Genomic DNA, 72,089 nt, shown 5'->3' on the forward strand with positions numbered 1-72,089 from the left:
TGGGCCTCGAGTGCCCCGCGCATTCGGCTCGTGGGCTGCACTCCGTCTTGCGTTTAAATTATCGTCTGATAATTTATTTATTGTTACGATACTATCCAACGTCGTACGATATGATTATTCGTTTCGCCTAGCTTATGAATATACGCAATACGATATACTATTCCGATCAAACGTCATATCATATAATTATGTTTTCCGAACTATTTTCCCGAAAAGCTATTAAATGAATTTCCGATTCATTTTATCCGATGATCTGTTACATGCCAATGGTGTGACCTTATATGTTCAGTCAAGAATAAACTGTGAGCCTAGTAAGGATTAGAATTCACTGATCGGAAGCATTGCTCTAGCCAGCTGTTCCGATCACTTGATCTCACTGAATTAATTGTTAGTAATTAATCTGAACCTTTGGTAATATACTAATGCACATTGGGTGAAGGACATATTTCCTTCACTCTCCCACGTGTCATCCAGACAAGTGTGCATTCACATTCCTTTGTCGCTTTGTGTTACATGCTGAACATAAGGTAAGATCCAAGCCATCCTTATTAGGTCCAGAAGTGTTTCTCGGATTACTGAGTTCAACTGTTAAACTTTTACAGAAGGTTAAGCCTTAACCATTCTGAGCACGGCCATGCATTTTCATAGTATCTAACACTCCGAAATGCCTTGTTACACAATAACACAATATCCTATCAAAGATAGGAGGGAAATCTAGTCTTGCAATCTATGAACACTCACTTTGATTCATAGTACGCCCAATAACTGCTTTTATAGCCTCCTTTTACGGTGCGACGTTTAGCGAGCATCAAAGCGAAATAATATTCAAACGAGCAATCATAATTACTCATGTTTTGAGGAATGGTTCTAATCACCATTAATGAGAACTACTTATGACATGACTTTAATCTCTTAAATTTTTCTCATGGTCAATCCGATACAAGATCCAATAAGTATCTATGCAAAAGATTTCTGACATAACATGTCCATCTAGTTCAAGAAACTGAACTAAAAATGTACTTGCAATCTTATCTACATTAGTCATTGGTCGTCCATCCTTTCAATGACCTGGATTAGGGATCCTTTGTGAATTCAATATTCAAGTTCACTTACGGGTGTTTCTTTGTCAAAGAATCCATGTTGACATCCCATTTGAATATGTTGAATCACTTGAATTTTGCATTTAATACTAAATCACAATTAAATGAATATGAAATAAATAATTTGATAAATATGAAATGGTTAAACCAATCGTTTTAAACACAGATCCAACAGATGTTCTAAAACAAAACTTAGAAAATCAAAGCCATTCTCCAACATGCTTGATTCCCATGGTTGCTATATGTGCATTGTGCTTCACTTGTGGAAACGGTTTAGACAATGGATCCACAACGTTGTCGTCAGTTCCAACCTTGCAAATCTCGATTTTTTTCCGTTCAATGATTTCTCGAAGTATGTGAGATCGCCGCAGTACGTGCTTGGACTTCTAGTAGCTCCTAGGCTCCTTTGCCTGGGCAATGGCTCCACTTTTTTCCCCAGGTTCTTCAATGAACTTTCGAATCCCAACAGCTTCCTTTGTTGCTTCTGAGGCAACAATGTACTCGACTTCAGTTGTAGAATCCGCAATAGTGCTTTTCTTAGCACTTTTCCAACTTACTACTCTCCTATTAAGGCAGAACACAAAACCAGACTGTGATCTGAAATCATCTCTGTCGGTTTGAAAGCTTGCGTCCGTATAGCCTTTAACAATCAGCTCATCAGTACCACCATAGACAAGAAATTGATCCTTTGTCCTTTTCAAGTACTTTAGGATATTTTTGGCAGCAGTCCAATGCGCCTCACCTGAGTCTGACTGGTACCTGCTCGTTGCACTGAGTGCGAATGAAACTTCCGGCCTTGTATAAATCATAGCATACATAATAGATCCAATAGCCGAAGCATATAGAATTCCACTCATCTTCCTACGCTCATCATATGTCTCGGGACACTTAGTCTTGCTTAGATATACGCCATGTGACATGGGTAGATGGGCTCTCTTGGCTTCCATGATACTGAACCTAGCTAGCACTTTGTCAATGTAAGTGCTTTGGCTTAGTCCAATCATCCTTTTAGATATATCCCTATAGATCTTGATGCCTAATATGTAATGTGCCTCTTCTAAGTCTTTCATTGAGAAACACTTTCCAAACCAAGTCTTTACAGACTCCAGCATAGAAATGTCGTTTCCAATAAGCAGTATGCTGTCTACATACAAGACTAGGAATGCAAATTTACTCCCACTGACTTTCTTGTATACACAAGATTCGTCCTGATTCTTGATGAAGATAATTCATTGACTGCTTCATCAAATCGTATATTCAAACTCCTTGATGCTTGCTTCAATCCATAAATGGATTTCTTAAGCTTGCATACCTTTCCTTGATTCTCTGGATCGATAAAGCCCTCCGGCTGTGTCATAAACACAGTCTCTTCAAGAACACCATTCAAGAAGGCAGTTTTGACATCCCTTTGCCATATTTCATAGTCATGAAACGCGACAATCGCAAGGATTATTCGAATAGACTTAAGCATAGTGACTGGACAAAAGTTTCATCATAGTCAACGCTGTGAACTTGACTGAACCTTTTGCTACCAATCTATCCTTGTATATGTATACAATTCCATCTTTTTCTTTCTTCAATTTGAAGACCCATTTGCTTCTGATAGGTGTAAACCCATCCGGCAAATCAACAAGATCCCAGACTTGATTTTCAGACATGGAGTCTATTTCAGATTTCATGGCCTCTAACCATTTTGTGGAGTTTGGGCTCGTCATAGCTTGCTTGTAGGACATAGGTTCATCACTATCTAATATGAGAAATTCTAAGTTTTCAGTCAAGAGGACACATGTCCATCTATCCGGCTGAACCTTTGTTCTATGTGAGCTACAAGGGGCAACAACGTCTTGAGGAACTACTCCCACTGCCTCTTCTAAAGGCCTTGGAGGTTCTTCACCTTGAACTGCTTCTAAAGAGTTCTTGGTTCGTTGTTCGTCTCGAATCTCTTCGAGGTCTATTATTCTCCCACTTGTCAATTTGGAAATGTGATTTCTTTCCAAAAAGACACCCTCACGAACAACGAATACTTTGTTCTCTGACTTGTTGTAGAAGTAATACCCTTAGTTTCTTTTGGATACCCTACAAAGAAACATTTGTCAGATTTTGGTGCAAGCTTGTCCGAAATTAATCGCTTGACATATGCTTCGCAACCCCAGATCTTTAGAAAATACAACTTTGGAAGTTCCCAAATCCATAATTCATATTGAGTCTTTTCAACAGCTTTTGACAGAGCACGATTCAGTGTGAGTACTGTTGTTTGCAACGCATGTCCCCAAAATTGTAAAGGGAGTTAGGCTTGACCCATCATTGACTTGACCATATCAAGTAAGGTCATGTTCCTCCGTTCCGACACTCCATTCCATTGAGGTGTCCCCGGAGCAATCAATTCAGAAAGGATATCGCATTCTTTTAGATGGTAATTAAACTCGTGGCTAAGATATTCACCTCCTCGATCTAATGTTAAAGATTTGGTTTTCTTGCCATGTTGATTCTCTACTTCATTTTGAAATTCTCATAATTTTTCAAACGATTCAGACTTGTGTTCCATTAAGTAAATATAGCCATATCTACTGAAATCATCCGTAAACGTTATGAAATAGTTGAAATCACCTTTAGATTTCGTACTCATAGGCCCACATACGTCCGTATGTATTAGCCCTATTAGTTCTCTTTCTCTTTCTCCCACTTTTGGAAAAGGTCGCTTTGTCATTTTGCCAAGTAAACAAGATTTGCACTGATCAATCTTCTCTAAGTTGAATGATTCTAGAATGCTCTTCTTTTGAAGTCTTTCCATGCGTTTTATGTTTATATGGCCTAATCGACAATGCCATAGATATGTGAGATCCAATCACCATTTTTAGCTTTTTTGGTATTTATTTAATAGATTTGTTTGCTTGTATCTAGCACATATAGACTATTTTCTTGTTGTGTTGAACCATAAAACATTCCATTTAAAGAAAAAGAACAACTATTGTCTTTAAATTGAAAACTAAAACCTTTAGAATCCAAACTTGAAATGGAAATGATGTTTCTGGTGATACTAGGAACATAGTAACAGTTTTCTAGTTCCAAAACAAAACCACTAGGCAAAGAAATAAAATAAGATCCTACGGCTAATGCAGCAATCTGTGTTCCATTTCCCACGCGTAGATCCTTCTCGCATTTATCAAGCTTTCTACTTCTCCTTAGTCCCTATGAATTGGAACATAAGTGTGAGCCATAACCAGTATATAATACCCAAGAAGTAGAATTTGCAAGATTACAATGTATAACATACATACCTGAAGGAGAAGCGACGTTTCCGTCCTTCTCATCTTCCTTTATCTTAGGGAAATTTATTTTGTAATAACCAATTTCATTACAATAGAAGCATTGTGGTGTAGATGGAGAACGATCCCTTCCCTCCTGGAGTAGATGAAGATGCACCCTTGCTTTGGATCTTCTGTGGAACCTTTTTCTTGATTTTTTTACTCTTTACTTTTAGTGATACGTTCTTATCATTTACAAAGCCTAATTCATATTGATGAAGCATATTGATTAGCTCACTAACAGTATTTTCCCTTCTTTTAGAAAAGTAGAGTAGTTTGAATTTCTTGTATCCAGGGTGAAGAGAATTCAATAAAATTCCCGCAGCTGTAAAATCTGGGAATGGATCACCAAGTAACTCAAGGCGATTGAACAGTCCAACCATCTTTTTCGTATGAGCCTGAATTGGTGTTCCAACTGTAATTTTGACATCAATGACTCTTTCCCTTGCCTTTTTGTCTTGCGACTTCAAAGCAACAACCCAGTGGAGCATTAAGCTTAAGATCCCTAAATGAATGTACCAATTCAAAGACATTTTGGTCAACGTGTTGACCACCATGTTGGAATCTATCACGACATATATCCCTAAGATGCCTTAGAAGTTCCCTCGGTTCATATGCAATAAACCTTGCACTCCAATCTTTGGGGATTGAGCCAAGAATAAGATCCATCACTAGCGACATTTGGTTCTCCCACGCACAGTGCTTTTCAGGAGTCATATCCTTTGAGTAATAGCTGGGGATGGGATTTATCAACAACATATTCAATGTTATTCCGTCTGAGGACTTGTCGAAGTTTACTCTACCAATCAAGAAAATTTGATAGGTTCAACTTTACATCCAGAATTTCTGATACTTTGAGCGTTGTTTTAGACATTCTACAATTGAAAAGAATTTGAAATAAATAACCATTCATAATCCTTTAATAAGTTTAAAATAAAAGCAATCATGCAATCATTAAAGCTATTAAACATTTCATTCATGCAATAAAAAACATGGTCCATAATGAATGAAACGATTCCAAGACTCTAAAAGTCCTAAATTCTTAAGCATGCTTTGGCTTGTCTTAAGTCTTTTAAGATTCTAGGTAAGCAAACACCAATTGCTAGTAATCTCCAAACTACTCTTGGTTAATAAATTAATACCATAATTTATCTCATTTCCACAACATATGCCAATATTGTTTGAGGTAAAACCACAATCAACGTGTTCCTTTGGGATACCTTACCATCTAAGTATACTAAAATAGCACCTCGCTTTGGCGGAAACCTACTATCTTAGGTCCTTAGATTTTTGTAAGTGCTTGATTTGGAAGGCAATTATAAAATCAATATTACTTTGGACCTAGTTGTTTCTATGTTGGTTTGATTACTTAGTGAACTAAATCATAATCAAACATACACACAACGCATTCAGGCATAATATACATTCAATAATATATAGAAGCATAAATAACTTTGGTGAACTAGTATGTCCCAAAAACTTGGTCTTGAAGCATCCCATCTTCCCTTCACCTTGTTAGCTTGACATCGTCTTGAACTCCATTCAAAAGGCTAACTTAAAATTTTAAATAACGGTTTTTTCATGAAATGCCCCTGAGGTTTGCAATAATGCACCAAATACCCCTGCGCGTTTCAAAATTCATAGAATACCCCTATTTTTTCTGTACTGTTCATCAAATACCCCTATTCTGACTTTCCGTTAGTCCTCCGTTAAGTCATGTTTATAATTCACCAAATACACCTATTTATAAAGTTTTTTGCACAAAATACCCAAACAGCTTATACCATTAATAAATGAATTTGAAGCCCAAAATTGAAGATCAATACATCTGAAAATTGAAGAACAAAAACCATAATATTTTTTTTGGTAAATAAGGCAAATTTTATTACCAAAATGGTAGAAACCAGTTAAGAACAAACCCAAATAACAAGGAAACAAACAGCAAGGGGAGCACAACCGCATCCCTAACTAAAACACAAAAAAATCAACTACAAGCCACTCGAACTGCAAAACAACCAGCAGAACCAGGGCAGCAAAGAACAAACAAGCATAAACACAACATCAACAGCTGGGAAGAAAACCAGTAAGCAAGCAAACCACAGCCTTAACTGGACATCTTGCACACAAGGACTGCACAGCAGCATCAAAACCAAAACCAACCTTAACTGGAAACCTTGCACACAAGAACTTCACAGCAGCAGCACAACCAAAACCAGGTCAAACACCTGATACAAAGACCATAGTATTGCACAGCGGCATCAAGCAGAAAGGGAGAGCTTGCAGAGAACCTGCAGAAACCAGAACCTGCAGAATGACTGCAGCAGCCTGAAAAAAAAAATCACAACACATACACAGCCTTCACCACATACACAGCAGGAGCAACCATGAAACATACACTACCTTCAAACACAAAAACCCATAATATTGAAGAAGAGAACATTAAATTTTGAGAGTTTAATTCCTAAAATCGAAAAATCTAAACTACAAATTCGAATTCCAGTGTCTATAATCTCTCTCTAATCTATCGAAATTCTGCTGTTTTTCGCCCCTTGCTGCTGCCGCTGCTATTCTATGCTCACGAAGAACTCAGCTCCAAAATCTAAAATAGGAAAACCAACGAAAATCAAAATCTGAAAAACAAATGTTGCTCCAAAATCTCCTCTAATTTCATATGCTCCCTCGATTTAGTTATGTATTCTCTCTTAATTGTTGCGCTACCCACTATGCTCTCTACTCTATCTATTTTTGTTCTCCGTCCTTCGAATCCAACCCCCAAATTCGCAAAAAAAATCAGCCCAGAAAATAGGGGCAACATGAAATCTGAATTCAGCATCTTCAATTTCAACATAAATATGAATTCATGTGCTGATGTCTTCATCATCACCTTACCCTAACTGAATTCATGTTCATGGGCACGTGCCTAACCCACATATCATCACCATTCGTCATCGTCTTAAACCTCCCCTTCTTCAACAAACTTCAAGTCACCTCCCCTTCTTCAACAAACTTCAAGTCACGATTTCAATTCACTAGAAAATTTGGGTTCGATTATTTGGGGATTTGAGTTAGCAATTGATGTTTGATGAAGATGGTTTGAAGAAGGAAAAATTGTGGTTGGGTTCACCATTTTGATACCCAGGAAAAAGAGATGTGAGATTGAGAGGAGAGAGGAGGGTGAGGGGAGAAGAGAAACGATGAAGAAGAAGAAGAAAGGCGAGTATTTAAGAAGGGCTAGAAACAACAGAGGAGATGAGAGGAGAGAGAAGAAATAAGATTTTTTTAAAAAAGTTAAAATTAGAATATTGGGTGAATAAGGGCATAAACGTAAATTAACGCTAACGGAGTACTAACGACCGTTAAATCCAAGGGTATTTGGTGCACTTTAAGTTTAAATAGGGGTATTCTATGAATTTTGAAACGCGCAGGGGTATTTGGTGCATTATTGCAAACCTCAGGGGCATTTCATGAAAAAACCGTTTAAATAATCTAGAAGAACTTGAACCTAATAATCTAATTATTACATCAAAACTTCAATGGTACGCATACCATATTTAAAACTTTACATTCAAAGATAAAACAGTACGTAGACCGTATTTAACTATCCTAGATTGGCCATACTAGTCACCTTCAATACCTGCAATACATAAAATAATATCTATGCATTCATCCATTCGTGTCCTAAAACGAATAGCCCAAGTAAAATATTCAAGTATTTACATGATTTATTAAAAAATCACGTTCACGTAACGTGTCCTAAAAGAATAATCAATTACGAATTATTAATCCTTATAATTATTATAATAAAAAATTAATTTAATTAAAATAAAGGTGCCCTACGAAAAATAATTAAAAATAATTATTTTAAATAATTTCATTTAAACGGGCTCCCACTTAAACCAATATTTAATTTGGACCTTATAATTTTAAATATTTAAACTCGCGGCCTGGCCCAAGTCAAATAAAATAAAATAATCAAAAAGTCCACCGTTAGCCCCTTCGTGCAAAATTAAGCCCAAAGCCCAAAAATTGGGCCTTGAAATAAAACGAAGCAAAAACTGCACAATCATGTGCATCGTGGGCTAGGCAAGCGCCCAGCCCATCGACTCGCAGTGCAATTGCACCAACGCACCCACGCGAAGGCACAAGGCCCAACGCGCAGGCACGAAGGCATCGCAGCGCACAGGCACTCGCGCCCATGTTGTTGTTGTTGCTCTCGTCGCTGCTCGGCGCCCTCGGCCCAGCGTTTGCTAGCTTGGTCGTGTGGCATGCCACGAGCTCGCCCAGCTCTGCACACAGCCACGCCCTTTGTCGCACTAAGCAGGCACCGCACACAAGGCCAACGCCCATTGCTGCCTTCGTGTGCGTGTCTTCCCCTTTCGTCTCGCACGGACAACAGCCCTTGCTTCGTGCAAGTGGCTAGTCGTCCGATTATTATTAAAAAAAAATCAATTTTTAATATCCGAAACGAAAAATTGCACGAAAATTATTTTTCATAATACTAACAAAATAATCGTTTTAATTACAAAAAATAATAAAGTGGGTGATTTTATTAAATTTCAAACAATCCAATTCGTGAAATTTATAAATCTTGGATAACATATATTCAAATTTAACGTACCATGAACATCAAAAAAATTTTGAATGATTTTGATAATCCAATCCAAAATTTTAAATCCTTCTAAACTTTTACAAATTAGATTTTTATCAAATTAGGTTTAGGTGATCGATTAAAATTAACGAATCCAATCAAAATTTTAATCCATGAATTTTTAAATTTGCCATTTAAACATGAAATCACATTCCCCTTCTCACCTAAATAATTTTTCAGATCTAACCAATTACTGAAATTAATTTTCAATCTAAAATTCCTTAAATTAGGTACAAATAAAATTAGGGATTTTATTCAATATTCATGAACCAAAAAATTTCCATATGTTCAGTTAATTCCGAGTTCATTAGGTCGAGCAATTAATTGAAACAATTTCCAAATTAACGTTTTAATTCATTAATTAACAAAAACTCCTCAAAAATCGCACTTCGGGGCCTGTTTTTGAGATTCTGTTCTCATGAATTGATCTTAAAACGCCGTTTTCAATTAGATTAGGGTCAGAAAATTTGAAATTTCGACACTTTACGAATAGAGCAGCTTTTCAACGATTCGTCCAATAATCAAGAAAAACATTCGAAAAGTTACGAATTAATTATAAAAATTTCGACATAATCACAAACATATAAACATGTTGATAAGTACTTTGAATATATGTAGCTCATGATACCACGGTAGGGGTTTACAGTTAAATACATAACATGATAGCGGAGTAACCCCAAAGTCATGAAGCATGTGTAAAGTATAGATCAATCAAAACTTACGTTTGTAGCGTGTTTTCCCTAGTTCAAGGAATCACGAACACGAACAAGAACTCCAAATGTCGTTCCTCTAATTGGTTCATCGACACGTTCAGATCCGTCTTGAGATTGATGGCTTAGACCTCACCCAAGATTGTTTTCTTTTGGGATGAACACTTCTAACAGAGGCACAGAGAGAATTAGGGTTTCTCTTGCCTTTAGAATAGAATATGATTAGGTTATGTTGGAAAACAATAGTGTGTTAGGTTCTTAGAATAACCTATTAAGTATGTGTGCCTACCAACCTTACAAGGCCTAGCCGGCCAGCCACACATACACACACACACGTATGGGCCTGCACAGCAGTGGGCCTTGGGTCGCGCCCTAGCCTGTTGCGCGCAGCGCCTGTGCTGATGTGCTCGTGTCAGCACGCAAACGTAGTCGCGTGGCCACGGGCCAGCGCTGTTTTGTTGTTGCTGCTGCGCACTTGCTCCCATGGGCCTCGAGTGCCTCGCGTGTTCGGCTCGTGGGCTGCACTCCGTCTTGCGTTTAAATTATCGTCTGACAATTTATTTATCGTGTCGTACGATACGATCCAACGTCGTGCGATACGATTATTTTTTTTGCCTAGCTTACGAATATACACAATACGATATACGATTCCGATCAACGTCATATCGTATAACTATTTTTTTCGAACTATTATCCCGTAAAAGCTATTAAATGAATTTCCGATTCATTTAATCCGATGATCTGTTACATGCCAAAGGTGTGACCTTATAGGTTCAGTCAAGAGTAAGATGTGATCCTAATAAGGATTAGAACTTACTGATACGAAGCATTGCTCCAGCCAGCTGTTCCGATCACTTGATCTCACTGAATTAATTTTTCGCAATTAATCTGAACCTTTGGTATTAGACTAATGCACATTGGGTGAAGGACATATTTCCTTCAGGTTAACGCTCTAGGAACTCCCAATCTAGAGAGTATGATCTTTTTGAACATGGAGATGACTGTCTTAGCCTCGTTAGTAGGCGAGGCAACGGCTTCCACCCGCTTAGATACATAATCTACAGCAACAAGGATATACAGATTACCCTTAGATGGTGGGAATGGTCCAATGTAGTCAATCCCCCAGACATCGAGGACTTCTACCTCAAGTATTCCATTATCTGGCATCTCATGCCTCCTCGAGATGGTGTCGGTCCTCTAGCACGCATCACAAGCCATAATGAAATCTTGTGCATCTTGGAACATGGTTGTAATACCTCGTATTTTTATAATATTTATAAGTATATTTTATTATATTTATAAAGCATTTTGCGATTAATTAGCATTTAAATAATATTTAAATGTATTTTATTTAAATGTATTTTAATTAATTAGAATATTTATTACTTTAATTAATTACGAAACGAATTTAATTCTTGAGTCGGGAAATTAAATGGGTTGCAAATGATTTTTAAAGGCTTCGGGTTTTTTAAATAAAAAGTCCAATTCGTTTTATTAAACAAGCCCAATCAAAAGAATTTAATTCCAAGCTCTTGGCTAGCCCAATCATTTAATTGCTAAACCCAATCCAATTTTCCTAAGCCTAGCCCATTAAAAATTAGGAGCCTATAAATAGGACTCCTCATCATTAAATGAGCCCCTAAAATTCATAAAACCTATTTTGCTTTGCTTGCCCATCACTCTTCCTCTCTCCTCTTTGCTCGGCTCGTCCACACGCTGCACGGCCCTCGTGCCCTCGTGCTCGTGCCTCCTCTTGTTGTTGCGTCGCTGCTGCTTGGCCTCACGCCCCAGCGCGCTGCTCTCCCTTGTGCCCTCGTGTGTTATCACGCCCAGCGCCCAGCACTCCCTCACTCGCTCCCTCGCGCGCCAGCGCCCACACTCCCTCTCGTCTCTCTTCACTCGCCCGCAGCCCGCAGCGAGCCCTCATGCCTGCGCTGCTGCTGTGCCTTGTTGTTGCTCGTGTGCTCAACGCACACCCCTGCTCTCTCGCCCCTCCTCTAGCGCGCACCCCAGCGTGTCGTGTGCCCTGTCCCGCGCGCAAGCGCTGCTGCGTCCCTTCGTCCCTACGCGTACACATGCGTGTGTGTGTGTGTGTTGTTCGTGTTCGTAATTCAATTCCTTTTCGCCCAATCACATTAATTCGTGGTCGTTCCGTGCTATAGGCCGGATTGGTATAATTCTCTTCTTCCTTACCTATTCTATTTCAATTCCGTATTTTAAATTATAATATTAATATTGTTTTGAGTAATTAAAATGCTGGGAACCGATTATGAATACCGTGGTTTGAGGATTTGCGTGTTGTGATTCATTAGGCTTGTTTTAATTATTAAAGGACGAATTTTCAGATTTGTTTATTGAATAAAGAATTGATTTTTATGATAATAAATTAGTTTTATTGGGATTTTCAAGTTAGGGTTTTAACCTAGACCTAATGAGTCAATTGATTAGCATAATTAGGTGATGATTTTAATTATGATAATCAATTATCTTTTCATTTTTGAATAAAGGCTTAAAGTGTTGATTTTTATTGATTTTAAAGGCGGAAAAAGTATGTTTTCGTACAAGGGATTGATTTTGCAAATTGAGACGATTATATTATTGAAAAACGATTGAATTCTAAAGTTAAAATGAGGTTTTAGATTTTATAAAGTTGCTGGAAATTTAATGAACATGGGAATAATTTAAGTTTCATTATTTTGATGATAGGAGGTGATTTCTAGTTGAGTGCTCGTTATTGCAAAGTGGCCCCTACGCTTAGGTATTCAAGGTACGTACAAGTCTAGGGCGACCACACCTTTTGTCAATGACATTACATGATTGTTGATGATGTGAATGATATTATGTGGATTCATATATGCTTTGGTGAACGATCATGTGGATTAATATTATTGGAATTATTGAATTGTTGGTTGAACAAGCATGTTGAGTTTATTATGAGTATGGATTTCATTGTCAATCATGTTGTTCAATATTTATGCATGTATGGTTTGTTTCACATGCAAGGGATGGATTAATTATTTGTATGCTATTGTACGGGATGTCTAGCATACTTTGAGCCAATTATTCGTACCTCGTTGTACTATTTATTTTACCACATATCATGTGAAGGGTTAGCTCGTGTAAGCCACCGCACATGTAGGGTTCAGTTGGGGATATTATGTATGAAATGAATTAGGATTTGTCGTGCAAGGGCACAACCCTCATGTTAATGTGCATGATGTGGAGTCTCACTTTGGTGAGGAGGAACATGGTAGTAATTTCACAAGAGTCTTGCTTGGTTGATCACAAGTCTTAACGCATTAAAATAAGATTGTTTTGGTTGTTGTTTATTAATTGTATGAATGTACATTGTTGAGTCTTGAGTTCACCTTTAATAAAATATTAATAAACGTAAAGTGCAACCAGAACAAGCTTCAAAACTCTTGGAACGTATATACCTTGAGTATGAACAATGGGGGAGTCTTGCCGGAAATCTCGTACTCCTACTAATGATACAAGACGTTGTTTCATTTATAATATGCGCAGGAATTCCGTCGGTATGGCCCGACACTCGGTATGGCCCGAATTTATTATTTATTATTGGGTGTATGGTTGGCTCCCATCACCTTTTTCCTTTATGGAACTTTCTTTTGGCCCGTTCGAAGCTTATTCTAATTGAATTGTGAGTCAAGAGTCGAGTCAAGAGTCGAGTCTTGTGTTCATGATTGATTGTTTATGATTATATGGCTTTTGCATGTTGATTAGTACTTAGTGAGTGATGTATGTTTTAGTTTCGTTCACTCTATTCTTGTAAGTACTCAGCTTTTGCTGACTACGCGCTTTGTGTGTTTGGTCATGGCCTTTGCCTTAATGACCCTATGATGATCTATCATTTGCACTTGCATTGATGGGGAGTAGAATAAAATAGCAGGTTGGTAGATCGGAATCATGTGGCTTGGGATGATCGAGAGAGTTGCATGTTTTCGTATTTTGAACTATTTAATTATACTTTAATTATGTTTTCGTATTTAAACTATTTATACTTTGGTTTTTGGGCCATTATGGTTCCAAATTGTAGGAGGCCTCAATATTACATTATTTATGTTTTTAAAAGTTAGTTGACATTAATTTCCGCTGCGTAATTCTGGTAACAGCCTTAACCGTTATCATGGTGGCGGTAATGCTTTAGTAATTCCTTTATTTTAAGTTGGAAAATGATTTTTATAAAAGCAAGGAATTATTAGGGTGTTACAATGGTAGGCTAGTAAAACCCCCACTGTGACAGTTTAGCATGAGTCTTGGAAGGTCCATGGTGGCCTCCATAAGGTGAAGAATGACATTGATTGATTATACCATGAACTTCCCATTCAGGAACACACCGCTTGTACAACCCTTCAATAGTCTCAAGGAACAAATGCGGATCATCCCAAAAGGAGAAACGAACATGGTGCAGGAACTTCTTCTTTTGTTGATCTGTCAGATCGGCCGGAAGAGTACCCCCCACAATGTAGTTCTCATAGTCGGCGAACCATGGTGACTGAATGGTAACTGCAAGTAAGTGATCATCGGGAAATGAATCATCGATCGTTGTAGCAGTCTTACCATCATCGTATCTCAATCTAGGCATGTGTTCTGCAACCACATTCTCAGCCCCTTTCTTATCATGGATCCCCAGATTAAACTCCTGTAGCAGTAGTATCCAACGAATTAGCTTAGGATTGGCTTCCTTTTTAGAGAGAAGATACTTAAGGGTCGCATGGTCAGTGTAGACTATCACCTTGGACCCAATCAGATAGGTACGTAACTTGTCCAAAGCGTAGACTATGGCGAGAAGCTCTTTCTCAGTAGTAGCAAGTTAACTTGAGCTTCATCTAAGGTCTTACTAGCATAGTAGATAGCATGCAAGACCTTGTCCTTTCTTTGACCCAAAACTGCCACAACTGCATAGTCACTTGCATCACACATAATCTCGAACTGGTGGTCCCACTCAGGAGAAAGGATGATGGGAGAAGAGATCAATGCATGTTTAATCCTGTCAAAAGCCTCAAGACAAGCATCAGTTAACACAAATTGGCATCCTTGAGGAGGAGTTTGGTCAGTGGTTTAACAATTTTAGAAAAGTCCTTGATAAAGCGGCGATAAAACCCTGCATGACCAAGAAAACTTCTAACCCCCTTCACATTAACTGGAGGGGGAAATTGTTCAATCACCTGGACCTTAGCTCGGTCCACCAGAAAGCCCTTATTAGATATCAAATGCCCCAAGACCACCCCTTCAGTAACCATGAAATGACACTTTTCCCAATTTAAGACCAAGTTACAATCTTCACATCATTTCAGCACTTTAGTCAGATTAGCCAAACAAGAATAAAAATAAGTACCATAGACACTAAAATCATCCATAAACACTTCCATGATAGACTTTATGAACCCAGAAAATATTCTCATCATGCAACATTCAAAGGTAGCGGGTGCATTACATAGACCAAAGGGAATCCTACGGTATACAAAAGTACCATAGGGACAAGTAAAAGTAGTATTTTCCTGATCATCTGGATGTATGGGGATTTGGAAAAATCCAGAATAACCATCTAGATAACAAAAAAACTTATGACGGGCTAGCCTTTTTAACATTTATCAATGAAGGGAAGGAAAGTGGTCCTTTTTAGTAGCAACATTTAGACGCCTATAATCAATGCACATACGTCATCCTATAACTACCCTAGTTGGGATCAACTCATTCTTTTCATTTCTAACCACTGTTGTCCCCCCTTTTTCTGGAACTAACTGAATAGAACTCACCCACTTAGAATCAGAAACAACATATACAATACTCGCATCAAGCAATTTTATAACTTCAACTTTTACTACATCTTGCATGATGGGGTTCATACGACGTTGAGGTTGAATGCATGGATTTTGGTTATCATCTAAATGTATCATATCCATGCAAATAATACCCTTTAGATCGTCAATATTGTACCCAATGGCCTTCTAGTGCTTTTTCAACACAGTTAGAAGTTGAGATAGTTGGCCTTCATCAAGTGCAGTACTGATAATCACAGGGCAAAGCTCCTCATCATCCAAATATGCATATTTTAGGTTAGCAGGAAGAGGTTTAAGTTCGGGTTTCTTTACCTCTTTCACAAAACAAACAGGTTGAACTAACCTCCTCACCTTGGTGCTCTTTTCTGGTTCAAGCTCTCCACCATCAAGAGCTAACTCTAGAGCATCAACCTCATCACTCCAAGAACTGCAATCACCTACAGAAGATTCACAACAAAGCACTGCCTCTAAAGGATCCCATTCAAGGACTTGAGAGACGTTATCTCGCAAAATAAGATCAACCACATCAATTCGATAACATTATTCTTCTAGCATGGGACTTTTTAAGGCACTATTAATATTAAAAGTAAACTTATCATCCCCCATAGATAGAGCCAATTTCCCACTTTTTACATCTATAATCTATGAAGGAAGGTTATGCCTAAGATAATGGGAATTTGGGAGTCCTCCTGCATGTCTAGCACCACAAAATTCACATGTATGTAAAATTTACCTACTCTAACGGGGACATCCTCTAAAACACCTAAGGGGTATTTCACAGAACGGTCAGCCATTTGTAGTGTAATGTTAGTAACCTTTAGCTCACCCATGTTTAATTTAGTGCATACAGACAAGGGCATAACAGACACACTAGCACCTAGATCACACAGAGCCTTATCGATAAAAACGGTTCCAATGTTACATGGGATGGAAAAACTCCCGGGGTCTTTTAGTTTGGGTGGAGACTTATTTTGAAGTAAAGTACTACATTCCTCAATAAAAGCTACAGTCTTTACCTCACAAAAAGCACGTTTTGTGGTCAAAATATCTTTCATAAACTTAGCATATGCAGGAAATTGTAAAACCAATTCAGTAAAAAGAACAGTTACCTGCAAGTTTTTTAGCACATCCAAGAATTTGCCAAACTGTTTGTCTAGCTTACTCTTGAGTTGACGGTTTGGAAAGGGGAGTACAATAGGTGGTATTTGAATCTTAGTCCTCTTCTTAATCTCTGGTGTAGCCTCTTTCTCACATGCTACATTTTCAGCTACTTTCTCAACCGGACCACTAGCAGACACTCTAGGATCAACATCAAAAGGTATAGAAGGGCCTTCATACCCATGCCCACTCCGCAAGGTAATTGAACTTGTAGTCTCTTTACTCTCAGGCTGTGAAGGAAGTTTCCCATGGGTTCTCCCTGCAATACTATTAGCCATCTAAGCCAACTGAGTATCAATGATCTTGTTGTGAGCAGCAAGAGCATCAATTTTTGTATCCTTTTCATTGAGAGACTTTTGCATTTGGAGCATCATATTGCGCATCCCCACTAACATAGGGTCAGGCTGAGGGGCCTACGGCTGTGGTGATGGAATTTGTGTCTGTGGAGGGGTATAGGATTATCTAGAGAACCCAGGTGGTCCTCCTGACTGTTGTGGGTTATAGTTGCCCTTAGACTTGTATTGTTGTTGTGGTGGTGGGGGAGGTTGGATCTGGTGTGGGTTTTAAACATTAGTACTCCTGTAGGATAGGAGGTGATTGTTTTAGTACCCCTCATTGTAAGAGTTGGAGTATGGGTTGTTATGCTTGTAGGCCTGAAATGCATTACATTTCTCAATGGAGCTTCTACACTCCTGTGTATAATGGTCAGACATCCCACAACTATCACAGATATTCACAGTTTGGGCATTCATTGCAGCTACACTAACAGGTTGGGCAGATTGAGATGATGTAGTTTTCATATTATCAAGCTTATAATGTAAGGCAGTCATCTGAGCAGTAAGTTGTTCAATAGAATTAATCTCATGCTTACCACCCTTGTTGGAAAGGCCTCTGGGATTCCCATACTGGGCATTGTGAATAGACATCTCCTCGATCACCTTCATAGCTCTAGACACAGGAAGTTGCATAAACCTCCCATTAGCAGCAGAATCCAAGATGAGCCTAGAATCATTAACCAGACTGATGTAAAACTGCTAAATCAAGAACCACGGTTGTAGACCATGGTGTGGAAATTCTCTCTGCAGATCGTTGAACCTCTCCTAGACGTCAAATAAGCTTTTATCTGCCAACTGTGTGATGGAAATAATTTGACTTCTCAAACGGGTTGTATTCTTAGGTGGGAAGTACTTCACATAGAAAGTAAGAGCCAAAGATTCCCAGTCAGTGATTTTCATTGCAGCTCGGTTTAACCCATTTATCCATAGATTTTCTTTTTCGCTTAGAGAAAACGGGAAAAGCATCTCTATAGTCTGCTATGGGGTTACATTCTTCTGATTGATAGTAGAGCAATATTGGATGAAAGACTGAATATGGAGATTAGAGTCTTCACCCTTCTCCCCCACCTAACTGATGCCTTTCAATCATATTTATCAACGCAAGCTCAATTTTGAAACTGTCAGTTGCAATAGTAAGCATGATTTCCTTAGGTAGCACATATATACTTGGCTTAGAGTAGTCTGTAAGCCTCGGTTCTGTTGCTTGGTCACCCATCTCTGAATCTGTATGAAAAAAGATCACTACCAAGATGTTCAAATTCAGAGTCAGAATAATCTCTCAACTGTTTGATGAAGTTTCTTCATCTACGAAAGGTCCTTTCAGGTTCATGATCGAACGGAGTAAGATTACTAGTACCTACGGTCATGGGCATAGACAAAGAAACTATAAACAATTGTGACATCCGGTCTCAAGGAACGGAAGTCCCTTGAGATGTTACAATAATCTAGAACAAACAATTAATAACATAAAATAAAATCGTTTCCCCGGCAACGACGCTAAAATTTGATAGGCTAAATCGCACTCCTATCAAAGATAAACCTAACGTTCACCAACTAAGAATATAGCAAGGGAAGTAGGGATCATATCCACGGGGAAAAATGTTCTTTCTGCTATTAAAGTAAAGGTCTAGACTACTGGAAACAGGAAAATGGTTGGTTTTGATAATTATAACTACGACGGGAATTAAATCGGGAAAAATGAACAATAACGGAATCTAGGGCAACGGTTCACCACAAGTGCAAACCAGGATTGGACAACGGACAATAACAATCAATCAATAACCATAACTAGGAAAACATGCGTCTCTAGAATCTTATGAATTCCTTATGAGAATATAACTAGCAGGCTCTCGCTATGTACCATAAATAAACCCTATCTAATAGCCACAGATCAAAAACATCAGATTTATACCTCTCAACGCATAATCTAAGGTTAACCAATCTCAATCAAAATAGTCCGGCCGAACAGAATTGACGAACAATTAAAATAAGCTATAGAAATCACAATCAATTCATCAATTAATCAATAATAAAGTCCAAATCTAATCCCAAATATGCATTCATGGATCCCCTAAACCTTAGAAAATTAACTACTTACGCATGATTAAATTAAACAAAATAACAATATTTAATGAAAGCATGATTTAAAGAAATTAATAAAACAAAGGAATGAATTGAAAATGAATAACAAAGTTAAGGAACGAAATAATACCTAAACGAAGAACGAGTAAATAATTGAAAGGTTCAAGATTAAATTAAAATGAAAATAAATGTTTAACAAGGTTTTAGAGAATAAACTAAGTAAGAAGTTCTAATACTAGAGAATAAGATGTCCCATACAAATAACTAAGGGCTATATTTATAGTCTTGCCCAAAAATAAAACAAAAAAACCGGAAATAAACTAAGTAAAACGCACCCATAGGTTGTCGTTGCCCAATCGGGGGAACAACTCGCAACCCACCCGTCTGGCGGAATTAAAGTCTTCCTTGCTTATAGCGTGACAGGCGCCCGATGGGCACCGAGCGACGGGGGCCCGATCGGGCGCGTGCCGAAAGGGAAATTCTCCTTTTGGCTCTCCCGGTTGGTCTCCTTTCGCCCACCAGTCGTAGGGCGACCGGCTCGACACGTCCTTATTCATCTTAATCACCGAGTCTAACTCTTGGGGCTCAAACATGAACCTCCTAGGCTCCCAAGAGTTGACAATGATCGTCCCAAACTATTCGGGATCAAACATGAACATCCTAATCACCGAGTCTAACTCTTGGGGCTCAAACATGAACATCCTAAGCTCCCAAGAGTTGACAATGACCGTCCCGAACTACTCGGGATTGTGTAGTGGCCCGTAATATCACGAAACGAGCTTAAAAAGGCCAATTTCTCTTTAAACGACCTGAAATCTTAAGACACACTACACAACACATATAGTACTCAAAATGGCTTCTAAGAGCTCATTGACCACAGGAAAGTACTAAGGGACGGGGGGTAAAAACACTAACGGGGGTAAAAACACTATAAAATAATGCATATATCATACTCCCTTCTTATTTTTAGGAGTTGCAACTTGAATGACACGAGTATTAAACAAGTTTAGTTGAATGCTATATAATATTGAAACAAGGGGGGTTGCTTGATAATAAAGAAACAGAAAATACTCCCTCAATCCCGATTTAACCGTCGCACTAAGTTTTTCACGAGGATTTATGCGATAAGTATAAGTTGGTTTATCTATAATATTTTAATAGAAAAGTAGGTTTAATGGTAGATAGTGGAGAAATATTTTAAGAGAATTATTGGGACCCTAACTTTTGTTAGTGAGAAGAGAGAGATAATAAAATATTAAGTAGTTGGTCTATGCCATTAAAAAGAAATGTAACAATTAAATTGGGATGGACGAAAAAAGAAAGTGTGACGATTAAATTGAGACGAAGGAAGTAAAAATCGAGGTAGGAAAGATACCAAAAACAGACTTCGAGAGTGGGGTAGAAAAGTATAATATGTTAAACAATTTGGGAATGGGTTAGGAAAGTTAACAAAAACAAACTTGCTACCCCTAAAAAATTACGGGTACGGATTTTGTCAAGGCAAAAATTAATTTGTCCAAGGCAAATAAGCTATCCATTGCCCGTGATCTTTTACTGCCATATATGACAATTTATAAAATTGAATAAAATCTCTCATTATACTTTATTGCCAAAAATATAGAACCATAATATACCAAATCACCACTTATTTTGTTTTCTATATTTACTGGAAGCACCAAGTTGGTAATTCTATTTCACTGTTTCCGGTTCATATGCTGCTTTGTCGATCACCCCTTAACAATCAATACTTTTCATACCTAATTACCTAGGATCCCGTATTAACAAAAGAATTGGAGGATAGGGGTGTACATTTTATGGGGAGAACAATTACAATTGGAATAATTAGGGGGATAAATTTCTAGAACTTATATTTTGTTATGTTTGGCATGAAGGTAATAGATAACCCCGTCATTCATCTTTTCAGAAAATTTTCACTTAACATGCAGATAGCATCAACTTCATATTTACATTTCATTTTTTTTATTTTTTTTTAAACCATGCATTCCGATAATGTGAGAACATATCTTAGAACTTTTAATCGCATCTCATGTGTTTGTTGTGTTTTGTTTTTGTTCCAAATCTAGCAAAAAATCCTGAAAATATAATTTAATTTTTTTAAAAAAAAAAATTCATCAAATTTGGTATATAATCGAAGGTCAACGTATTGTAAAATTAACTGAAATTTAAAGTAAATTTGTGAACATAATGAACGAAAAATGTCAGGTAATGAAGCTTGAAGATCTTTGCCATGGAGGAAAGAGATGAATGATGATTGAGATGTGACGCATGTGAGAGATAATGAATGGCTGGGCTTTAATTTTGGGAGATAAGTTACTAGGTGAATAGTTACCCTGGGAGGGGGGGCCAGGGTAGTGCATTACCCTCATAACAGGGGGAATTTTTTCTGGCCCTATTAATTCACCTCAATCCAGGCATAAGGATAAGGCCCATGTTTATTATCCCATTAATTGTTACAGCCCATTTCCCCTAATTCAGGCGGGCCCTTAAAGTTTGCAAAGGTAAATTATTTACTCATTTTCATTAGTTGTTGCAGCAAATGATAGAGTACATGTATATTAGAGTTACGTTTTTTATTTTTATTTCGAATGTATATAAATCATGAAGTAGTTTATTTTAAGCTCGTGTTAAAAAATTCCCGTCTAATATGTTGTTAGGTTTGTCTTCAATAATCAAGCTTAAAATGACTGAAGATAATATCAAGAGTTATGTAATAGAAAGTTTCAAACTCGTGAAGAACTCCTTGACGAGGTTAAGAAGTTTAATGAGTCAAAGAATACGTCGTCTCGATAAAGGATTCCTGGAAAGATCCTTACGTGACTCTTGGTTGTGATAGTGGTGGAGTTTACCGAGATAGGTGTATAACATTGATTACAAGTCAAGATAGGGAAACAAGCTATGTAGCACTCGTCTTATAGATTGTTCGTTTCGAATACGAGATAAGAAATAAGACGGGGTTTGGTCTCTTCAACTGCAAAATAGTTCTCATAACCATGAACTTTGTACTGACTTGTGTGGACATCCTACTTCTCGTCGATTGACAAAAGAAGAAATTTTGGATGTTGAAAAAATGAGCATGTCGAGAATTCAACCTCGCCAAATTTTGTCTTCTCTTAGACAAAAGAATTCGGCCTTCCCTTAAAGCGGTATAAAAGACCATATATAATATGAAGTCCAAAATCCGAACAGGTAAGTTAGATGGGCGTTTAATGATAAAAGCCTTAGTTGATGAACTTGGTCATGGGATATTTACTTACAACTACAAACATGATGATGGAGAACATTTGACACACTATTTTTTTTTCATTGTAATGCTAAGTTTAACAAAGTACAAAAGTACAACCTAAGGTTATCAAAAAGAAAATAAAAATAAAACAAAGTTTTGTAAAACCAAGAATAAAAATAAGGAAACAATGTGTAATTATGAGATCAATTATGTAAAGGGTAAACAAGGGAAACGAACTAACGATAATTTGGTTTCCTTTTGGTTTATTAAGGCTTTCTATTTTTGGCAACAAAATAATGGGAATGATTTGATTTAGTTTTATAATTGACGTATATGGCAATAGAAGATTTCGGGCAGCTGGTAGTCTCATTGCCTTGGATATATTAAAATTTGTCTTGGCAAAATCCGCACCAAAAAGTACGGCAAAAAATGGTTATTGTAACCCCTAAAAAAGTACGGAGGGAGTATTACTTTGTCTCCAAGTTCTTTAATACGAGGTATAATTAATAGTTCATTTTTTACTTGAATCGTATTAATAATGACTAAATCAGATCGGTTTTGGATAAAATAGAGTATGTTTTGTTTTTTATTTTTAATTTATTATCTCGATTGCCTTTCGGTTATTGGATTAACTCGGGTTTTGTTATTTTTTTGATTTTCTAATATAATTGATCAGACTGACAACAATTCAATTCAATTCGGATTGGGGTTGTCTCGAATCGGGTTAAATTGGATATCGAGTTTTTGTCAGGCCAGGTTGATTGTGTTTCAAATGAAATCGATTTTTGAATTTCTGTCGAAAAGAATCCAGGTTTGATTCGATTAAAAGTAATCTAATACAAATCGGGTTACAAGTCTCCTCAGGTTGCTAGCAGCTAAATTCTTGAATTCATGGGATAAATCGAATTTCATTTCGTTATCGGATAAGTTCGGGTGAATTTTGAGATCCATATTTCTCTGATATATTCGATTCAGATGTTAATTTGTCTTAAGCAGTTTCGCAAGTCAGGTCATTATTTAACAACCCTAGGATATTATTATTGGTGTATCGTGAGAAGGCTAAACGGCCCAAGCCCTTAGGAAAGACTGGATATACTTGGGACTATTTCTATCACTATTCCTCTGTAAAAGTTTTTTTTTTTTTTTTTGAAAGGTAAATTCCTCTGTAAAAGATTATTACATATCAATCACAGAATTTACATGGGGAATAAACTAGTTGAACTGCATATCAGTATCAGTGTTTCACCTCTAGCGGATCACTGATAGAACAAGAAATCAAAGACTATCTTTAAAGATAATAATATGAAATTCCTATGTCAACTCTAGAAGGAATGTAGCTAATCGGATAATAGAAATGGAGAACGGCATATACAAAGACACGAACGAGATAAGAGGGAAAGGAACAATCAATTTACAAGGAGATGGCTCCAGACATGGCATAGCTCAGCTCTACTGGACGAAGTCAATGAAAGAGTTAGTAGCGCAACTACAACACCCCATTACAAAGGCCCTTGAAAACAGGCTTCAATGGTAAATATTGACTGCCTAAATATTGATACTAATACTATTAGTGAAGTCGACCCCTACAAGTTGAAGCTCCGCACAAGCACGGGCATTCGTTTCCGGCCTGCAGCTCATAGCAGAAGTCAAAACAAAGTTCTTCCCCCGCAGCTATCTGTCGCAATATACAGAAGAAATTAAACAAGTGGAAAATAATGGGAATAAAGATCCGGGAAAACGGAAATAATAATTGTTCATCAACCAGCCATGCTTGAAATGAAGGAATAACTAGGGTTGAGAAAATCAAATTACCACATTCCAAGCATGGCCTTAATATGAAAAGGTGGGGTTAAAATAAAAAACACACGTGCATAAAAGTTTGTCTTGTGTATATCACAATAACTCAAAAAAAGTCTATTCGATATTTAATATTTTTTAAAATTTTGATATCATATTCACTTACATCCTGTTTTGCGTAGAAACCAATATGGGCAAGCTGAAAATCCATGCTTTCCACAAGAACAACATGACTTTCAAGGTTAGGACAGCAGCTACACCAGCAAACACAGTTAGCACATCAGGCAACAATTCAAAATTAGACAACACAACGGTTGGGGGGGGAGGCAAAACATAAGCAGGCACAACAATGCATATGCTTTATCACACTTTAAAGATAAAATAAACTGTCATAAATACATAATACTTTCTCCGTTCTATTTTTCTTGCAACATTTGGAGTTTCACACTTACCAATGCATAACTTGTCAATATCCTCAATTATCTCTTAGTAAATAAAAAGTTGATATCTTGAAAGTATAAGTCGAGACAAATTTAACAAAATCCTACATGACTATTTTTCCTTATGTATGAATCACAAGATATAGTCAAAGAGAGCATGTTAATAGTGTAAATGTTCAAATGGTGCAAATAAAAAAGAACAGAGGGAGTATAAACTGGCTGTATCAGATATTTCTCACAAATGTGTACTTGCACAGGCACTTGTCAATATTTATTGCATGTTATTAGCACATTAGCAGTAGCATCTATGATGCATTCTTGTCTTCAGTTGTCTCGGGCAAAGGGGAATACTATATAAAGACTCTCATAAACCAAAAATTCTACCTCACCTAGAAGTTCCATCCGAGTCCCACTAGATATATTAGCTTCCAAGAAAACAAGTAAAAGCTGAGTGATATGCCGAGTGATATGCAAAGTAAATAACTCCGTGAATTTAAAAATAAGCCATTTTAGTTTTATAATGACAGACTGAATGCAACCTTATTAAACCAACACCAAAAGAAAACTCTTTTTTATACCAGTAAGATTGGTCACATAGCAACCTAGCAGTAACAACAATTAACATGTATAAGCAGACTTGAGACTTTTAACAATGCAACAACATTATCATTTCCTATTCACCAGAAGCGCACTATGTACTCTCTATCATGAAAAATGTACAATTCAAAAGAAAATGTTAAGTGGCTTTAGGCCAAAATATGAGGTAGATGATGCAATTTGTTTCACCAGGTAACATCCTCACCTGTGATTCACGAACCGCGAAACATTTCCAAATTTTGTAGCATCAATGAAATACTTGGCTTCCACTTCAGTCAGTTCTCTCACGTACTTCATGTGGGTACCCATGTCATAAATATAATCACAATCTTCTTTTCTACACCTATAAACACAAAAGACTTGAGCAAGTGCACAACATCGAATTCATAAGGTAATGAATGACTAATGATGGATAAGGCATTGACCTTTTGCGTCTTCTGCTGGCTTCCTGTTCATCTAATACCTCACCAACAAATTCACATACAAATGTGCCGCGCAGAATATTTTCACAGGCTCGGACAGCCCAACCCTGTCAATAAAGCTGGAAGAGTCAACTGATGCTCGAAACTCCAAAATAATCTCTAAAATATCTTATAGAAAATAAAGTACCTTTTTCAATGTTTTGAATACTTCCATTTTTACTCTAACCCCATTCTGCAAAACCCTATTTGGGCATTTGCTACTACACTTACACAAGTGACTGCATTCATAGATGAGATAATTTTCCTGCAAATCATGAAAAGAGTTCTAAACACCAGTGACATAGCCAACAAGCCAAGTTTCAAAAAGATAACAAAAGAAAAAGGTATATCGATGAAACATTGCATCAACATTAAAGAGCAATTTAGCACAAGCTAGGCATTAGCAGGAACCAAAGAACGATATAAAAGGATATCAAAAGATAGTAATTCATAGGAACACAATTTTAACCATTTCTGAGTTGCAACCAATTCCACACAAATACTATAACCAACAAAAATATTAATACAAACAGCAGTAAAAAGAACTTGTACTCTCTCAACCAATTCCACAAAAAAACTATAAACAACAAGAATATGAATACAAATACCGGTAAAAAGAACTTGTATTCTCGCAATCAGTACCTCAAGAACTAATCGACCCGTATCATCATAAGGGAACTTTCTTCCCATGAGCTTTCCATCTAAATCCTTTGCATGGTCAAAGTCATTGTTGAACAGGTAAACGTGATCGCATGTCTCAGGACAGCAAATTGATTGTGAACAGCCACACCCTAACTGCAAATTTTGAGAGCAAGAAGAAATTACATCAAAACGATTGTTTTGTTCTCAATTTAAATAAATTAAATTAAGCTAGGTGTTCAAGGCAAGATAGGAGAAAAGGTGTTGTCTTCAGGAAGATTGGTAAGCACAAATTCCAGTCATTTTCAGTATTTAATAAATATCCAAGTACACATCTCTAATGCCTCAAACAAAGGATGACATTTCACAATTCCACAAATGTAGTCTACAGGAAATTAGGAACAAAAGGAATTTGAAAAGCTACAAAAATTGAAACACTAGGATTACAAATATGGTAGTGCTGGACCAGATGTTTGAAGAAATAATTGTTGTGCAGTGGTTGTGGCTGATATATTTACTCAAACTTGACTGCTAATAATGGAACTTGGTCATGGTCATGTACTCATGCCAGAAAATAAGATTCAGCAAATTTCAAAAATTGCATGTTATACCCATGTAAAAATGACAAATACGCGACACAAGAACTTGAAGTAAAATGAAGATTAAGGGCTGGAAAATTATAGTTACCACGCACAGGATAGATGATACCTTCAACAATGAGTTTCAATTTTCCAAAACCCAACACACACAACATATTGCGACAAAAATCCATAAAAAAAATGACTCTGGCTGGGTTCCAAAAGTCAGGTCATACCCTAACACACCTCGGCAGTCAAGAGCGAAGGCTAGTGATAAAAAGTTTTAAAAAAAAAAGCACTTAAAATCATTGAACTTGAATGAACCGTTAGTAACCAAGTTTTCACAAATCATACCTAAAAAGTTTGAAACAGATAGAGACATTTGGAGTAAGTGAATGGATAGATAAACACAGGCTTAAGAGGGAAGTGACTGCATCAGTGAAGAAAAAAACTTTAGTCGTGCTGATCATTCTCAAGTAAAGGTGGATTCAACAAGTTTGTGAAGGAGCAAAAAACAGAGAGCAAGGGGAAGACTATGAAAATTTGTTGAGATCATTATAGATATAGCTAATGTTATCCAGCCTATTAGCCTGTCATTCTGGTTCCTTTGGAATCTCAGTCTACTCCAATAGTAAATGGAAATATTTTTCCATCGGAAAATCACATCATTTTCTTGAGGAGTTGAAGGTAGAGTGAAGGTTTCCAAATCTGAAATATATCCTTTCTACCATTCTCATAAATAATTAAAGAGCAGCAGAGACCTTCAAAGTACTTTTATTTAGGTTCCATTTGTTTTGACGGAAAATATTTTGCCGGAAAATGATATTGCTATTTTCCTTTGTTTGTTATTCAAGGGGTGGAAAACATTTTTCTTTTGTAAAGTAGGAATGCCACATTTTCCCCTCTACTCCCTCACTTTTTTTTATCTCCTCTCATCTATCCTCTCATTTCCACTTCCCTTTCCTTTTTCTTTATAAATTTTCTTATAAGGAAAAAAACAAAGGGAAACAGTTTTACAATTGAGTTTTCCCTTGAAAATTGTTTTCCATGGAACAGAAGGAGCCTTAATTGAATGCTAACAAAGTAACAAACCATAGGCTCAATATGATTGACCATCCATCAAAGATCTTGCATAAGCAATGTTGCCTAAGAGACAAAGATAGAAGAAGAAAAATCCCTGCCACACCACTAGAATGGTTTGGCAAATTCAACAGGCAACAGAAGTTTTTTAGTATCATACAGTTATTTGACAGTCAAACATGAAAAAAGATGGCATCACAACATGTTAAGAATCACGAAGGAGCCTAGTTACTACTCCCTCCGTCCCTTAATCATCGCCCCGCTTTCCTTATAAAGCCGTCCCTTCATACTTCCCATTTCTATAAATGACATACCTTCACTAATATTATATCATTTCTCTCACTTACCATCCCTACTTCCTAAAAGAAAACATTAAAAAATTCAACCCACCCCAACTCTCACCCCTTTATTTAACACATTTCCCAGTTCCCACTAACTATATTAAAAAAATACCATACTATCAACTATCATCTAATAAATTAATAAGTCAATTAAATTGCCTAAAACTTTGTGCCGGTCAAACCGGGGCAAGTATTAAGGGCCGGAGGGAGTAATTTTTTTCCTTCATTCCTATCCAATTCCTATGGATTCCTACACTTTTTATGAAACCAAATGCTGAAAGTTACTTATTTCCTTTCCTTTCCTGTATTTCCCATCTAATACGTCCCTACGAATCAAGTTGTACATAAAATCCATGAAGTGATCCACTTTGATCATGAGACTAGTACACTAGTTAAACATGCATAAAACATTTTTCAATTAGAAAAAAGTTACCCAAGATTCGAAGCTCTATAATCTAGTAAAGGAGAATTCAAATTCAATGGGAGATTCTTGATAGTACCTGCATATTGACATCAAGGGACTTATTTAACAGTGGCTTAGTTGCATATGTAAAGCTCTCCCATGGCATGAAAGTAACTTGCCCATCAAAGCCATATGCTGGATTATGAAGCGAATCTATCAGATTTTTGTCTACAACACAAGGAATTGGTACCCTTTCTTGTCCGAAACTTATATCATCGCACAAGATGATGGTTGTCTGCAAGTGTCTCCACCTAAAATATTGTGGGTTTATGACAAAGTAACACTCATCCATTTCACACTCCTCCTGTTGTGGATCTGGAGAAGGTGAATTCAGTCTTACACGTTCATTAATAGGACACGACAAAACAGACCCAAAATTATGATCTTCCTGTGGTATACATCCTTTAGAGCAATTAAACCCCTTCTGATGCCAATCTACTGGAGTATTATGTTCACTGCAAAGTTTAGCAGCTTTTAAGTATAAACGTTCAGGCAACTCTCCATATTTCTGCTCCAGAGACCTCTGAACACTCACCTTGCAGCAAGCAGAACGAGCAACAGATAAGATTTCATTATTACTGGGGCGTGCTCTTGTTTTCTGAGCTTCAGAAGACAACATTTGTGCAATTGCTGAGCACTGAGCCTCGTTAAGTCTAACAAGCCCGGCAGTATCCATTACATGAGACTGCACATTTATTCTTGCAGCGCGAATAGGATTAACAGGTTGTAATCGTTTCTTCAAAACTATACTACCCTTATTTCTGAGTCTATATGCTCCACCAAGACCCTTTTGGAATCTGGGACGGCTTAGTCTTCCTGACTTTAGTCTATAAGCATAAAAGCGGAGACCTTTCTTTTTTGTATGAGAGCTTACCAAACCTGGCCCCATATGAGCTGCTTGATGATGGCGACCTAAATCAGGCAGTAGATCAAACTTTAACCCACATAATCTACAAATATACTTCCGAATACTGCTCTGACTCTCAAAATAATCAACAGAGGCAGGTTTCAAGGGAATAGGTTTCTGATGGGAATCCACCAATTGGTGACCATTATCCCCTCTTTTTGACTGTCTAAAACCTTCTGTGTGAGCTAAAAGAACATGTGACCATAGCTCATCGGAATTACCAAAATGGCTTCCACAAGGAATACATTGAATAAGCATGCAGTGCTCAACAAACTGTGCATGGTGTCTCTCCTGTACATGTGTCTCAAGAACCTTCCTGTTAGTGAAAGAATCAAGACATATTGCACAAGCATAGCCCCTGAAAAGCCACTGTGCTTCCTTATTGTGACTATCTATCCAGTGTGTCCCCAGTGTTTGGCCATCAGAAAATTCTTCCAAGCAGATTTTACATTTGAAACTTCCGTCATCATAAGCCTCCTTTTCTACAAGCACCAGAGCTTGTTCCTCTGCAGGAATGCAGGAAATATGTGCATCCTTGTCTAGATCAAAGCCCCATATCCTTGTCAGCCTCTCTTTTTCTCTGGAAACTAACTTCATTAAAATTTCGGCAATATTTAAATCTTTAGAAGCTTCAGACAACGCCCATTGAAATTGGATGTCTTTGGGAACTTGGTTTCTCACAGATAATATGCTTTTAAGAAGCTTGTAAAAAAGCTCACATGCCTGATGCAAATCAGTTTTTTGCTTCTGGAAAGAACATGTCCTCAGAAGATCTACAAATACTTCTTTTGAGATTATCCTACTCTTACCATTTCTAGCACGTTTTAGCCAGCCTGGTACATGTTTCTCACAGTATAATGAATGCCGCTTAGGACTTTCTTTACAATAAGAATAGCCCTCATGCACGCCCAATCCGACGCAGTGAGTTATCTCTATATTCTTACTGTTAGAATCCTCAGCAAGTTGTTCAGGCATTGTCAGTTCATTTTCTCCTCCATTAGACGTATTTCCCTCCATAAGTGTCGTCAAATTCCCTTCAAGAGGTCTTTCTACTTCTGCACCAATAATAATTTCCTTAGATGTGTGCTCGGACTTGTCTAGCAGCTCATCATGTTTTCTTTTCAACTGGCTTCCAGGTGAATTTGGGGGGATTGTTCCATCACCATGGGGGCGGTGTTTTTTACAAAATGAGGTGCCTGGGAGAGAGCGATGTTTGCACCTAGTACCTTGAGTGGTAGTTCCTTGACACATAGATGATTCAGCTGGTGAACTGGCCTCTATTTTAACAGATGGTGCTGCAAAACGAGACATCACATGAACACAGCAGTAATCATCGCCATCATTGGCCCACCTAACACAACGCCTTCCCTTGGCCTCAATAAAAGCACTGCATTGCCGATTCTTGAATTTAGAAGCTGTGTATTTAGTCTCGACCACTCCATTAACAGGTTGCAGTTTATTATCTTCTTTCTGGCTAGACTCTGCATTAGTATCAACCACAACTCCATGGTCCCCATCCCATATAACCATAGCATTGCTTGGCGAGGTGGCTTGTGCAATTTTCTGGCCTAAAAGTCCCTCTTTAGAATGCACAAGTGCATCATCAGGAGTCATAGTTCTCTGACCAGAGAAAAATGCCGAGTCAATCTCAGGGACGGTATTTTCCTGACAACTCTTAGTTTCACCAACTGAGTTATGTGGCTCTGCACGACGAACTTCAAGCTTAGGTCTCTTCCGGCTAATTTGAAGACTTGTCATCAACGGACTAACACTATAATCTTCTATGCCATTTTGCCTTGGCTGTTCTATGCCTCCAGCACCCGACACAGACTGTGTCATTGAGAAACTTTTCATGACTTCCTGCTTCCACATCTTCCACTCACAACCTAATGCAGGCTGTCCTTGGGTATCTCGGAGATTGTTGATATCACTCCACAAAATAGAATTCCTTAATTCCTGGAACAATAAGTTGCAAAAAAACAAAAAAACAAAAACATAAGCAAAGAGTGGTTAGAAGGAAGTTTCCACGAACATGATCGAACAAAACCCTTTCAATAAACCATTCCTCGTGAAGGGAAATTATAGAGATTACTCTTCTCTAGTTTCAAATACAAAGTAGTAGGGACCTGAAAAGATTGCAAAAGGATCCCAGGGACAACTAATTATTTTGGAAGGTGAATGGCTAGTTACAACGAATAAAATAAGGCCAATTGGAACAATAGAAAGGTTTGGTGCTTGATACCCATTTGTGCCTAAAGTAATAATTACTCAAAATATAACTCACTCCAGGATACAGCATGTCACAAGAACTCAATTTTCTCCACCATAAGCTCATGAAATATTAGATTTTATTAGTGGTCACTGGTCAGTCACTGCCCTCAATGAAGCGTAGCAAGCGAGGCAGCAGAATTGGTTCAGAAATCCAACAACCCAAGAAAGGGAGCAAAAGATTTCCAGAGGTTGGATTGTGATTGCAACAAGACCACTAAGACGCGGAAGTGGAATCTAATGAGCATTACATAAAAACTTATGGCCACAGCATTAGCCACATACAACAATTCCAGTCAGTCCAAACATTATTTGAAAGCTATAATTGAAATTTGATCCATATCTTACTATTTTCAGGCAATAGAAGGTTCTAAACACTAGTGGAGTCTAAGGTAAAAGTGAGGAGTATTAACTTTTCCATACATATCTACAAAATTGAAGAGTACAACAGGGCTTTAGAACTTAACTGTCACGATCTGTACAAACTTATGGCACAACTGAGGACATACTAGTTTCCTCCACCTTTCACTACCCAATTTCTCTTGATAGAGTCCTCCAACAACACCCATGGTAAGCCACCACAGAGCTGACAGATTTTTGAATAGAGGACCCTACCACCTTTGCTGGATATTTTAAGAAAAACGAGCATTGCTGATGATTTTTGAAAATCATTAATATTTATCACAAGGAAATTAAGTGGGGAACTACCTTAAACACTATTTTCTTATAAGTTTTTTTATATATAACTACGTTACATGAAATATTTGTGTTGTAAGCACTAAGCACTACCTTGTGACAGAACGCGTCTAACTTTCCATTAGTGGGGCCCATAACCTAGCTTTTGCTCCCTTTTTTGTTGATATTTGAATTAATAAAGTGCCTGTTATAATTGCTTTAACCGATAACTTCATTTCTCCTCCTATATTTATTTCACCATCAAATTCACTCATCTACCATTTGGATCACTCATTGGAGATTTTTCTGCCATTGACAACCTATCTTAAAACATATATATAATGTGTGTAGCAAATAGAAAAATGTAATCAATGAAAATGGGGAAGAACATAACTGGGTTTTTTCTGGCAAACCAATGAGAGGCCAAGAACAGCTCCCTTGCAATTGTTATAAACTGGAGTCCAGCAGTTTCACTTTTCTCCAACTCAATTCATCTTTTAGGGCATTAAAATTCGTGTCTACAAATAATAAAGAATTAAATTGGCTGAATTGAAAGATATGCTTAAAACAAAAAGAAAGGGATTAGTGAATTCAATATAGAACCACTATAAAAATAATTGCAATTGCCCGCAAATTCAAATCCTAAAATCAAAAGTTTCTTAATTTACCACATTTTCAAAACCATAATTTAAAATTTGAAGTAGAAAGCATGAACAGTTCGAGATAATTACTCGTTCTTGGTGAAGAATTTGGAGAAAAAAATATTGTTGCCTTTCAATCTTGAGGTTTGGGTGTTTAGAATGGGGATTTTACAAGAAAGGGAGGGAAGTCGTTGCATATGGGGCCACTAATGTTGGAGAATTCTGTCTCAAGGTATTGTTAACAACAACAAAAGTCCATATAAGGTAGTTATTTAAAAAACTAAAAAATAAATAAAAATTAGGTAGTTGCTTGCAAAAAGTGTTTTTTTATAAAGTACTTCCCCATAAAATCTCCTTATCACAAATCAACAAACTCTATGAGACTATGGGCGGTCTTCCCTATCACTCCTAGGATTTAACATTTATGTTTTAGAAGCAAGTAAATCCCACTCTCAACAGATTGATTCATCCCTTGATTTAAAATGCAGTTTGCCAATTAAGACCAACCAGTAAAACTAGCAGAAATATTTTATTTATTATCTTAGGAGAAAATGACTACATTAGATGATAGAAACAGTTGCAGTTCCTGAGAAATTTACTTGGGCATGAATGCATGATGCACTACACAGGAGAATAGTCCTTACTCCAAAGCCTCTGCGGAAGAAGGCACGGAGAGTTGAAAACTGCAGAAGCATTACAATTCCTAGAAAATGGGCCATGAAAAGTGGTGATAAATATAAGATTTACTTCCAGGCACAAATAATGTCATACTTAGCAACCAACAAAGACATCTAGTAATGACTATTAAACATCTGCATCATTTTAAGCTTCTCTATCTTTTCCTCCCTAGAATTGACAATAAAGACTGTTCTCTTAGTGTCCCTCCTCTATTGTTCCATAATGAATGGTTGAACCTCTATTATATAAGCCAACTCATGAGGAGTTTGGTGTCCACCCAAAATACCTAAAATGCCCTAAATTTTCTTGCACTCCTTTAAATTTAATATTTTCAATGTTAATACATTATAAGTTAGGGTTCATGTTTTAAAATTTTGAAGCACGAATCATATGCATCTAGATCTAGTATTCGATACCAGAAGCATTTTCTTTTTGACTGCTTAAGGGTAAGGCTGCATACATCTATCTCAGCAAGATTTAAACTAAAGAATGTTATTGAGAAATTGGTTGAACAAATACACCTTGAATAGCTACATGCAAAGAGAAGAGGCCTACACTCATAATTCTTTCACTCCAAACAACCTGAAATATGGTGTCATCAAGTTTCGCCAACTTATGAAAATGGCAGTGAGGGCTCGTACAGCAACGTAAGCTCGTGGTTGTTTGTATAATAAGGATTGCTTGAATTTTAAGGGGCATTCTCACACGTACACATACACATCACAGCTGAATACATACAATAGTATAGAGGGTAATTCTTTTGAGGCAAGAAGTTACCTCCTTCAGAAGTTCAACGGAATCAGCACTAACAGCATTCTGGCATTTCTCCACCCACAATTGTAAAGAATGTTGCAGCCAGTTAGCATCGATGTACTGCAGGAATATCATCTGTACAAGGGGGGACATAAGAACAGTATCAATTATCAAGTAAAATGTACTCAACATTCAAACAGCCTGAAATGAAAAAGAAAGCATCTCAAGGGATAAAAATGCGGCTCAAACATCACACACAGAGTTACATTTCAGAGTTAGATATGCCTTAGAATCAACCAATACCTAAAGCACAATCGAATTCTGCAGCCATAACAAATCTTGAATGAAGCTAAATATCTATAGCCTAGGTCTTCGTGGCTACGAGCCACAACAGACAAGAAATTGGTGCTGCTTTCGAGTCATGTCCACGTCAATCTAAAAACAACCCAAATGACTAGACACTATTCAATGTGGGAATCAGAGCACATCCATGACATGACCAAGGGTCATATTTTAGGATATCGGTCCAGAAAATTGTGACTTGAAGTCTTCAACGACGTTCATTATCATTATCATTACCCCATTGCCTCAAAGAGGCTCCCGCAAGAAGCAGGGTAAGGGGAGGTCGAACGTACGCAACCTTATCCCTACAATTGCAGAGAGGTTGTTTCCAATTGACCCAAAAGCGATAACGGGACGACAACGGGACAACCATCTTCTACTTCATGGAAAGGAAGCGAAGAGGTATTAAGAGCCATTTTGATTTAGTCCATTACATCCCACAGCCAAAAGAAAAAATGAATCTTTGAATCCATCGGTAGTCTTCAACAACGAAACACAAAAACGAAAAAAACAAAAGAAAAAAATTGTGTTGTATTCTTGGCTTACAAGAGAACCTCCTTGTTCCCAGGTAAACCTGTCAATAGCCTCTTCTTACAGATATGGAGGGTTGGGGACAAAACAACTCAACAATTAAATGGGTGCTTAGTGATCCATTTTACCAGCTATATCCTCTCTTATCATGCATTAAGGATAAAAGGGACTTTGAATGACTCCTAACCTACAGTACGGATACTGGATAACTATGAAGATCATATGGTACACCCATCCACAATTTCTAACGTGAAAATGACACCCACCCTGACCTTTCAGAAACCTCAAACCTCACTACAATCCTAAGCTCTACTGCAATATATTGCAGAAATGAAAAAGCTGAAGTAGCTTGACCTCCAATTAACCTAGCAGTATCCTGATAACAGGCTCTGTAATGAAACGATGCTATTCCACAAACTAACTCTTAATTCAAAAAAAAAATTGCCAAAGGAGTTTAACGGTGTATTTGGATAGCAAGATAACAGGGAAAGAAAGCGGAGGGGAAAGAAAGGGAGGGGGAACGTGAGCTCCATTATCCCTCAAATCTCTCCAATTTTGGAGGGATGGTGTTTATTAAATAGGGAGGGAAAATGAATCCCTTCCTCCCCTTCCTTCCCCCAACCTTCCATCCAAACAAGGGAGTTTGTTCCCCTCCCTTTCTCTCCACTTCCTCTTATCCAAACAAAATATAAATGATATAACCATTTTTCAAAAACTTGTCGGAATATAATCATGATGCAAATATACCCAACATACAATAGTTGACCAATAAATATAAATAACACAACAAAGAAATGACATGTAAATAACATATAGAAAAAGGGTTCTAATTAATTAACAGGATTAGGAGTTTACTTTCTGAAGCTTTATGAGCAATCTTCCAAGATCAGGATAAGTTTTGCAGCGAGAAGCCTCTGCGGCAAATTCTCTCCATACAACTAAATCACGAGCAGTTTCGACCAACACCTAAAACAAGTGAATTAACATTACAAGCCAGCTAAAAATGAGACTATATAAAACGACAAATGATGGTATAATTTTGGTATAAGAAGACATTGCATGTTTCAATTATAAATGGCATGCTTTCCTTCAAGGCATTAAAATTATATCAAGAAGAGATATGTAACAGAATATCAGAAGGAAAGAGGACCACAGAATTGACACCTGGACAGGAAGCTGGTCAACAATACTCATTATGTCAATTACTAGCTTTTTCATGATAAAGCGGCGTGCAGCAGTCAAGTCTTCAACCATTTGAACGCCAACTTTATGTGACCGGTGTACTATAGGCTGCGGAAGTTCATCAATTGCACAAACAAGCAGTGTATCCGCCCAAGAATAGTTCTTTTTGTGTGGAAAGAATATCACAATATAACTCTTCCTGTCATGAGTTGGCTTTGCTTTCACAGTTGCTAATGGCCAGTCAGCCCTCTCGCATTTGATTCCTGCTTGCCACTTCCCTCTCCACTATATTTGCGGTGTAGAGCAAGACAAACATTGTAAATTAAAGTTTAGCTCCAATATCTGATTTGTAAAAGAATCACATGTCTTCTAAGAGTTCTAACAAACAGGCGACATATATATTCATAAATTTCTTTTATAAGTTCCAGAAGAAACTTCTTTAGTTATACATGAGTGTTATTTGGGATGTAGAAGATGGTGAGCTCATGTTTTAATGTTTTGAAAAGATTTACTGTTTTGGACAAAACATGCCACAACAACTATTAAAGAAATTGGTACAAATGAAAAATGATTGCAGATTTATGAAAATTATATGACAAACTTGAATCTTAATTTTAACACTCAATTCTATCCTAGATAGAAGTTTCAGAATAATAATCCTGAAATTGAAGGATAAAATTATACCCCTACAGCTTAGTGCAACCACTCAATACACTGCGTTTGATGTTATTTGCATAGTATCAGTAAGCATGTGTTAAGTATCACATGGAAAACTTATGAAAGCTCCATACCTTGACCCATAATGCCAGAGATTCATCTTGCTCGGGCCACTTGGATGCTGAGATCAACGACTCTTCTTCTTTATTTTCTGAAAGTGGCTCACTGTCAATTGTGTTTACATCCACATGAGAGTTCTGAAAGTCAAGGTAAGCTTCTTTAAGTTGGACCTGTTCCTCTAGGTTATCATCATCACGATCGAGAACAGCCCCAGACAACTTTTGTCCGTTCAAATCAGAACCACGGTGTGAAGACCCGTCAGAGCTCTCTTCTAGCGTAAGAGCTTCTCCATCTGGGTCTTGACCATCACATTGCATCATGTCTATGGCCACTTTAAAACTTGGCAGAAAATTGTCCTTTTTTTCTTCTAGAGGGATGTGCTCGCCATGCTGAGCACTATTTGATTCTGCATCTTGTACGTTTTCCATAACCGATTTCTCTTGAGAGTGACCAGAGTTTTCGGCATAATGGAGGGAAGAACATGTGATAACTTCCATATCACCAAGAAAAAAACCACAATGCCATTTAGTCTTGTCAGTCAGTCAGTCAGTCATACACCTAATTGGAAAAGAAAAAAACATCCAAACTCAAGTAAATTTCAACGAAAGAATAAAAAAAACTGCAAGACAAAGACAAAAAGGTTTCCTTTTCTAGTCACCTGCGTCAAAATGTTTACTTTTGACCAAGACACCTATAAGGCTATAACGAAGGAAGAATTTCAAACATCAGGGAAGGGAGAACTACTTCAAGATCTCACTTTTCTCATGGATAAGGTACAAAATATTACATATCTATGAGAGGGAATACTTCCAGCATTTCTATGAGAGCAGTCATTTTGCATTTTGGTCATAAGAAAGTTGTGCCTCTTGGTTTTGAACTTTTATAGTCAACCTAATTGTTACATTTAGTGCTAGTTCGGTTGTCCTTCAACAATGGGGGAAATAGAAATTCATGGAATTTGCAGATGGGGTAGTAATTATTACATATAGTGCTGGTTTGGTTGTCCTTCAATAATGGGGGATATAGAAATTCATGGGAAGTTGCAGATGGGGTAAAAATTTAGTTGACAACAAAAAGTGAAACTTCCCACAAAACATGAGAAATGAATTACTCCCCCCCCCCCCCCCCCCCCACTTGTTCCCTCGAAATTCCCATGAAATTCAAATTCATTCATAACAACCAAACAACTTAAGGACATTTCTTATGAACTGTATGTAGGAAATGATTTCCCATGAATACAACTTACATAGGAATTTAATTCCCATATCAAACAAACAAGCCGTTAATACTTCCTAAATTTCGTATATATGGAGTACAAAATATGGATATATGGAAATGGGGAAGAAAGGAAATCTTAACTTATATGTCTTACATGAGAGTCATGAGACGCATTCAAGAGGTTGGTAAATTAGTTAGCATCAATGAATTTACGGATAATATAAACATATTACATTTAAACTAAGACATCTAAGCCAACATGGCACAGCCTCCTAATAGTGCCTACTGCTCCATTAACCCTAGATAGTCTCGTAGAAATACATGTTGCAAAATGGAATGACCAACACAAGCTAAGGAACAAAGGCAGATACGCAAGGGCGGATAACACAAACATTCTGCGTTTTTTACCATATCAGTCTGAATTTGATATTCTTAGTAACCGATTATATTGGTTTACGCATGTGAGACATCAACATAAGACACACCAGTAACGGAAGTTTGGAGTATGGGGATTTGGAAGAAGCTGATGGATGTCATGGATAACTCGGATGGAGAGAGTTGGAATGATATGAAGATATTGGGTTTGCAAGAGCATATAGCACTTGACAGAAGTGAATAAAGGAAGAGGATCCTTGCTGACGACTATCAGAGATAAATCTTTGGGTCATGCAACCTATTCTGCTTATTCACAAGAGTTTCCTAATATCATAGCACTGTCTAATACAGCTAACTCATCCTATTGGGATTGAGACTTTAACCTTGATGTTGTCGTAATTAATTAGGTTTAGGGGATTAGCCATTACTGATCTACGAGACTTAACGGAGGATGGAACCTACCCATCAAGGAAAAGAATAAATCATATCACTGCCATATGCATTCTTATACACGAGAAAAAATAAAGCCATATCATTGCAGAAGTCAAAGCTTTCAATTTAACAAAATATAGACACAATTACAACAGGTCCATTTCCGATGGAGCCAAAGATTCATTTTTTCTGTGGGATGTAATGGACTAAATCAAAATGGCTCTTAATACCTCTTCGCTTCATTTCCATGAAGTAGAAGATGGTTGTCCCGTTGTCGTCCCGTTATCGCTTTTGGGTCAATTGGAAACAACCTCTCTGCAATTGCAGAGGTAAGGTTGCGTACGTTCGACCCCCTCTTACCCTGCGCTTCTTGCGGGAGCCTCTTTGAGGCAATGGGGTAATGATAATGATAATGATAGACACAATTACAACATTATCAAACCTTAACACTCAGCTTAATACGGAGTACTAGGTTACTAACCTCCATTTATATTATTTGCAACACACCCCCTTGGAAATCGAGTAATCGACTTAAGGAAGAGAATTGAGAAGGTAAAGGAACAACTCAACTAAGTTACTTAAAACCTGAATAAATATCTCAACAATCAACATTTCCCTGTTATTGGTATTTAGGTTACTTTAATTAAGTTGTCCTTTTACTTTCTCTAATTTCCTCAAACAGCATGACAAAGGGGTTTGTTGCAAATAAATGAAATACTCTTGACAAACAGAGGAAGTATTTACTAAAGCCTGGATTTTATTTTTCATTTCTCTATTTCCTACTATTCTTTACTTTCACATTTTTCTTTTTTCTTTTACCCAGGTGAAGAAGAAGCTACAGGACCAACTTCTGAACTAACTACAAATGTTAATGATCCGCTACAGAACAAATACTAGTACATATTCTACAGTTAACATCAACAACCCGTGCATTTAATAAAATCCGAAAGGCGTAAACAACTCATGCACTTAACAAGTAACATGCTCAAGAACAAGTACTGTTCTGCAGGTACATTCACAAGTTGTGCATGTTAGGGTACATTTCAAAATTTAAACCCAATCAACTTATTTTTACAGTTCAACCAAATTAAAATTCAAGATTCAATTCCCTTTTCGTTTTGATGAAAGATTCTATTCACTTCAAAACCCAAAAATTAATTGAAAAATAATAAAGTTTCAAGCTTTACATAAACATTGAACTAAAACCCTACAATCAGGCCCGTCCCTAAGACAGGGCAGGAGGGCAGCCACCCTGGCTCAGGGAGAAAAGGATCATTCCCATAGTTCTCCATCCTAACATAAAAGGGGTTATAAACAAAAGCCTGCAAATTTAGGCTGAATGGTGGAAATGGTTCAACGGTATTGATGCCTTGTTAATCATTCAACTTCTTAAGGCATCAGGGGTTTGAAACTGACCTAAGAGTACTATCTTCCAATAAACAAAATCACCACTACTTACATTTCCTCAAGCTCCAGAACTCAAATACATTGTTTTTTTTTTTTAAATGTGCAAGTTCTTATACAATCAAACTCATAAAGTATACAGTACTTTGTAAACTCCTCTAAAAATTAATTCAATCAAACTAAATTTTATTATGCCCTTAAAATTACTGTTCTTTTCTACTCTGATGCCTCCTCCAGAAAACAGCATTAACCCCCGGAACATATTATTTAATCAAACACAAAATTGAAAATAGATAGTATGATTTTCAACTACAATAAAATACCGACCAGACTATAGTTAACAACAACAATTTTATCATTTGAAACTATCATATGAGGCAAAATCCACCATCCCCAGTTCCCTAAATAAGAGTAAACCTTTTGAGTTTTATAAATATAAATAAACTCAACAGAAATTCCAAAGAAACCGATAAAAACAAAATTGAAGAAAATAGATGATGGAAAGAATCCTTACACTGTCGTCAACACCGAGAATATCAGCGGCAGCGAAGGAGAGGTGGTTGGAAGTCCCCCAAATTGAAAATCCACAATGGCGGAGGCGCCACCGACTAGAGGTGGTGCTGAAACTAGAAAAATGGGGGTTTTGTTGGAGGATTTTAAGAGGAGGAGGAAATCAGAACCCGAGGGGCGGGAGGAGGAGGAGAAAGAGGACAGAGAGGAAGAGCAGCTGCGGTTTGGAGTTTGAGGAGAGAGAAAATTCATTTGAAATTAATTTCTTTCTACAAAACTTAAATTTCCAATACTAATCCAAAAATAAATAAAATAAAGACAAATTTCGACTTTTTTTTATTATTATTATTAGTTTAAGCCCAAATTGTATTTAGTTTTTCGGGCCATTATATAGGTTAAATATTTATAGCAAATAAATTTATCTATTTCTAAGTCCATTTAAAGAAAGTTGCTATATATACCCTCAGTAACTTGGTACATGCGTTTCACGTAAATTTTTAAAAAAGTTAACAACTTCAACTGCTACGAAGCATATTATTAACATTTCAAACCCTTCCTCGAATGAAGGAAATGGAATTTGCCAAAATATTCATTATTACATCTATATTCACATTGAGATTATTCTAATACGTCCGGAATATGTAAAACTAATAACAAAGTAAGTCAGTAACAATGCAGCTATATATACAAAGAATATCTCTTACACAAAGTTGTGAATGTGATGTACCTAAATAAAATCCAATTGCTTCACTGATACGGAGTAATTCACATTTTACACCTGCTTTTCCACAATGTATTGTCAATTACTCAAAATTTAGTTATGTAGATTCAATGCGTGAACACCAGCTGGCGGAATGAAGAATATACAACTCTACGATGTTGGTGTTGTGGCACAAAAACTTGTAGGTTGTTTACCCTTGAAACCCATGAATCATTTGTGCAGAGATGAACCATGGAACTAATCATATCTGGTGTTTACGCACAATTTTGAAATACATGCCCAAAATAAGAATCATATGCACTTGCAATGCAATTCTTAAGGCCCTATTTGGTTCATTATTAGTAAAGGGAAGGAAGAGAAAAGAAATGAAGGGAAAAGAAAGGAAAAGAAGGGAAGGGAAAGATATTTTATTTTCATGTGTTCGGTTTAAGGGAAAGAAATGAAGGGAAGAGATAGGAAATATAAATGACAGCTTTTAATTTTCTCTTTCCTTCCAAATTCCTCCAATTTTGGGAGGAAAGGAAAGTGAAAATTTTATAAAGGAGCTTTCCTTCCAATTCCCTTCATTTCCTTCCACTTCCCATATAATTATTTGTACCAAATACAGGAAACATTATTTTCCCTTTCCTTTCTTTTCTTTTCCTTCCAATTCCTCCCAACCAAATAAAGCCTAAGACTGTAGAAATCCGATTTTGATTTATTTTCGCTTATGTCCTTAGAAATTTCTGGTCATAATCTACACCACTTGGCCTAAACATATCCTCATTTCACCAAACAAAAAAATATATCCACATTTTAACTTTATGTTTTTCGATTTTATTATGAAATTGCCGCTTGATAAACGTTCATGTATACGTAGTATGACGTATTACGTCAAACACTATATGTTTCAAATTTGTTAGGGGACATTATGTAGTTTATTTGATCCATTAATTGTTTACGTTGTGCTTTCCAAACTCAAGAGTGTCAATTGTTCGCCTCGCCGCTCTTGCTCGAGTATTGGTATATCGCACTCTACCTAACATGGTTACACACTTACACCCATCATGGTTTTGGCCAGAAATAAATGTTTTTAATCTTGTGGTAATTTCTTTTATTACGGAGTAATAGGTAAATGTCATGGTCTAATTTTAACAAACATAATTAATAAAACAATAAGACTAAGGTGAATAGAACATTGCCTGATACAAATCTTTGGCCGTCCGGCTTGGCTCCACAATATATAAGGTTCATGTTAAGAGATGGAGTTTGGTGTGCCCCTAATGTCCACATTAAGACACAAATGAAGCCACTGCGGCTATAAATGTAAACACCTTTCAGCTAAAACCTATTGTACATTACTCATATTCTTTGGCAAGGAGCTGAGAAAGACTATATTAGATCGAGGACCGTCACAAGGAAAATCCCCACACAAAGAATGCATATTAATTATGCCTTCGCCAAAACAATGTAATCATTGTGGTGCAACGAAATTCCATCGTGAACCAAAAGGGTTTTGTTGTTCTGATGGTAAGATTGCATTGGCTACGAATGACCCTCCATATGAACACTATAAATTGTACGCATAAAAAACGAGTGAATCTATGTTGTTTTTAAAATATATTCGCACCTTTAATAACTCATTTGCTTTTACGTCCTTCGGTGTTCGATATGATAAAGCTTTATGCAAAAGATATAAGGGCATATATACTTTTAAAGTACAGGGCCAAGTTTATCACTATATAAACGAACTATTTCCAGGAGATGAAAATCCTAAATATTTACAACTTTATTTTTTATGATCCTGAACATGAAGTCGAGAATCGAATAAACAACTCAAAACACTTAACTCCAGAAATAACAAGCTTGCTTATAGAAATCTTGAAAGTGAATCCTTATGGAAATTTTTTCAGAAGACTGCAAAATGTTCCAGATTTAGAAAATCACCAAATAACTATAAAACACATGATGATTTAGATCAACGTGTTTACAATCTACCCACAACGTTGAAAGTGGATGGAATATGGATTGGAAGTAATGAACCAAAAGAGGAAAGGGAGAGAAATATTGTTGTTTATAGTCATGCAGGCCATAGTTGTAATGTCCAATATTATTATGGTTGCATGACCCTTTACAATATCCCTTACTATTTCTTTACGAAGAAATGGGATGGCGTCAAGGAATTAAAAAGATAAAATGCAAACAGAATCTCACGTCGATGATTCTATTAATATAGACCAATGTACCACACCATCTGAACTTCTACAAAAAAAAAAGACATGTAAGTCATTTAAAACAACACACGTCTTTCTTCCTATATATATATATATATATATATATATATATATATATATATATATATATATATATATATATATATATATATATATATATATATATATATATATCCTTTTTCTTCCTTATAATTAATTCATAACTATTAATTAAACATTTCAGTATCCAAGAAAGGACGTGGAATACGGAATATGGTGTCCTGTGGAGAGTATTATTGCTATAAACTACAAATAAGAAACCATTTAATATCTATTTTGCTGCATGCTGGTGAAGGAAATAATGCCCTTGGTCCAAGTATGCATTCTATGTTAAGTCTAATAAATGCGGTTCAGTATTAATTAACAAGTTAATAATTCAGTGAGATCAAGTGAGCTGAATGCCTAGCTAGAGGCCGCTTCAGTTCAAGTGGAATTAATGATATTAATCCACAACTTACTCTTGACTGAACCCGTAGGGTCACACAAATAGTACGTAAACGGATCAAGTATTTAATGGCATTAGATACTCCATCTATGGATATTCGGAATCGACGGATCTTGGTTTCAGTGGGAGCTGAGATCGTCACAGGCAAGAAATGAATACTCCGGAAACGATGATATTGCCGGAAACGGAAATATGGATCGTATCGGAAATATAAATATTATCCAAGTCGTAGATGTTGCCGGAAACGGAAACATGGTACGTATCGGAAAATATTATCGGAAATGGAAATATTGCCAGAATCGGAAATATTGCCGGAAACGGAAATATTGTCAGAATCGGAAATATTATCGGAATCGGAAAATAATTCCGGAAACGGAAATATTAAATATTTGTTCGAAACGGAAATTGATTCCGGAATCGGAAATATTAAATATTGTTCGTATCGGAAATGAATTTCGGAATCGGGAATTTAATCGGAAGCGTATCGTACGAATTAGCATCGGACGAGGCCCGCTAGACGAAGGCCCAGCACGAAGCCAGGCCGTCGCCCAGCGAGCCAACGCACACCAGCGCACGCCAAGCCTCGACCAGGCCCAGCGCAAGGCCAGGCCCAGCCAAGGCCTTGGGCGCGCGCGCGCAGAGCGCAGCAATGGGCCGAGCGCTGTGCGCCTAGCGTGGGCCGCAAGGCTTGCGCGGGTGTACGGTGCTCGTGCATTGCTTGTGCGGGAATCCTGAAGCAATCAGGATTCGAAGTGTGATTAAATCCTAAAACTATTAGATAATGATTATTTAATTAGAGTCCTAGTAGGGTTATAATTAAATAAATTAGTATCCTAATAGGATTCCAAAACCCTTTCCATAACTCTATAAATACGTGCCTAGGGTCACATATTTTAACAGATTATTCAAGTATTCAAAGTGAGTTTTTGAGAGAAAATTCAGACACATTTCTTATCTAAGAGTGCCGAAAATCTTTAGTACCTTAAGGGCGATTCTAGTTGGTCAATCTTAAGGCGGATCCGGACGTGCTGTGGACTATCTACGGAGGGACGACACTTGGAGTCCTAAAGACTTGTTCTTGTTCGGTTCGGGCGCAGCTAGGGAAGGCACGCAACAAAGAGTATGCATCTAAACTATGCTATATGATTATGTGTAAATAATATGTATTCCTGGCTAAATGGTTTTTCCGCATGATTTATGAATTGTCATATGTATCATAACCTAACAGTGGTATCACGAGCCCCTTATTATTTTCATAATCTAAATTGCATGAACATGGTTAAACATTACAAATTTGCATGAATTAAAAGGGGTGATTAATTTTCGTAATTGTTAATTAATTGCAAATTGCGTTTATTTAATTATACGTACGCAGTTTTTCGGCAGTTTCTTAGTTACTCATCCAAATCGAGTGATTTTTGTGTCAATTTCGCATGTAAAAGGCATTCTAAAATTTTGACAAAAATAATTTTTTTCTGCCGAACCCAGAATTCTCAAATTCGAAGCCTAACTATGACTTTTCGAAGGTTTTAGTTTTTCGAATGCAAAATTTCGTAAATTTAAGATGTTAAATTAAATATTTGCGATTCTTGTTGATAAATCTTGAATTTTTGATTGACCTACTGTATATGTTTAACAAGTTTGAATGCCTAGCCTTGTTAATTATGCAATCTAATTTGTAATTATGATTAATTTGTTGAAAATTAGAATAATTTAGAATTAATTTGATTTTCATAATTAATTATAATTTAATTAGAAACCTATGATTAAAAACCACCATAAAAATTGTAAATTTATGATAAATTTTAAATTTTTATGACCTAGGCTTGAATCCATAATAATCGGAAATCAATTGAATAATAAATTTTCGATTTTTTCGCCCTAAAATTATGAAATTAATATTATTTATTAATTTGTCATTAATTTTAAATATAAATTTTAAATTTTTTATGCGATTCGTTCATATAACTTGCACGCACAAAGCAATGGACGCTTCGTGTTACCCTTAAGGGGTGTTGTACAGTGCGGGCATGCGACGACGAGCAAGGGAGCTCGTCGCCCGTGCGGCACGAATGCAATGAGCAGGGGCATGGTGCACGAGCACAAGGCAGTAGCCCTGCCTTGTGTCGTGGGCCACGAGCTATGGACGAATGGGCATGGGCGAAGGCAAGGCACGGCAGTCGCGTGTTGGCAGCAAGCGAGCTGCGCCACAACGCGCACTGCCTCGCGCGCAGCGAGCGCAAGCTCGCGTGCCACGAGCGCTGCGCCCAGCGTCGATCGCGCGCAGCGAGCAATTGCTCGCGCACAGCGAGCGATGGCTCGCGCACAGCGAGCGATGACTCGCGTGCATCGAGTGCTGGAGCGCGCGCAGCGAGCGCTGGCGAGCGCGCACAGCGAGCGATGGCTCGCGTGCATCGAGCGCTGGCGCGCGCGCAGCGAGCACCACTTGTGCGATGGCTTGCGATGGAAGATGCAGCAGCTATGCGACGAGCGCATGGGCTGCGCGCACATGGCCAGCGATGGCTGTGTGCGTGTGGCCCATGGGCGTGCGATGCGTAGGGTGTTTGCGTTGCGATTAGATCGTTTTGAATTTTTAATTTGAAAATTTTCAGTTTACGTAATTTTAATTAATTTTAAAATTAATAATTTAAATTATTTTCTTGGATTTTAATTTTGAATATTGTAATTATAATAAATTTTATTTATTCTAATTATTTTACTAAAATTAAAATCATGAATTAATTTAAATACGACTGAAATTAAATTAAACTTTTTGGATTCAATTATAAATTCATATGAGCTTTAAATTTTAATTAAATTTGTATGTTTCCGGTTAGACTAGAAATACATTTTTATGTTTAAAATTAGTAAAGCATATAAATTTATTGGTTTAAGTGGGAGCGCTTTTTAGTCATAAACTCTTGATTAGGTCCACGAATCCTTAAGGTTAAAACAACTTGATTAGAATTAATAAGGACTGAATAATTGGTAGATTATTGGTGCCCTTGATTAATTGCTGCAAATGTTTACGTGATGCATAATGTGTTTTACTAACCAGCTATGTGGGCCATTCATGATAATGAATGGGTGAATAGTATATATTGTATATGTACTGTTTTGCAGGTTATGAAGTGACTAGTATGGCCCAAATAGGATAGAAAATATGGTCTGCGTACCATTAATTTGAATGTAATTGGTCTAAAGTACCAAAGTTGTTTTTCAATTCAAATATGGTCTGCGTACCATCAAATAGTTGTAATTAGTTTTAATTATAGCTTATCCTATTTGAAGAAAATGGTGCCTCCCACGGAGATTTTCAAGACGGACTTTGAAGTCAAAGCTTCAAGATGAAGTCGGGCCATACTAGATCACCTTTATCTTATGCATGCTTTAAGTTATTTATTGCTTTAAATATGTCTTAATTATGCATAAGATTATGGCTTGATTATGTTGCATGATTAAGGATTTTAGTTCACTTAAAATCTAACCAACATAGTAAGAGCCTTAAGTTCCAAACTTAAAAATTGAGTTAAAAGGTGCCATGCCAAAATATACACTTGCTTGGATATCCTTTACATCAATCTAGTAATAGTTTTCGCTCAGCGAGGTGTTACTTATTGGTCCTAAAGGGGCAAGGTACACAAATAATTGTGAGTACATGTTAGTTTTGGTGAAACTCAACGATATAAGTAAGGAGTCCTTTTATGTCGTGGCAAAATCGATAGGTTTACCTAATAAGTTCTTAGACGTACCTATCAACCAAGAATAGTTTCTAGACTATTAGCAAAAGGCTTTTGCTTACCTAAGATGTTTTAGGATTAAGTTGACAAACTGTGATTAGTTCTTCAATGATTTTAGGATCTTGGAATCATTTTATTCACACCTACCGGAACAAATAACTTGAATAAAATGCTTAATAAACATTGAATTATGCATGTATGCTAGGATTTAAGTTTATTAAGAGAAACTGTGAATGGTTATTTATTTGTTTATTCTTTTCAATTGTAGTTTTTAATATGGCAAACAACAATTCATTCAACATTCGATCAATTCTTGAAAAGGAGAAGTTGAACGGGAAAAACTTCCTTGACTGGCAAAGGAACTTGCAAATAGTTCTTATGCAGGAAGAAAAGGAGTATGTCCTAGATGAGGCGATGCCCGAAGCCGCAGGCGACGGGGTCACTCAGGCAGCCCTCAATCGTTGGATTGATGCCAACAAGGATGTGAAATGTCTAATGCTCGCCACCATGAGTGCGGATCTGCAGAAAACGTTCATCAACTCAGATGCTTTCACAATCATCAGTGAGTTGAAGAATATGTTCCAAGATCTGGCTCGAGTCCAAAGATTCGAGACTCATAGGCAAATTCTTGAGACCAAGCTTAAGAAAGGCGAGCCCGTAAGTCCACATGTTCTCAAAATGATTGGACTCATTGAGAATATGAGTCGGCTGGATCAACAATTTTCTCAGGAAATGGCTATAGACACCATCCTCCATTCTCTTCATAGCGGGTATGATCAGTTCAAACTGAACTACAGTATGAATAGTCTGGACAAAACGCTCACTGAGCTTCACGGTATGCTGAAAACCGCTGAAAAGACGCTCAAAAGTGATAAGCAGGATGTGCTTATGGTGCGTGGGGGCAAGTTCAAGAAATCTGGAAAGAAGAGGAATGCTAAGAAAGGTGGCAACAAGACCAGCCCAACTAAGCAAACTGGCGCCAAATCTGTAAAGAGGAAGGCCAGTGAACCCACTTCTGAATCCGAATGCTTCTACTGCAAGAAGAAGGGGCATTGGAAGAGAGATTGCTTGAAGCTAAAGGAAGATCAGAATAACGGAACAGTCGTTCCATCTTCAGGTATTTTCGTTATAGACTGTATACTTGCTAATTCAACTTCTTGGGTATTAGATACAGGTTGTGGCTCACACTTATGTTCCAATCCACAGGGACTAAGAAGAAGTAGAAAGTTAAGCAAGGGTGAAGTCGACCTACGAGTGGGAAATGGAGCACGGATTGCTGCATTAGCTGTAGGAACTTACTATTTGTCGTTGCCCTCCGGGCTAGTTTTGGAACTGGAAGAATGTTTCCATGTTCCAAGTCTTACTAAAAACATCATTTCAGTTTCTTTCTTAGATGCTAAGGGATTTTCCTTTTTAATAAAAGACAATAGTTGTTCGTTTTATTTTAAAGAGATGTTTTATGGATCTGCTAGATTAGTCAATGGACTTTATTTATTAGATCACGACAAACAAGTATATAACATAAATACCAAAAAGGCCAAAAAGGATGATTCAGATCTCACCTATCTGTGGCATTGTCGATTAGGCCATATAAACTTGAAACGCTTAGAAAGACTTCAAAAGGAAGGAATTCTAGAACCATTTGACTTAGAGGATTATGGTAAATGCGAATCATGTTTACTTGGCAAAATGACAAAGCAACCTTTCTCTAAAGTTGGAGAAAGAGCAAATGAACTATTGGGTTTAATCCATACAGATGTATGTGGACCAATGAGTACAAATGCTAGAGGTGGTTTCAGCTACTTTATCACTTTTACTGATGACTTCAGTAGGTATGGTTATGTCTACCTAATGAAGCATAAGTCTGAATCCTTTGACAAATTCAAGGAATTTCAGAGTGAAGTAGAGAATCAATTAGGCAAGAAGATTAAGGCACTGCGGTCTGATAGAGGCGGTGAATATCTGAGCTATGAATTTGATGACCATCTGAAAGAATGTGGAATTCTATCAGAATTGACTCCTCCTGGAACACCACAATGGAACGGTGTGTCAGAACGGAGGAACAGAACCTTGCTAGACATGGTCAGGTCAATGATGGGTCAGGCCGAACTTCCATTAGAATTTTGGGGACATGCACTAAATACAGCTGCACTCACTATAAATAGAGCTCCGTCTAAAGCTGTCGAAAAGACTCCAAATGTGTCTTTTCTTAAGATTTGGGGATGTGAAGTATACGTCAAACGATTAATTTCAGACAAACTTCATCCAAAATCTGACAAATGTATCCTTGTGGGCTATCCAAAGGAAACAAAGGGGTATTACTTCTACAATACATCTGAGAACAAGGTATTTGTTGCTCGAGATGGTGTCTTTTTGGAGAAAGATCACATTTCCAAAATGACAAGTGGGAGAAAAGTAGACCTCGAAGAAATTCGAGTCGAACAACAAACTCTAGAGAATGCTCAAGATGACATTCAAGATGAAACTCAGAGATCTTTAGAAGAATCTGGTGAGAATCATGGTCAATCTAGAAATGTTACCCCGCGTAGATCGCAAAGATATAGATCTCAACCGGAAAGGTACTTAGGTATTTTGACGAACGAGAGCTATGACGTTCTATTACTTGAAAGTGATGAAGCTGCGACTTACAAACAAGCTATGACGAGCCCTAGCTCCAAGCAATGGCAAGAAGCCATGCAATCTGAATTAGACTCCATGTCTGAAAACCAAGTATGGGATTTGGTCGATTTGCCAGATGGCTACCAAGCCATTGGAAGCAAATGGGTTTTCAAACTGAAAAAGGACAAGGATGGGAAACTTGAAGTTTTCAAAGCTAGATTGGTTGCAAAAGGTTACAGGCAAGTCCACGGTGTGGATTATGATGAAACCTTTTCACCAGTTGCAATGCTAAAGTCTATTCGGATAATGTTAGCAATCGCTGCATATTACGATTACGAAATATGGCAGATGGATGTCAAAACTGCTTTCTTAAACGGCGTTTTAACAGAAACTGTGTTTATGACACAGCCTGAAGGTTTTGAGGATCCAAAGAATGCTAAAAAGGTATGCAAGCTAAAGAAGTCAATCTACGGATTGAAGCAGGCATCCAGGAGCTGGAATATACGTTTTGATGAAGCAGTCAGTGACTTTGGTTTCATCAAGAACGCAGACGAATCTTGTGTATACAAGAAAGTCAGTGGGAGCAAAATTGCTTTCCTAGTATTATATGTCGACGACATATTACTTATCGGAAATGACATTCCTATGTTGAACTCTGTCAAGATTTGGCTTGGGAAATGTTTTTCGATGAAAGATCTAGGAGAAGCACAGTACATATTGGGCATCAAGATTTACAGAGATAGATCTAAAAGGATGATTGGACTTAGTCAAAGCACTTATATCAATAAGGTGCTTGATAGGTTCAAGATGGCAGACTCCAAGCGAGGCTACCTACCCATGTCTCATGGAATGACTCTAAGCAAGACTCAGTGCCCAAAAACACTTGATGAGCGTAGACGAATGAATGGGATTCCATATGCATCATGGATTGGTTCAATAATGTATGCTATGATATGTACACGCCCGGATGTTGCGTACGCACTCAGTGCTACGAGCAGATACCAGTCAGACCCAGGAGAGGCGCATTGGACTGCTGCCAAGAACATTCTGAAGTACCTGAAAAGGCACAAAGATGACTTCCTGGTCTATGGTGGAGATGATGAATTAATTGTTAAAGGCTATACGGACGCAAGTTTCCAAACCGACAAAGATGATTTCAGATCACAGTCTGGGTTTGTCTTCTGCCTCAACGGAGGAGCAGTAAGCTGGAAAAGTGCTAAGCAAAGCACCATTGCGGATTCTACAACTGAAGCGGAGTACATTGCTGCACATGAAGCAGCAAAGGAAGCTATATGGCTAAGGAAGTTCATAGGTGAACTTGGTGTAGTCCCCTCCATTAAAGGACCAATAGCCCTGTATTGTGACAATAACGGAGCTATTGCACAGGCAAAGGAGCCTAGACACCACCAGAGAGTCAAGCATGTACTTCGTAGATTTCACCTTCTACGAGAGTTCGTTGAAAGAAAAGAAGTCGAGATAAGCAAAATTGGAACTGATGACAACATATCAGATCCATTGACTAAACATCTGCCGCAGGCGAAGCACAACTCGCACACTGCAGCTATGGGAATCAAGCATATTGGAGAATGGCTTTGATGTCTCTGTTTAATGTTTTAAAGTTTTAGAGTTTAAATCTTTGTAAAACATTATTGGTTAATCATTCACAATAAATGAAAAGAATTCATTTTTACCATTTAATTTGTGGTTTATTAAATGATGAGTCCCTTCAATTTGACGATATATTCAAGATAGACCGTCAGGACCAGTCCTGTGACTAAGAAATGTCTATCAAGTGAACTTGAATGTCAAAGGTTGAAAATGGTCCCTAGTCGGAGTTTTCTATAAAATTGGACGCATAGAAAACATTAGACGATTAGAATGCAAGATGACCAGTAGTTCTGTTTCTTGAACTATGTGGACATGGCAATGTCATAATCATTTGCATAGATACTTACTTTGGGAAGACTAGTATCGGACAAGACCTATGAAACTTTACTGTAAGAGATGAAAATCTGTCATAAGTAAATTTCATTAAAATTATTAGACACTAAATCCTCAATACCTGAGTGATTTGAGATTACTTGTTTGAGAACTGGTTGCTTTGACGTTGACCAACCGTCGCACCGTAAAAGGAGGCTATAAAGGCAACGCTCAGGTAATCACCCATCAAACGAAGTCTAATCTCAAGATCGCAAGATTGGGATTGTCCTCCCATAAATCGGGATGAGATGCTTAAAAGTTGTACAAGGCCACTCGGAGAGCTAGAAACTGTGAAATGCATGGCCGTGCTCGGATGAATCATAGGCTATGATTATCTGTTTATTTGATCAGTTGAACTCTGAAACCGAGAAACACCTCTGGACATAATAAGGATGACAACTCTTACCTTATGTTCAAGAGCAAGCATCGAGCGACAAAGGAATTAGGAAATGCACACTTGTCCCTAAGGACAAGTGGGAGACTGAAGGAAATAATGCCCTTGGTCCAAGTATGCATTCTATGTTAAGTCTAATAAATGCGGTTCAGTATTAATTAACAAGTTAATAATTCAGTGAGATCAAGTGAGCTGAATGCCTAGCTAGAGGCCGCTTCAGTTCAAGTGGAATTAATGATATTAATCCACAGCTTACTCTTGACTGAACCCGTAGGGTCACACAAATAGTACGTAAACGGATCAAGTATTTAATGGCATTAGATACTCCATCTATGGATATTCGGAATCGACGGATCTTGGTTTCAGTGGGAGCTGAGATCGTCACAGGCAAGAAATGAATACTCCGGAAACGATGATATTGCCGGAAACGGAAATATGGATCGTATCGGAAATATAAATATTATCCAAGTCGTAGATGTTGCCGGAAACGGAAACATGGTACGTATCGGAAAATATTATCGGAAATGGAAATATTGCCAGAATCGGAAATATTGTCGGAAACGGAAATATTGTCAGAATCAGAAATATTATCGGAATCGGAAAATAATTCCGGAAACGGAAATATTAAATATTTGTTCGAAACGGAAATTGATTCCGGAATCGGAAATATTAAATATTGTTCGTATCGGAAATGAATTCCGGAATCGGGAATTTAATCGGAAGCGTATCGTACGAATTAGCATCGGACGAGGCCCGCTAGACGAAGGCCCAGCACGAAGCCAGGCCGTCGCCCAGCGAGCCAACGCACACCAGCGCACGCCAAGCCTCGACCAGGCCCAGCGCAAGGCCAGGCCCAGCCAAGGCCTTGGGCGCGCGCGCGCAGAGCGCAGCAATGGGCCGAGCGCTGTGCGCCTAGCGTGGGCCGCAAGGCTTGCGCGGGTGTACGGTGCTCGTGCATTGCTTGTGCGGGAATCCTGAAGCAATCAGGATTCGAAGTGTGATTAAATCCTAAAACTATTAGATAATGATTATTTAATTAGAGTCCTAGTAGGGTTATAATTAAATAAATTAGTATCCTAATAGGATTCCAAAACCCTTTCCATAACTCTATAAATACGTGCCTAGGGTCACATATTTTAACAGATTATTCAAGTATTCAAAGTGAGTTTTTGAGAGAAAATTCAGACACATTTCTTATCTAAGAGTGCCGAAAATCTTTAGTACCTTAAGGGCGATTCTAGTTGGTCAATCTTAAGGCGGATCCGGACGTGCTGTGGACTATCTACGGAGGGACGACACTTGGAGTCCTAAAGACTTGTTCTTGTTCGGTTCGGGCGCAGCTAGGGAAGGCACGCAACAAAGAGTATGCATCTAAACTATGCTATATGATTATGTGTAAATAATATGTATTCCTGGCTAAATGGTTTTTCCGCATGATTTATGAATTGTCATATGTATCATAACCTAACAGCTGGGTGCTGGGTGCCTACTCCAACAATATGTTGTTGACATGTATGTTAAACTTGAATAATCAAGATTAGATTTTTTTTCCCGAAATAATCAGAATGAAATCCGAGCCGAAATTTATCAAGGAATTGTTGACAGTGTTGCAATGGGAGAAAACAAAGCATCTAACATAGGGAAACGAATAGTTCTACCTTCCTCCTTCCTCGGAGGGCCAAGAGACATGAGAAAACTTTACATAGATTCGATGACTTTAGTCCAACGATTTGGGAAACCAGATATATTCTTAACTATGACATGCAATCCAAATTGGCAAGAAATCAAACAAGAACTACGTTTTAATGATGGAGTAGAAAATAGGCCAGACTTGGTTGCACGGATTTTTAAAGCAAAATTAGAAGAAATGAAGCATATTTTGTTTAAAAATCATTATTTTGGCCCCGTAGCAGCCTATACATATGTAATTGAATTCCAAAAAAGAGGCATGCCACATGCTCATTTTCTTATAATTTAAAACAAGGCCACAAAATGACTTCTACTGAATTTTATGACAAATTTGTTTGTGCCGAACTTCTTGATCAAAATGAAAATCCTCACTTATATGTTGTCTTAGTGAAGCACAATATGCATGGCCCTTGTGGGAGATTGAATCCAACTAATGCTTGCATGAATAAAGATGGAAAGTGAAAAAATAATTATCCAAAATCCTTTTGCTCTTCTACTGTACATGGTAAAAAATCATATGCAGTATTGTAGACACCTAAATCGTGTCTCCCCTAACGGGATGATGACGATACTATTATCCTAGCTAGGTGGTTGGTACAAATCCGTGAGGAAGTCCCAATTTCTAAAATGCATTCCAAAATCCAAAATCCAAAATCCAAAGTCCCGAGCTCGTTCCCGTTACGGAACTCGGTAAAAAATTCAAATTCCAAAAATCAATTTCAAAATCCAAACACAATCTCACCCGATGGACCTCTCCATTGGTCTTATAAGGCCTTTTCCAATCAAAATGACATTAAGCAATCCAAATTCGGGCGTCGACCCACAAAACCGAGCATGTCGGGCCTTGTCCCGTAAAACCGAGTTCAAACACGAATTCGAAACGGCTTGTTTTTAGACGCAAATCAAGTCTTAATCCCCAAGCAATCACTACGTGCCAAGGTCGTACCAAACCGTACCAAGGTACAACTATACAAGACAAAAGCAAGGACGGCGTCGTCGTCCTTGCTTTGGCGGATTCTGGGCCACGTCACTTGCGCCAGGCACAGCTGGCTTTTGGATTTTAGCCGCTTGATCCCCTATTTAAACCCTCGATTTCCAAGAATTCGGGGCAGCAAATCAAAAACACATCGTCGTAATTTCAAAATACGCTTTCAAAATCAAATACAAAAATCAAATCTTAAACTACAAATTCCTATACAATTTCAAGCATTTAAGAAATTGGGAGCACTAATCGGAAAGCTAGCCTAACCCTAAATAGGTAATTCCGAATCCCTAATCAAATCTACAATGCTTTCTACTCTTCTACCTTTCTAAATACAAAATCCAATGATGTTATCATTAGGGTTCATACCCTTGATTAACTAGGAAAATTATGCCAAAGGTGTTATCTTTGGGAGGTTTCACTCTTGAAATCCTCTCCAAATGATTGTCCGAAACACCACTTCAAATATGTCATACAAGATTCAATCTCTAATTCCAAAAACGATTAGTAAAGTTGACACTTTTGCTCTCAAAAGTGTTACTTACAACAATCACATATTTTTACAAAATCAAAACCTTTTCAAAAAGTTCAATGATGTTTAGAAAAGTGCAATCCCTTTTCTAAACTAGAACCCATGGATGTTCATCTTTCATGATTCAAATACAAGTTACATTTCAAGATTCCATGATGTTTAAGGTTGTTTTTAATCACTTCCTTAAACTAGAATCAATTCCAAGTTATGGAGCACATTAAAGGTGAGGCCTTTTTAACATTAAAAGGTCTAACCTTTGAGATTCAAGACTCCTCATTTCAATGTTCAAAGTTCAATATTTAAGTTCTACTTTCAAGTTCAATATTCAAGTTCTACTTCAATAACCAAAATCAAGGACGCTTTATCATGAGCAACTCGTCTAAAGTTGAGAATTTTAGAATTGAAACCATGTCGGGCGCACTTATTATTAAGTAGTCGTTTGGCGTTTGGATCTCAAATGCAATAATACAATTTCAATTCTGCATTTCAATATTGCACCTTTCAATAACGAATTTCAATATCGCACCTTTCAATAACGCATTTCAATATCGCACCTTTCAATACCGAATTTCAATATTGCACCTTTCAATATCGCATTTCAATATCGCACCTTTATTCTTGCAATTTCAATTCCGCACTCTTTACTCACCTTATTTTTAAGGTGATGTGGTTTTGTACGCACTTTCAATAATTCCTTTATTTGTGATGATGCTTTATTTGTTTATTGCTTTCATCACCTCACATGCTAAATTCAACAATATACAAAAGGGCACATCACACTTAACGAAGATAATTCTTGGACAAACCGGCCTTAGGTTCCCTTAATTAACTTTAAAGCGAAGTGATCACATACAAGTAGCAATTTTCATGTCCTAAATGCATGTTCAAACCAACATAGTGTCATTACTAGGGTTATCCGAAAACAATCTTTGTCTTGCACTCGAATGTATTTCTAAAGCTCGCAAAATAAGCATCTCATTCCCTTGCCCGAATCTCACCCATCCATTTCTAAGATTCAATGCCTTATCCACAAAGAGTCAGCTTTGGTCCTTCCAAACCGGACCCTTTAAAATTGTTTGGTGTCGACACCTTCGAAATTCAAAATCTTTCAAAACCCCGTAGGGAGATTAAAACGTGCAAAAAAAAACCCTACAATTCTGGCAACTCCACTGGGGAGTTCTAACTTTCAATTCGATTATACGAGCAAACTTTGAGCAACTTGCCACTGCCACGCTCAAGTTCTGGATGCCAGCAGTTGCGCTGGGCACAGGCCCCTGCGCCAGGCGCTGCTGCCTGCATTCAGCACAATGGCTTCCAGTGGCTGGTTGCCCATGCTGCCCAAGTTTTCAAGTGGGAGTTCAATTCAGATTTTGAATTTCGAAGAACGCTCCCAAACCTTGAGAACGAATGCCGAAAAACGAGCTTTTCAAATACAATATTCGAGTATAAATTTTCAATTTCTAGGCATGAGATACATGTTTCGAAAACCATATTTGTGCAAAACGCCTTTCCCAATATGAATGCGTTCTACATTCGGGATATCCCCCGGGGCAACGAAATGGTGATTCTCCATAAGGTTCCTGACCAAAGTGTATGACCATTTCCGCGCTTACCGAAACTTGACATTTGCTTGACATTCTTGATTTCAAGTATGGAGGTCGTCCACCAACCAACACCTCCCCCTTGAGGAGGTGATACAGTTGTTGCCGGATCCACGTCAAGCACCCTTTCGACACCCAAAGCCGACCACTTGCATTATACAAAACTTAGACCGACCTTAGGTTGAGAACTTTGCATGTCGCGTTCATATTCATGCTAGTGTGACAACGTGCTATATGTGCATTGTGTGGGCGTCTTTGCACGCTTGAATGGCTAACCTCAAGTTCTAGCTTTGCCAAAACCATTAGCCTCCAACTAGGAAACCTAACCCCTAGGAGCATCATTCAAACCTCATGCATCTAAAATCGCCGATTTAGGGTCTTTTAGGAGTGCCACTCCATTTGATTCAAAACCCCTAAACATACCTCACGCGCAAATGCCAAATTTAAATTCCAATCCAACAACATCATAATGCCGGATTTTCAAGTCCAACTTCCCAATTTCAATTCCAATCCAACGGCGTCATAATGCCGGATTTTCAAGTCCACTTTCCAAATTCTAAATTCAAAATCCAATCCAACGGCGTCATAATGCCGGATTTTCAAATCCAATTTCCAGATTCCAAATGCCAAATTCAAGTTCAATCAAACGGCGCCATAATACCGAATTTTCCAATTTCGAACTCCAATTCCAAATTCAAAATTCAATCCAACGAAATCATAATGCCGGATCTTGAAAGTCCTATTTCCAAATCCAATGGCAATATAATGCCCAATTTTCAATTCAAACTTTCAAGTCCAAGTCCTATAGTCAAAATCTCAAGTTCAAATTTCCAAATCCAACGGCGGTATAATGTCGGGTTTCCAATTCAATCATTCAAACCTCCAATTCCATATTCAAAACCTCAAATTCAAATCTCCAAACTCATAACGGCATAATGCCAAATTTTCTATTCAAACCTTTTGAAACCTCAAGCCTGAATCTCCAAATCCATGTTCTTTAATTCAATCTTTCAAGTTCCAAATTATATGTTCAAAATCTCAAGTTCAATTTTCCAAATCCCTAAGGGCATAATGCCGAATTTTGAATTCAACCTTTCGAATCTCCAAATTCTATGTTCAAGGCCTCAAATTTCCAAGTCCATGGCGGCGTAATGCCGGATTTTCAAGTCTAAAATTCCAACACCTTCACTTCAAATTCAAAGCCCCGTCTTCTATACAAAACCCCTCTTGTCAAATTCCAAGCCCAAACTCCAAATCAAACTCAAGTTTCGAATTCGCTTTCAAGTCACAAAGATTATTGTTTATCATTGGTCCCAAATACAAAATTCAAAAGCACCTTCAATGGGTTGAAAATCCCCTGAAATAATACAAATTCAATTTCCAAAACTTCAATGGGTTGAAAATCCCCTGAAATAATACAAGTTCAATTTCCGCATTCTATCATGGGTTGAAATTCCCCTAAAATATTTCCACATTCCATGACGGGTTGAAATTCCCTTGAAATAATACAAAATTCAACTTCACTTCTATCGGGTTGAAATTCCCTTGAAATAATACAAGACCCAACTTCATTTCCAACGGGTTGAAAATCCCCGGAAATAATACAAATTCGATCTCCTAAAACAATTCCGATGGGTTGAAAATCCCTAGAAATAGTACAAAATCCAATTTCCCTTCTCATGGGGTGAAACTCCCCCGGAAATAATACAAACTCCATCCCGGGTTGAAATCCCCTAAAATATTCCAAATTCGATTCTCCCGAAATAGTTCCAACGGGTTGCAAACCCTGGAACAAATGTACAAAATCCGATTGGGTCAAAATCCCTTGTCAAAATCCAAGTTCTAATTTTAAGTTGCAAATAGTACAAGGAGGAAACCTTTCACGGGTTACAAGAAGGTTTGTAGCTTATGAACCTTTCACGCTCATCAAGAATCTGAGGGATATCTGTCGTGGAAGCACGGAGGACAGGGACCTGAACGTCCATGAGTTGATTGAATCAATGTCTGGTCTAAAGGTTAGTTCTCCCAACAGGTGTTATAGGATGGAGGTCCAAGAAACACATGTTCAGCTCCTTCGCACCAAACAAAGGGTAGGCGTCTCACTAAGGTTCCATGTGGATCTTATGCTTTCATATTTTGATCGCCTAAGTCTGATAGGAACACCAATAAGCGAAAGGATGACAGTCTCTATCTTGCTCAATTCACTACACAGTGGGTTTGGTCGCTTCAAGCAACTATACCTAAGTGAACCAAGAGAAGAAACAATTGCAGAATTTGTTCACTTTGTCAGAAAGGCTGAGATAATACTGGACTGTGAAGCCAAAGATTTACTCAAGGCTAAAGGGAGACCGTTCAAGAAAGGTGGAAAGTCCAAGGGCAATGCTAAATCAAAGCAGGACAAGTCCACATCAAGCTGTCTTTATTGTGATGGAATAGGCCATTACAAAAGAGAATGTGCAAAGCTAAAGGAAGATCAGAAGAACGGAACAGTCGTTCCATCTTCAGGTATTTTCGTTATAGACTGTATACTTGCTAATTCAACTTCTTGGGTATTAGATACAGGTTGTGGCTCACACTTATGTTCCAATCCACATGGACTAAGAAGAAGTAGAAGGCTAAGCAAGGGTGAAGTCGACCTACGAGTGGGAAATGGAGCACAGATTGCTGCATTAGCTGTAGGAACTTATTATTTTTCGTTGCCCTCTGGGCTAGTATTGGAACTGGAAGAGTGTTTCCATGTTCCAAGTCTTACTAAAAACATCATTTCTATTTCTTGCTTAGATGCTAAGGGATTTTCCTTTTTAATAAAAGACAATAGTTGTTCGTTTTATTTTAAAGAGATGTTTTATGGATCTGCTAGATTAGTCAATGGACTTTATTTATTAGATCACGACAAACAAGTTTATAACATAAATACCAAAAAGGCCAAAAAGGATGATTCAGATCTCACCTATCTGTGGCATTGTCGATTAGGCCATATTAACTTGAAACGCATGGAAATACTTCAAAAGGAAGGAATTCTAGAACCATTTAACTTAGAGGATTATGGTAAGTGCGAATCATGTTTACTTGGCAAAATAACAAAGCAACCTTTCTCTAAAGTTGGAGAAAGAGCAGCTGCACTATTGGGTTTAATCCATACAGATGTATGTGGACCAATGAGTACAAATGCTAGGGGTGGTTTCAGCTACTTTATCACTTTCACTGATGACTTCAGTAGATATGGTTATGTCTACCTAATGAAGCATAAGTCTGAATCCTTTGACAAATTCAAGGAATTTCAGAGTGAAGTAGAGAATCAATTAGGCAAGAAGATTAAGGCACTGCGGTCTGATAGAGGCGGTGAATATATGAGCTATGAATTTGATGACCATCTGAAAGAATGTGGAATTCTATCAGAATTGACTCCTCCTCGAACACCACAATGGAACGGTGTGTCGGAACGGAGGTACAGAACCTTGCTAGACATGGTTAGATCAATGATGGGTCAGGCCGAACTTCCAATAGAATTTTGGGGACATGCACTAAATACAGCTGCACTCACTATAAATAGAGCTCCATCTAAAGCTGTCGAAAAGACTCCATATGAGTTATGGTTTGGAAAGCCTTCAAATGTGTCTTAAGATTTGGGGATGTGAAGTATTCGTCAAACGATTAATTTCAGACAAACTTCATCCAAAATCTGACAAATGTATCCTTGTGGGCTATCCAAAGGAAACAAAAGGGTATTACTTCTACAATACACCTGAGAACAAGGTATTTGTTGCTCGAGATGGTATCTTTTTGGAAAAGAATCACATTTCCAAAATGACAAGTGGGAGAAAAGTAGACCTCGAAGAAATTCGAGTCGAACAACAAAATCTATAGAATGCTCAAAACGACATTCAGGATAAAACTCAGAGATCTTTAGAAGTATCTGGTGAGAATCATGGACAATCTAGAAATGTAACCCCGCGTAGATCGCAGAGATATAGATCTCAACCGAAAAGGTACTTAGGTATTTTGACGAACGAGAGCTATGACGTTCTATTACTTGAATGTGATGAACCTGCGACTTACAAACAAGCTATGACGAGCCCTAGCTCCAAGCAATGGCATGAAGCCATGCAATCTGAATTAGACTCCATGTCTGAAAACCAAGTATGGGATTTGGTCGATTTGCCAGATGGCTACCAAGCCATTGGAAGCAAATGGGTTTTCAAACTGAAATAGGACAAGGATGGGAAACTTGGAGTTTTCAAAGCTAGATTGGTTGCAAAAGGTTACAGGCAAGTCCACGGTGTGGATTACGATGAAACCTTTTCACCAGTTGCAATGCTAAAGTCTATTCGGATAATGTTAGCAATCGCTGCATATTACGATTACGAAATATGGCAGATGGATGTCAAAACTGCTTTCTTAAATGACATTTTAACAGAAACTGTGTTTATGACACAGCCTGAGGGTTTTGAGGATCCAAAGAATGCTAAAAAGGTATGCAAGCTAAAGAAATCAATCTACGGATTGAAGCAGGCATCCAGGAGCTGGAATATACGTTTTGATGAAGCAGTCAGTGACTTTGGTTTCATCAAGAACGCAGACGAATCTTGTGTATACAAGACGGTCAGTGGGAGCAAAATTGCTTTTCTGGTATTATATGTCGACGACATATTACTTATCGGAAATGACATTCCTATGTTGAACTCTGTCAAGATTTGGCTTGGGAATTGTTTTTCGATGAAGGATCTAGGAGAAGCACAATACATATTGGGCATCAAGATTTACAGAGATAGATCTAAAAGGATGATTGGACTTAGTCAAAGCACTTATATCAATAAGGTGCTTGAGAGGTTCAAGATGGCAGACTCCAAGCGAGGCTACCTACCCATGTCTCATGGAATGACTCTAAGCAAGACTCAGTGCCCAAAAATACTTGATGAGCGTAGACGAATGAGTGGGATTCCATATGCATCATTGATTGGTTCAATAATGTATGCTATGATATGTACACGCCCGGATATTGCGTACGCACTCAGTGCTACGAGCAGATACCAGTCAGACCCAGGAGAGACACATTGGACTGCTGCCAAGAATATTCTGAAGTACCTGAAAAGGCACAAAGATGACTTCCTGGTCTATGGTGGAGATGATGAATTAATTGTTAAAGGCTATACGGACGCAAGTTTCCAAACCGACAAAGATGATTTCAGATCACAGTCTAGGTTTTTGTCTTCTGCCTCAACGGAGGTGCAGTAAGCTGGAAAAGTGCTAAGCAAAGCACCATTGCGGATTCTACAACTGAAGCGGAGTACATTGCTGCACATGAAGCATCAAAGGAAGCTATATGGCTAAGGAAGTTCATAGGTGAACTTGGTGTAGTCCCCTCCATTAAAGGACCAATAGCCCTATATTGTGATAATAACGGAGCTATTGCACAGGCAAAGGAGCCTAGACACCACCAAAGAGTCAAGCATGTACTTCGTAGATTTCACCTTCTACGAGAGTTCGTTGAAAGAAAAGAAGTCGAGATAAGCAAGATTGGAACTGATGACAACATATCAGATCCATTGACTAAACCTCTGCCGCAGGCGAAGCACAACTCGCACACTGCAGCTATGGGAATCAAGCATATTGGAGAATGGCTTTGATGTCCTTGTTTAATGTTTTAAAGTTTTAGAGTTTAATTCTTTGTAAAACATTATTGGTTAATCATTCTCAATAAATGAATAGAATTCATTTTCCATTTAATTTGTGGTTTATTAAATGATGAGTCCCTTCAATTTGACGAAATATTCAAGATAGACTGTCAGGACCAGTCCTGTGACTAAGAAATGTCTATCAAGTGAACTTGAATGTCAAAAGTTGAAAAAGGTCCCTGGTCGGAATTTTCTATAAAGATGGACACATAGAAAACGTTAGACGACTAGAATGCAAGATGACTAGTAGTTCTGTTTCTTGAACTATGAAGACATGGCAATGTCGTAATCATTTGCATAGATACTTACTTTGGGAAGACTAGTGTCGGACAGACCTATGAAACTTTACTGTAAGAGATGAAAATCTGTCATAAGTAAATTTCATTAAAATTATTAGACACTAAATCCTCAATACCTGAGTGATTTGAGATCACTTGTTTGAGAACTGGTTGCTTTGACGTTGACCAACCGTCGCACCGTAAAAGGAGGCTATAAAGGCAACGCTCAGGTAATCACCTATCAAACGAAGTCTAATCTCAAGATCGCAAGATTGAGATTGTCCTCCCATAAATCGGGATGAGATGCTTAAAAGTTGTACAAGGCCACTCGGAGAGCTAGAAACTGTAAAAAGCATGGCCGTACTCGGATGAATCATAGGTTATGATTCTCTGTTTATTTGATCAGTTGAACTCTGAAACCGAGAAATACCTCTGGACGTAATAACGATGACAACTCTTACCTTATGTTCAAGAGCAAGCATCGAGCGATAAAGGAATTAGGAAATGCACACTTGTCCCTAAGGACAAGTGGGAGACTGAAGGAAATAATGCCCTTGGTCCAAGTATGCATTTAATGTTAAGTCTAATAAATGTGGTTCAGTATTAATTAACAAGTTAATAATTCAGTGAGATCAAGTGAGATGAATGCCTAGCTAGAGGCCGCTTCAGTTCAAGTGGAATTAATGATATTAATCCACAACTTACTTTTGGCTGAACCCGTAGGGTCACACAAATAGTACGTAAACGGATCAAGTATTTAATGGAATTAAATACTCCATCTATGAATATTCGGAATCGACGGATCTTGGTTTCAGTGGGAGCTGAGATCGTCAAAGGCAAGAAATGAATACTCCGGAAACGATGATATTGCCGGAAACGGAAATATGGATCGTATCGGAAACATAAATATTATCCAAGTCGTAGATGTTGCCGGAAACGGCAACATGGTACGTATCGGAAAATATTATCGGAAATGGAAATATTGTCGGAATCGGAAATATTACCGGAAACGGAAATATTGTCAGAATCGGAAATATTATCGGAATCGGAAAATAATTCCGGAATCGAAAATATTAAATATTGTTCGTATCGGAAATGAATTCCGGAATCGGGAATTTAATCGGAAGCGCGTCGTACGAATTAGCATCGGATGAGACTTGCTGGACGAAGGCCTAGCACAAAGCCAGGCCTATTCCCAGCAAGCCAAGCGCCCAAACACACGCTGCCAAGCCACGCCAGGCCCAGCGCAAGGCCAGGCCCAGCAATGGCCTTCGCGCGCGCGGAGCTGTGACATTGGCTGCGACGAGTGGGCTGGCGCTGTGCGTGGGCCGTAAGGCCTGCGTGCGGTGCTAGCGTATCACTCGAAGTGTGTTACTCGAATCCTAAGGCTACCGGGATTCGTCATATGATTAAATCTAATCCTAAAAGATTTAGTTTATTTAATTAGAGTCCTAGTAGGATTATAATTAAATAAATTAGTATCCTAATAGGATTCCAAGTCCTTTTCCATAACTCTATAAATAGGTGCCTAGGGTCACATATTTAGATCGAGAATTGAAGTATTCAAAGGTAAGATTTTCAAGCAAAAATCAGCCACAAACACTTGCCCTATTAGCCAAAATTTATAGTACCTTAAGGGCGATTCTAGTTGGTCAATCTTAAGGCAGATCCGGACGTGCTGTGGACTATCTACGGAGGGTCGACACTTGGAGTCCTAAAGACTTGTTCTTGTTCGGTTCGGGCGCAGCTAGGGAGGGCACGCTACAAAGTGTATGCATCTGAATTATGCTAAATGATTATGTGTAAATAATATGTTTCCTGGCTTTATGATTTTTCCGCATGATTTATGTTTATTCATATGTATCATAACCTAACAAGTACAAAATCCAAAATCCCGAGTCTTCGAAGTGGCACTTAGAGTCAAGTATAGGTCTCATTCATTGCATGCATATCATACCATGTGTCGGGAAGTCCAAGTTCTAAATTCAAGTCATGTTCTAAATAGGTGCTCGGACTCATTCTCTCAAATACAATTCAAGATGACTTCATTGGCAGCGGCTGTAGCTGAGCTTTATGACTGTGTTGAAGAAGCCGAGGCTCGCATAAGGGCTATCGAAGACAATCAAGAAACTCTTTTCAATGCCGTGGGTCCTTTCGAAGTAGGGAAAATCCCTCAAGATTACTGCTCCAAACGGCAAATTGTTCAAGATTACTGTGGGTGAAGGATCTATGACGAGCGAGTCCGAGTCTGAGGATAAGTCTGGATCTGAGTCTAGTGATGAGTCTAAGAGTCTTGCATCAATCAAGAGCCACTAAAGGCCGAACTTCAAGTTAAAGCTGTCGATGTAATGATTGCTAATTTCAATAATACTTCAATTTACTCATACTCTTCAAGTCCAAATTCAAAACACATTTCTAATCTAAAACAATTTTGCTTTACAAGAAACTGACCTTGAAATCTTAAAAGCTATCGAAAATCATGAAAACAGGACATCCATAATTGAGGAAATAGAAAAAGTTAACCTTTCTAACATCAGTGATCCAAAACTAGTTCAGATTTGTTTGACTCTATCTCAAAATGAGCGGGATGATCTCATCAAGCTACTTTCATAGTACATAGACATCTTCGCGTGGTCCTATCATGATATTCTAAGGGTTGATCCAAGCATCGGTCAACATCCAATTCCCCCCATTCCAGGTTCAAAGCCCCTCAATGTAATACCTCGTATTTTTCTGAATTTATAAATATATTTAAATGTATTTATGAAGTATTTTTACGATTTTCAGAATTTAAATTGCATTTAATATGCATTTAAATGTGGGTTTAATTAAATGAAATATTTATTATTTTTATTTTATTCCGAAATAAATTAAAATGAATTTTTTATTTTATTAGTCGGGAATTTATTGGGTCGTATTTCAAATCTATTTAAATTAAATTCCGAACCCAATCCAATTCAGTTGTTGAACCCAACAGAGCTTTTAAGCATTTAATTCTAACTTAAACCCAAGTTCTAAGCCCAATGCAAAACCCTAACCTAAGCCCACTAGGGATTAGGAACCTATAAATATAATCTCTCCCTTCACTTGATCCCCTCAAAAATTTCAGAAATTACTCTATCTCTCTCTCCTCTCTTTCGGCACTCTTTCTCTCCTCTCTTTCGGCACTCTTTCTCTCCTCTCGCCCCTTACCTTCGGTCGCAAGCAAGCACGCCCTCGTGCCTTGCTCGCTGCCCAGACACGCACACCTGCGCCCTGCCTTCGTGCATTGCCCGCGCAACACCTACACACCCCGTGCGCTGCTGCTGCTCACCCCTCGCACCTCTCGCTGCCGCTCACCCTCGCACACATGCGCACACTGTTGTGCGCTGCTGCTGTGTTGTGCTGAGCGGAGCCCCGCGCCCAACGCCTAGCCCTTGCCTGCTTGCTCTTCGCTGCCCGTGTGTGCCTCGCACACCGTTGCTGCCTCGTGCTCGCTGCCCACAAGCAACTCACGTTGCGTTGTGTGCGTTGTTGTCGTTGATCGATTTCCGTACTCCGTATACTTTTAACCTTTTTCTAAATTCCGTTTTAAAATTATTATATTATTATTATTATTGTTTTGGATTATTTAAACTGCTGGGAACGGTTATGAACATCGTGTTTTAATGTTTTCGTATTTGAATTGAAGAGATTGATTTTAATTATATGAACTATTATTTTTAGATTTAGTAATTAATTAAAGTGTCAATTTTTATGGTCAAAACATGGTTTTATTGATGACCTATTGATAGGATCTTAATTACAATTGTTTAGGCGATTGATTCACATAATTTAATGACGATTTAAATTATGGGAATCAAACTTAAATTTTCAGATTTATTATAAAGCTTTAAAGTGTTGATTTTAATGATTTTAAGGTCAAAAAGTCAATGTTTTTATACTAGGACTTGAGTTGACTATTTAAGACTATTAATTGAATGAATAACGATTAATTTCTAATTGAAACAAAGGTTTTAGAATCTTAAATAGTTTCTGGAAATTTAGTAAACATGGATAATAATTAAGTTTCTCTATTTTTTTTATAGGAGTTGATTTCTAGCTTTGAGTCATGATTCGCACAGTGGCCCCCGTACTTAGATATTCGAGGTACGTACATGACTAGGGTGACCACCTATCCCGTGAGGACTTTTGATGTGTATGTAGGGGAATACAGTTAAACATAATAACATGTGCGAAAACAATCCCCAAAGCCAGGAAACATGTATAAAGCACAGATTAAGCAAACTTACATTCGAAGCGTATTTTCCCAAGTAATCTGTCAACGAACACGAACTTAGAACTCCACTTGTCGTTCCTCTACTTGGTTCACCGACACAATCAGATCCGTCTTGATAATCATATCTTAAACAATCATTCAAGAGTTTGTGCTTTTGGGAAGAACACATCCATGGAGGGTGAGAGAGAATTAGGGTTTCTCTCTTTAGGGTTTGATGTGTGTAATCTGATTGGGTGTGTTGGAAAAGTGTACAGAGGTTATTAGAACAACCTAGTAGTCATAATAAGCAAACCAACCAACTTGGTGGGCAAACCAACCAAGTTGGCCGGCCAAGCCCACACGCAAGGGAAGCAGCAGGCGCGCACAGCTGGGCCGTGGGCCGCGTGCCGCTGCTGCTCCTTACTCCTTTTGTCCATGCGTGCTACACAGCCAAGGCCTTTGGGCCAGCGCTGCAATGCCATGCACGCTGCTCCCATGGGCCTTGCGCTTGTGCGCTCCGTCTCGTGGGTTGCTTTCGTATTGCGATTAATTATCCTTCGACAATTTATTTATCGTTTCGTACTTGACGATCCAATGTCGTACGATATGTTTATTCGTCTTGCCTAGCTTACGAATATAAGCAATACGATATACGATTTCACGATCCAATGTTTGATCGTATAATTATGTTTTCCGAACTAATTTCCCGAAAAGCTATTAAATGAATATCCGATTCATTTAATCCGGTGATCTGTTACATGTCATTGGTGTGACCTTGTAGGTTCAGTCAAGAGTAAGTTGTGAGCTTAATATTCATTAGAACTCACTGATCGGAAGCATTGCTCCAGCTAGCTGTTTCGATCACTTGATCTCACTGAATTAATTGTTCGCAATTAATCTGGACCTTGGTATTAGACTAAATGCACTTTGGTTGAAGGACATATTTCCTTCAATCTCCCACTTGTCATTCAGACAAGTGTGCATTTACGTTCCTTTGTCTCTTAGTGTTACTTGCTGAACATAAGGTAAGATCCAAGCCATCCTTATTAGGTCCAGAAGTGTTTCTCGGATCACAGAGCTCAACTGTTAAACTTTTACAGAAGGTTAAGCCTTAACCATTCTGAGCACGGCCATGCATTTTCACAGTATCTAACTCTCCAAGAGGCCTTGTTACACAACAACACCATATCCTATCAAAGATAGGAGGACAATCCATTCTAGCAATCTATGAACACTCACTTTGATTCATAGTACGCCCAATAACTGCTTTTATAGCCTCCTTTTATGGTGCGATGTTTAGCTAGCATCAAAGCGAACTAATTCTCAAACGAGCAGACATAATCGCTCATGATCTGAGGAATGGTTCTAATCACCATTAATGAGAACTACTTATGACATGAATTTAATCTCTTAAAGTGTTCTCATGGTCAATCCGATACAAGATCCAATAAGTATCTATGCAAATGATTTCTGACATCCAGTCCATCTAGTTCAAGAAACAGAACTATAAACCAATTTGCAATCTAATCTTCATTAGTCATTTGTCGTCCAACCTTTCAATGACCTGGATTAGGGATCCTTTTGTGATTTCAATATTCAAGTTCAATTATGGGTGTTTCTTTGTCGAAGAATCCATCTTGACATCCCATTTGAATGTTTTGAATCACATGGACTTATCATTTAATACTAAACCAAAATTAAATGAATATGAAATATAATTTCATAAATGATAAATGTTTAAACCAAATGCTTACCGATTTGTTGGCCTCAAACCCAAAATCAAGCATTTAATGTTTTACAGATATAGGTGTGAGGGGGTCGAAAAAGCGCGAGGCTAATGCGTGACCTTGTCCCTCGTGGGTGTGACGATTATTTTTATTCAATCAAGTGTAATTGGATTTCCTGTGAGTATACACCCAATTGACTAGTAATATAGGAGTCGCCATTCAGTTTTTAACAAAAATGAGAAAAAATGACAAAACCCGGTTATCGTAACATAAAGGGAGTGTAATTATGTTTGACCACGACGGCCGTAGGTTCCCTTGTGATCCCTGGTGTGGGGATCTCTCAATATACACCCGCAAGGTAGAGATTGAGGGTTCGGGGGACTGTAACTACCGAGAGGAGTAATTCGCTCGTCGATAACTCCAGAGGCAGGATATCCTTACTAGCTCAGCATAAATAATTGAAGGGACATGCGTTAACTATTAAACTAATCTGAATTGATTTTAGCAATATGCAACATATAATACTAATTCGATCGTGATTATCTGATTTAAATAATATTAAGGGACCTAGCATGATAATCCGATTTCCCAAAAATATTATATTTGTTAGGCGTGATAGAACAATCAGATTAGGTTAGTTTAACAGTTCATAAAAAGGGTGAGGAAAGCAGTTAAATCATCGAAAAGGGACACATCACGATGCACCCTTGAGAGGTGCGTCACGGTTCTCAGAAAACTAACCACTTTGACTTTGCTATTTCTCCTTTTTATTTAACGAATCTCGATTATGGGACATGATACGTTCTGTTCGATTTATGGATCGATTGCGACAGAACGCGTGAACAGTTTCGCAGCGAGAGGCTTAGGCTAAGGGGTTTAGAGTCAATACTCAGAATATATTATGTGTTGTTGTGTGTTTCACGTCGAAACTAGGGGCCTATTTATAGGGAAGAGTTCGTGGAAAGATAGAATTGCAGAGTTCTAATCCGCAAAGAATTAGGAAAAAACACGTCCCAGGTAATTTCGGCGCCCAGCTCTGGGCGTCAAAGATTTCGGCGCCCAGGGCTGGGCGTTGAAAATAGAGATCCATGCAATTTCAGCGCCCAGGGCTGGGCGTCAAAGATTTCGGCGCCCAGCTCTGGGCGTTGAAAGTGATGTCTGGGCCGAATTCTTTGTCAGATTCGGATTCCTGAAATCCGTAGAGTTTGAGATTAATTCGAGTCTTTTAGCGCGTATTAATTTTGTGACGGAATGCGTCTGGGCCCGTTACGAACTCTAGGCTCGTTAGGATTTCAATTAATACGTAACTCTTATTTCCGAATCATATTAGGAATAGGATTCTCGCAGTTTTCTATCTCATTTAGGATTTATGTTGGAATGCAACACCTAATTCTGACAGGTTTCTATCTTTTATGATTTTGCCACTTTTAGAAGCTACTTTTTACGGCAGTTACTATTTTTAGCAGGTTTCCATAAATAGCTGGTTTCGGGTGAAAGGGGAATTGAGATTCGTTTATTTTATAGGAGATGCGTTGTCAAGTGGAGTTTTTATGCTTTCATCATCGAACCTTTCCCTTGCGGGAATGGGGACAAGAGTAGGTGTCTACAGTTAGCCCCCACTTTGATTGAGTCTTGGAGTAAGACGATGGTCAAAGTATTAGACGGAGTGTGTCACACAAGCCATGGTGTATGTGACCTGTTTTGCGAGGGTCTCCCGAGCCCCCGAGTGATAACATTTGACT

General features: G+C 37.9%; 2 protein-coding genes across 3 annotated transcripts; both read right to left on the reverse strand.

Annotated features, from left to right (window-relative positions):
* Nucleotides 1–14,003: 14,003 nt before the first annotated feature.
* Nucleotides 14,004–15,690, reverse strand: LOC130471455 (uncharacterized). The gene is made up of 3 exons (XM_056841594.1): nt 15,530–15,690; nt 14,603–14,774; nt 14,004–14,426 (listed from the first exon to the last, which is right to left on the reverse strand). The coding sequence occupies exons 1-3, from the start codon at nt 15,688–15,690 to the stop codon at nt 14,004–14,006; spliced, it is 756 nt and encodes a 251-aa protein (XP_056697572.1).
* Nucleotides 15,691–23,649: 7,959 nt separating this feature from the next.
* LOC110803737 (histone-lysine N-methyltransferase SUVR5) lies at nt 23,650–41,736 on the reverse strand. Of its 2 annotated transcripts, none has more exons than XM_022009271.2 (12): nt 41,480–41,736; nt 37,551–38,026; nt 36,742–37,044; nt 36,433–36,543; nt 34,729–34,839; nt 28,820–31,645; nt 26,324–26,476; nt 25,830–25,946; nt 25,646–25,749; nt 25,426–25,563; nt 24,350–24,437; nt 23,650–24,061 (listed from the first exon to the last, which is right to left on the reverse strand). In XM_022009271.2, exons 2-12 carry the CDS (start codon nt 37,962–37,964, stop codon nt 23,954–23,956), a joined length of 4,473 nt encoding a protein of 1,490 aa, XP_021864963.2. In that variant the 5' UTR covers nt 37,965–38,026; nt 41,480–41,736; the 3' UTR covers nt 23,650–23,953. The 2 variants fall into 2 exon arrangements, with proteins under 2 accessions (XP_021864963.2, XP_021864962.2); XM_022009270.2 differs by having other exon boundaries at nt 37,551–38,094.
* Between the last annotated feature and the right edge of the window lie 30,353 nt (nt 41,737–72,089).

Source organism: Spinacia oleracea, chromosome 4, assembly GCF_020520425.1.
Source record: "Spinacia oleracea cultivar Varoflay chromosome 4, BTI_SOV_V1, whole genome shotgun sequence".
Classification (NCBI taxonomy): Eukaryota; Viridiplantae; Streptophyta; class Magnoliopsida; order Caryophyllales; family Amaranthaceae; genus Spinacia; species Spinacia oleracea.

Excerpts from the sequence above, each read along its gene's own strand:
- LOC130471455 (XM_056841594.1), bottom strand. The coding sequence starts at position 15,690 with ATGGATATGATACATTTAGATGATAACCAAAATCCATGCATTCAACCT. Across the intron at positions 14,775-15,529 it reads AAGTGGGTGAGTTCTATTCA|GATTAAACATGCATTGATCT; the intron begins GTTAGTTCCAGA and ends GGCTTTTGACAG. Across the intron at positions 14,427-14,602 it reads AGACCTTAGATGAAGCTCAA|GAGTTTAATCTGGGGATCCA; the intron begins GTTAACTTGCTA and ends CTACTGCTACAG.
- LOC110803737 (XM_022009270.2), bottom strand. The coding sequence starts at position 38,033 with ATGGAAGTTATCACATGTTCTTCCCTCCATTATGCCGAAAACTCTGGT. Across the intron at positions 26,477-28,819 it reads CCCTTGATGTCAATATGCAG|TTAGGGTGTGGCTGTTCACA; the intron begins GTACTATCAAGA and ends CAAAATTTGCAG. Across the intron at positions 25,750-25,829 it reads TATTCAAAACATTGAAAAAG|GGTTGGGCTGTCCGAGCCTG; the intron begins GTACTTTATTTT and ends CTTTATTGACAG.